At 41.5% G+C, this 68,087-nt stretch overlaps 1 protein-coding gene across 1 annotated transcript; it reads right to left on the reverse strand.

The window, feature by feature from the left end:
* Positions 1-22,812: 22,812 nt before the first annotated feature.
* CMPK1 (cytidine/uridine monophosphate kinase 1) lies at positions 22,813-58,101 on the reverse strand. The gene is made up of 6 exons (XM_032846634.1): positions 57,855-58,101; positions 30,490-30,636; positions 25,806-25,958; positions 24,429-24,505; positions 24,098-24,194; positions 22,813-22,976 (listed from the first exon to the last, which is right to left on the reverse strand). The coding sequence occupies exons 1-6, from the start codon at positions 58,023-58,025 to the stop codon at positions 22,935-22,937; spliced, it is 687 nt and encodes a 228-aa protein (XP_032702525.1). The 5' UTR covers positions 58,026-58,101; the 3' UTR covers positions 22,813-22,934.
* Between the last annotated feature and the right edge of the window lie 9,986 nt (positions 58,102-68,087).

The raw sequence follows: 68,087 nt of genomic DNA on the forward strand, positions 1-68,087 counted from the left end.
ATGAAGGCTTTCCAAATGGAGATCGGTGCTGCCGTGATGGGCAAATTCCCACATTGTAACGTTTTGAGTCTGTGGATACTGAAAATACAACTGCTCTAAAATGGAGTCACTGAGAGGTATTTTGCCTCCCAGTTCTTAAACCACTGCTTTAGTCCACAGTACGCCTTCTTTACGGTTTTGGATATGGAGCTCCAGACAGAGAAGAGATGCACCTCAAGTCCCAGAACAAGTCGGGGCAATGCCTCGGACCCTGACCCCTCCCATCCCCACCCCTGCCCCATCTCCGTCTGCTCCATACAGACTCAACAGTGTTCATTAAAGGCCTGCCTTGTGGCAGACTCTATGCCAGACACGAGAGAGCCAGTGAGGACCACCCGCTGTCCTACCTGCAAGGGCTGACATTGTCTGGGAGGTGGGTAGGCATGAGGTAGGGAGAGAACACAGTGAACAGAGATTTTGTCCTAACTTCCTAGAGAAGGCACTGAAGGACTGGAATGAGTCCTTATGACATGAGGAAGCCATATCATAAGATTCCCATTGTTTGCAGTGTGGAAGCTGGACGGGAAGTAGTTTCTCATTTAGGATGTTTTTGGCGGCAAGTAACAGAAAACATCAACTCAAAGTGATTTAGGCTGGAAGGAAATCTATTTTCTCCCTGACAAGAAGGTCAGAGGGAGGATGCGGTTAGGGCTCTAGCTCCCCTTCTTTTCTGTGATTCTCTTGGCTCTGCTATCCCTCATGGGTCGACTCCATCTTCAGGCTGGCGGCAAGATCATGACAACATCCAGAACCACAACACTGAGTTCCAAGTGTCCGGAGGAGGAGAGGTTGTCTCTTTCTAGGCAGGGCCCCTGGCCCCCTCACGCCCCCACGCCGTGTCCCCTCAGCGCTCATTGGCCAGAATTGGATCACTTCCTGTTCCTAAACAACTGCTGACAAAGAGGAATAAATGAGAGGTTTGACCAAGGCCGATCAGAAACCTACCTTCTCCCACAGCTGGGGACGGCTGACTGGCCCATGAGACGGGTTGCTGCATGAAAGGCAGTAGATACTGAGAAGAAAACGGGTTCTCTGAGGAAGAAGAGAAGTCCTCAACAATGTCTGCTACCAGGAGAGAAGAGAGAAGCATGGAAGCCCAGACGGGAGTCGCTTGACAGAAGTCGTGTGTCTGCCTCCCCACTTGGCTCTCAGCTCCTGGAGGACAAGGCCTGGGACTCATGCTCTGTGGAGCTGGGCACAGGAGTCCCCAAAGTGGAAGAAGAAGAAGAGGAAGAGGAGTGTTGGAAAAGGCAGTGTGTTTCCACAGTAGGAAGCACGGACTCCCATCTGAGACGCATCCCCAGCAGCGAGCAGGGAGGAACACCCCCATGGAAGGTCATTGGGCTGGGCGACCCGGGGCAATCATCTGGACCCCCTGGAGCCTCAGTTTCCCCTTCAGAGAACTGGGAGAGGATGTTCTCATTCTTCAGTAACATCCACCTCCCTGCGGAATATTCAATCCCTGTCACATTGGTTGAGCCTCAGGGAGGGTGATGAATGTGGACTAGGAAGAAGGGGAACAAAGGGAGCCACAGGCAGGTGAAAAGGCAAATCAGCTCCGACCAGCCTGTGAGATTAGGTGCATCTCATCCCAGCTCTGCTTTCCACGGCAGGCTGGCGATTTGAAATTGGTCACAGCGGGAGGTTTTACACCACAGAAATGGGCAAATGCCACCAACCAGAGCCTATCCCCCAACCCCAGCCAGCTGTTAAACATTCTCCAGCCCACTCTTCTTCGGCAAGTCTTTAGGGATTAAAATAATAAAGTTCAGACAAGACTGATAGGCTCCTTTGTGGCTGTTAGGAAACTCCAGGGACAGAGGGCCTAGCTCACACTCATGGAGCCCTGTGTCTGTGCCCAGCAGGAGGACAGAGCCCTCCATAAAAGCTCTAACACAGCCATGGGCCTGACGCTCCATAGTTTCTCCTGAGTTGTAATGCTGTCTTCCCACTGGTTGATTCAGTGAGGCCCCTGCTGGGACTTCATCCGGAAGGATGGGCTCCGTGATGCACGTTCAAGGATGGTCATTTAGGTTATTTAGGATAGGGGAAAGTTGAACCCGAAGCCCTACAGGAAGGTGGGGGTCCATTCCTCGAAACATCAGGCAAACACTGAAAGAAAATCGGGGGGAGTTTTTAATGACATGAGGAAATGTCTGTGACATAAGTTCAACATAAAAAACAGGGAACACAAGTATGCAGCATGATTCTGACATTTACATATACATACATGCATAAAAATGGAAGAGGCAGAAAATACACCAAAATATCAATAGTTTTTTTTTTCTGTAGGTGATGAGTTTGGGGTGATTTTTCCTTTTTTTCCCTTTAGGAATTATAACTGTAATATTATTCACCAAGTTGTGTTTTGAGACATATTCACTTGGCTCTGTGTGTGTGTGTGTGTGTGTGTGTGTGTTAAAACTGCAATAGAAGTTCTTTTAACTTATACAAATTGAATACACCAGAAACCAATAGCAATGATTGTCTCAGTGGAAGACAATGGTACGGTTATGGGACAGGAGTGAGAAGGACTATCTCTGTACCATTTGCACCTTTTGAACTTGGAATCCTGTGAGTGTATCATCTATTCAAAGAAACTCTTTTTTTAAAAAATAGGCATGAAGCTTGTATGAGTTCTTTAACAGAGGTTTCTTTAACCAGAAACCAACCCCAATTCACAGATGAAGGAACGGAGGGCCGCACAGGTGGAGGGAGCCGCCCGGAGGCACCCAGCCAGAAGACAGGCCCCAGCCGTAGGGCTCTCCAACTGTCTCCATCCCCGAGTGCATTCGACACTTGGCGTTTTCAAAGTATTGCTTCCCTGCAGATTCATTACCACTTGGTAAATGCAGAAACTGAGCACACCCGGGCTCAGAACCCCCTGCCTCACCCAGAGATCCTAGAGCACTGGCTCCCGGCTTCCCATGGGGCCCCCTTCTCGCACTGCCCCCCCACCCCGCCCCATAGGCCAGGTCAACCTAGTCATCCTGCAGAATGACCCAATGAGGCCCAGAGAGGGTGATCACTTACCCCAAGCCCCTCAGCTGAACCTGTGTCTCCCAAAGGACTAGAACCCAAGGAAGAGAGAGCCCAGAACCTCAGGCTGGGAGAAAGAAGGGCTCTCACAGAGGCAAGAAGTAGCATCTGGAATGGTTTATGCCTTTGGAGCCGGCGTGCAGTCATTAGTCGAGTTTTGGCATATGTTTGGGGGCAATAACTGCATTTCCCCCCCCCCAGGATGCATTGTGAACCGCCTTTGCTCCGAATGTAATGAGTATGTTTCCTAGGAGGGGGGTGTTTGCGCTCCTCGCAGGCCCGCTCTTCTGCCGTCTGCTTGGCGTTAGGCTCCCTGCCTCCTATTTTTAGACAGGTCTAACAGCCCCAGGACCAGCCTCGGGGAGCAACTGCACGCCTGGTCTCCCGGAGCGGCCAAGGGCCAGTGGGGCGGCCTGCAAGGAAAAGGACCATTTGCTCCAGGGTTTTACTGTGGTCAAGAGGCACTTCTTTTCCTCCCCGTTCAAAGACTTCACCCTGGGGATTTTCCTAGCTTCAAAAATGGAGGTCTTACTGTTTTCGGTTTTGTTTTTTTCTTCCCTGCAACAGTTACATGGGTGGAAAATACAAATAAATCCAAGCCTTGTGTCCCTTCCCTCCAGCCCCAGGCTGCCACTTTCTCTCATTCTCCTTTGGGCTCTTACAGACCTAGCTGCTTCTGCCTACAATACCATTCCTCCTCTCTCTCTGCTCCCACCCCATCTGAAAAACTCAGCTCAGGCCACCTTCTCTAGGAAGCATTCCATATGGCCCTGAGCTCCTTCTCTGTCCTGCCTACAGCTCCTAAGCTTCCTCCAGCACAGCCATGACCACACTTGGTAGGGAATGCTTGGTCAGGAGGCCCCGCTCCTGACTTTGGAAGTCTCGGGAACTTCTGAGTTATTCCTCTAGAGAGGAATAACTTGTGTTATTCCTCTAGAGAGACTGCCAGCGTCTAACAGAGGGCCAGGGACAGAACAGATGCCACGTGGATGCTGACTAACCAACTGACGGATGAAATGAAGAAATTGATGGATGCAGTGACAGAGCATTGGAGATGAAGGTGGGGGCACAGACTTGGCATATTATAGGTCGGGATTCTGAGATAGATGCAGGGAAGGCGCGGTGTTTTCGGGAGTTGTTGCTTGCAAGCAACAGAACCCCAACTCAAACCAACTTAAGAAAAAGGAGGAGGGTGCACTGGCTTGTAAATTATGGTAAGGATGAAGCAGGATTTGGGGATGTCTGGAACCAAGTACTTGAACATCCTCTTCACGCTGGCTTCAATTTCACAGACCACTTCCTCCATGAGGTTGGGGACCTGGCTGTTGGCAGCTTTATGGCCCCGTCCTTACAGTCCTGCAAACTGAGACAGAGCTGCAGTTGGGAGAGGGGGAAAAAGCCCCAGAAAAGCACTCCGAGGGGTCCGATTTGGGACACACCTTCTCCTCGACAAATCACTGTCGGAGGGTGGCAGATCCCAGCTAGAGGAGAAAGAGTTCCTTCAAACATCCGGGGTAGCACGGCCATGACCATGGGGAGATACCTGTGATCTGGGAGGCTACCCCAGTGTAAATCCGCTAGGGCCCCTAGCATTTCTGGAGCATCTCAGTACCCAGCCCATGTTAGGCATTCTCGTACATTCTATCTTACGAGAACTCTGTGAGATGGGTAGCCTTGTTCCCATTTTACCCCCAGGTGAGAAAGCAGAGGTTCAGAGAGGGTAAACGGCCCAAAGTCCCAAAGTTAAGGAGTCCAACAGAACCCCCTCCTCTGTGTCCAGTGAAAACTGCAGCCCAAGAGGGGAAGGACTTGCATGAAGTCAGAGTAGGTGAGTAGGATCATCATGAGCATTTAGTCACATTCTGTTATAGATATGTCATAGACATCCTTGGGGTATCTGCTCTGCTTGTGACAAGGTCCCTTCTGGCAGAAGGCCTGGCCCTCGACCCCCATGACTATACAGAATGACTCCTAGAGGTGTAGGCTGGCAGCCTTGTTAGTACCATGTGACCCTATTCCCCTTCCCAAAGCTGACTGGGCCAGACTGGGACACTTGTTTCAGTTGGGCCAATCACCTTCTCTTGGGAATTTGGAGACAGCTGGACCTGTCAGGTGCTATGAGCAGTCCCTTGTAATCCATTCCCCCTTTCTTTGTTTAAACTGACTCAAGTTGGACTTCTTGTTGTAAAAATAGTATCCTAATATAGCATGTAGCAAAGCAGTTCCTGGAAAGGGGATCATTGCATGAAAGCACAGGGTAACTTCAGTCCTTCTACGTGGTCTGATGAGGAGGCCACTGGGGCTGGAATGGTCAGGAGGGTGTCCCTGGAACAAGCAGGACTCCTCTGTCCTTGAAGGATGAGAATCATGTAAGCAGGGAGAGATGAGATGGAATGCTTCTGAGGGGACGCTTGAGGTGACGTGAGGGAGACTGGTCTGAAGGAGTTGAAAATGCAACCAAGCAGGAAGGTAAAGTAGCAAACAAGAAAGGTGGTAGTCTTCTGGTCCCCAGGAGCCATCCAAAGCCATCCAAGGTGTTGGGTGGATGTAGGGAGGGATTGGGAAGCATTAAACACTGGGAGGGTCTCTCAGGCCTGGTTACAAACCAAATCACTGCAGTGAAAGCAATTATATCCCCCTGGGGCTCTATCTAGCTTGACATGGGACAGTTCACCATTTCCTGCCCTGCCCCTCACTGTGCCTTTGCTGGTGCTAGGAGCCCTTCATCCAGTCTCGGTGTGGCTCAAAGACCACCTTATCCTGACGGTCTTTCCTATCACCCTATCACCCTCCCCCAAACCCCAAAGTGAAATCCAGACTCTCTTTCTATAGATTCTGAGATCCTCTACTGCATAGTTTATATTATACTGACCTGTGCATCAGTTGTCCCCACTAAAATGTGAGACCTGAGCCCAGGAATTCAGGTTGGATTCATGGCTTCTCTAGTGCCCAGTGCTGGGGCTGGTCCACAGTGGGGAAAATTTGCTAAACACCTGCCCATACCCACTGTCCATACTGAGCCCAAGAAGAAGTGATGTGTTTGCTGCCTCCTTAGCAGCCTCCCTCCCTGACTTACCAATCAGGAGAGAGAGCAAGGTTTGAGGGGGCGGGGAGTTGGGGCTGCATACGGATCTTCCGTGTACTGCATAGGTATGGGCATGCACAGTTCTGTGCAGGGAGCTCTCTAGGTCGTGAGGCAAGGGGGGCCCCCCAAGGGCAAAGTGGTTGGCAGCATCACAGGCCCAGCTGTGTCGGCCACCCGGTGGCCCCCACTCTTGATTCTAGTCTGATCGTTCTATGGGCCACAGGCATTGGGCCCAGAGGCTGGTGGACTATATAGTCAATAGCTCCAAAGCCAACCTAGTTGGGCCTGGAGCCCAGGAGGGCCTGGGTCACAGTAGAGATCATTCTAATCTTCTGTCAGATGATGCTCCCCAAAGCTCTGGTTAATCTCTGTTAACCTGGAGTTTTACTCAGGCTGATCAGATGCACCCTCAGGCACACAAGGGGCCAGGAGAGAGACGGGCACAGCCAGATGAAAATACCAGCTGGTACAAGGTTTGGCAAAGAAGAAATGAACAGGAAATGAGTGAGCACTTCCTGTGTACCTACAGGTTCCAGCTCTGATAGACATTTCACCTGTTTCACCCAATAAGCCTGGGAGCTAGTAATCCCTTCTCTGTCTTATATGCAAGGAAATAAGTACCTCATCATGGAGGTGGCTTGCCCTGCGGCAGATGGCTGGGAAGTGGCCCTGTGGGGACTTGAACACAGCTGGCAGATGATTGCCTTCTCATCATGGAGTCCCATTGCCTTTAGAGGGTATAGAATTAGCACTCTTTCTTCCCAGAGCTTCATGGCCCCAAACCTTCAGCCCCCTACTTGTCAGCCCCCCACCTCACAAACAACTCTGCACAGGCTGGTCCCCCAGACCACAGTTAGATCACCCTTGTCACGGCTACCCCTTTCTCTCCAGCAGTTAGTCCTGCAGGTGACTGTGTGTCTAACGTCTGCCTCTGCCATTGGACTATAAGCCCCCCAACAGTAGGGGCTTTATCTTTGCCACTGTTCTATCACCATCTGTTGACTCACTCAACAAATATCTACTGAGCACCCACTCTGACAGCCACTGTGCTAGGTGTTTGGTATTTAATAGTGAAAAAAATAAAAATCCCTGCCTTTTGGAGCTTACCTTCAAGCATAGGGAAGACAATCAGCAAATCTTATAGTGTGTTAGGTCTTCGGAGGTATTAAGCATGATGGACAGAAATAAAATGTGGGGAGGTGATAGAAAGAGTAAGGGTGTGATTATAGGTAGGGAGGGCAGGAAGGGCCTAGAAGGAGATAAGGGAGGGAGCCATTTGGATATATAAGGGAAGGGCATTCCAGACAGTGGGAAGAGCAAGTACAAAAGTGCTAAGGTGGGAGGGTCCCTGGTGTTTTCCAGGAAAAACAGCAAGAAAGCCAGCAAGATTGGAGCAGAGTGAGCCAAGGGTCAGGGCATGAGAACCTTAAAGGGGACCACAAGGGCTTCCCCTTCCCTCTGAGTTGGGAAGCCACTGGAGAGTGACAGAGAAGTTGATCTGACTTAGGTTTTAAAAGGACCACTCTGGCTATTGCGGTAAGAATTGATAGTTCCAATGCACATTAGGGATTTAATAGGGATTTTCAAGTGCATGAGCAGAGGGGAGTGAGAAAGAAGAAAGAAAGAACCACTATCAAGGGGAGAAGCTGAAGAGGCGAACCTGAAGGACACTTCTGACCTTGACACTCCATGCTTCTGAGTCCAGTTAGAAGACCTGAAAGGGAATGAACATCCGCTGAGCAGATTTGACAGGGTATCTTAGAAAATGTCCTGGGACATTGTAAGATCTTGTCGTGGGAGGTGTGTGACCCAAGTGCTGGTGGCCTCAGGAGAACTATGGGCTGTGGCCCTCCATGGGCTAGCCTGTGTGTCCCCAACTCCTGTCCTCTAGTTCAGATGGTGCAAGTGGGTGCAGCAAGGTTCCTGTCTCCTCCTGCCGGACCTCACCTGACCTTCAGGGCAGTCAAGCCTTCCTGGTACGTTTGGTACCTGCCTCCGGTGGCACAATGACAGCAGATGCCTGGGAGCCAGCCTGCGGGAGACACTGGCAGCAGAGCGTTGGGAGTGATATTTGGCCGGGGCCACAAGGCTGTCCAGAGTGGCAGGCTCTCTGTGAGCTGAGTCCTGGATTCCAGGAAGCCAAGGCCAAGGCAGGCCAGGAATTTCTTGCCTTAATTTTTGCCTCTAATTCCTCCCAGAAATGAGGCATGTCCGTCTTTAAATTCTCGGGTTTTTATGAGGCGATTATGGTGATTACTATAAATCTCCCGTGTGTTGTTTTCAAAGGGGCAATTAAGTGGAGGAACCAGGCACCATTTTCGTTTCTCATTAAGTGATTAGGGTTTGTTTGGCAAATCCCAACCTCTGTGGCTAGAGGCTGGCTCTGCGGAGCTTGACTGGGGCAGCGCGTGGCCTCCACACACAGGAAGCATCCAGCACTTCCCTTCTGCCCTGGCTTCTCCCAACCTGAAGGATTTGGAGAGGGTCCTTTCATTGCAGAGAAGAGGAAACTGAGGCATAGAATGGGACACCAATCCACCACTACTGCTCCATGAGCAAGCAATAGAGGCAGGTTCTGCCTTTCAGAGAAAGACTAACCATTACACCATACTTGCCATCTAAAGAAGGAGTTTTCAGTAAACCTGTTCCCACTGGCGGCTTTGCTTCTGGAAGGGACAGTGAAGACTCCTTCCATGCTTAGTCATTCTCTCCTTCTGATTCTTCTTTCTCCTTGAACAACCACTAGTTTCAACAGTATGCCGTACGTTGTTGGTATCCACCCAATGGTCATTCCCATCCTCCTTTTCCTTTGCCTACCTCCCGCTAAAGTGGGTAGACAAAACTTCTCTTGTGGTTAGGAGAGACTATGTGACCCAGTTCTAGCCAGGGAGATATGTGGGGGGGTTTTCTGGGGGACTTCCGTGTAGATTTTCTTCCTCCTTCAAGTTACTCAAGAAGAAAGCCTTTACTCCATACTTTCTCCCTCAATTTTGCTTTTCCCATCGGTGGTCTGTAGTGATACTTGGGGCTGAGGCAACCATCTTGTAACTTGAGGCAACAAACTAGAAGAAAGCCAACTGTTGCAGTCATCTACTGCTAAGTGATTAATCACCCCGCAAAATTCAGTATCTTAAAGAAACAATTTATTATCTGTCACCATTCTGTATGTTGACCGGACTCGACTGGATGGTTCTTACTTGAGGTCTCTTATGTGGTTGCAATCTGATAGAGGTGGGGGCAGAAATCATCTAAAGTCTCAAGGGGCTGGATGTACTGGTTGGCTCACTCACAGAGCCGGCAGTTGATGCTGGATGTCCAGTGGGAGCTCTGTTAGGGCCCTTGACCAGGACACCTGCAGAGGGGTTCTCCATGTGGCTTGGGTATCCCATAGCATGGCTGCTGTTTTCCAAGGGCAAGTGTTCAAGCTCTAATCATTTTAAGAGGTTCAGACAGATGCTACAAGGCTTATGATGTAACCTTGAAAGTTCAAAACATCATTTCCATCACATTCTATTGGTTAAGCTAATTGCTAAGGCCAGCTCAGATTGAAGAGGAAGAGAATTAGACCCTCTCTCTAGGAGAGGGAATGGCGAGCTGACATTGCAGAAGAGCAAAGGACATGGGAGATATTTCTCTCTCCACCTTTGGAAAATGCAATTTACCATATCCACACGCTGAAGACCATGATGTGTTAAGCTGGAAAGAGTCATCATCCTTGTTACCTATAAGTCACTGCAGTGGTCCTAGGACTACCCTTTCTGGACTTTTCAAGTAAACAAATAATGTCCTAAATGTTTAAGCCATTGTCAGTTGGATTTTCTGCCCAAATTTGGAGCAGGAGGCAAACATGATCAGGGAAGACTTCCTGGAGAAGGTGGGACTTAAACTGGACATTTCAAGACCATCTCAAGCTCTTAAACTTTGGTATCAGATACTCCTTGGTTTGAGTTCTATTTCTGCAATTAGCAGTCTGTGAGGCTTTCAAATCTTCCTCTGTGGGAACTTGAGGTTGGGATGGGACACAGTCCTCTGCAGTAGTGTGGCCAGTTTGCCTTAGTTTGCCCAGGACTTTCCACTTTTTAGCATTGAACATCTCACATCCTGGGGCACCTGGGTGGCTCAGTCAGTTAAACATGTGCCTTTGGCTCAGGTGGTCCTGGGATAGAGTCCCACATCAGGCTCCCTGCTCAGTGGGGAGCCTGCTTTTCCCTCTCCCTCTACTGTTTTCCCTGCTTGTGCTCTCTTGCTCTATCAAATAAATAAATAAATGAAGTCTTGAAAAAAGAAAAAAAGAAAGAGAGAAAAGGAAAGAGAGAAGGAAGGAAGGAAAGAAAGAAGGAAAGGAAGGAAGGAAATCTCACATCCAGAGAAGCCCTTCACTCCAGGGCAAACCGGGATTGTTGGTCAGATCTGTCTGCAGGGGATCCTCTAGGGGGAGCCCTTGAGGATTCAGGGAGGCCTGTGTCCCAGTGGAAGGATTAACATCCTGGCCAAGTAGTCTGTCCGCTGGAGGCCGGGGATGCAGAGCCGCCTCCAGGCAACCAAGCTTCATAGCCTTTACAGGTCAGGGACAGCACAGCCCCTCTGTAATCACAAGCCACATGTCCAGGCTTGGAGACGGAGGGTATAGTACAGAGTAGCAATAGCCTCTCTCCTGCACAGTCAGCCTGTCTCAGCCCTTTGAGAGAGTCACACTTGTGCCATTATCACCAGTGAGTAACATGAGATCATTTTAGGGGCTCAAGACATATAAGAACAGTGCTCAAGCCTGAGATACAGCTTTCCCAAATCAAGCCCCAGAACTGAAATTCCACCATTCACTCTTCATTCGTGAGGTTCGAAGCAACAGGGACTATGTTCCCAGAAGCTCTCATCTGACATGCCCACTCGGAGTGAAGAAGTCTACAGTCCTTTCCTGTGGAAGCAAGAGCCTTGAAAGGTGAAGAAGATGTGCCTGAGGCTCGGGGATGAGGGAGCAAGAATAGGAGTCCTGGGGCACACTTTTGAAGACCTCGCCATTGGGCCAGTGTGGTAATAAGAGGGATAGAAGAGAGAACAGGGGCTGACACATCACTGGGGATGATACATTGGTGGCTTTAGTCCCCTTTCTCCTGAGAGCCCTCTAAAATGACTGTTAAGAAATAAAGAGGAGGGGCGCCTGGGTGGCTCAGTGGATTAAGCCACTGCCTTCGGTTCGGGTCGTGATCTCAAGGTCCTGGGATCGAGCCCCGCATCAGGCTCTCTGCTCAGTGGGGAGCCTGCTTCCCTTCTCTCTGCCTGCCTCTCTGCTTTCTTGTGATCTCTCTCTCTGTCAAATAAATAAATGAAATCTTAAAAAAAAAGAAGAAGAAAGAGGATGTAAACCCACAATAATAAAACTAATGGGTGAGGTACAATCAGCAGGGGAGATGATACAACACATTTCAGGACAACAGAAAGCAGGTGGAAAGGCGGTAACTGATGCAGCAGGGCAGGGAAAGCCTTGGCACAGAGCATGCAGAGAAGACACAGTCAAGGCAAGAAGCAGTCGTTCTCAGCAGAACCAGCAAGATGCAGAGCTCAAATCAGGAGATTCAGTGAAAATCTGGACAAAGGACAGTGTGACCCCACACCTGGGCACTGAGCACCAAGAGGTCAAAGTCTACAGTAGCCAGTTTCTGGAGAAATCTAATGTCCCCAGAAGGAGGACCCCAATGTCCTGGCACTGCGGGGGGGGGGGGGGGGGGGGCGACACGGGGGGGGGGGGGGCTCTGGGGGGGGGGGGGGGGGGGCGGGCGGTCCGGGTGGGACACTGCGGGGAGGAAGTCCTCTGCTGTGGTGGCTGACTGACTGCCTCATCAACTAAGGCATGCCAGCTGGACAGCAAGCTGTTCTTCATTCCTAAATATGAAAGGGCAGCTAATGATTAGCACACATTTGGGAAAGCCTCCAAACTGAATGTCAGACAAACAAATAAAATGACCTCGGAGGAAATGGAAATGATGCAAGGAACAGATAAGAACTAAAAAAAGGTCTACACTCTATTAATACCCTCACAGAGATTTGAGGAGGTATTGTGTCCCTAAAATAAAAACTGGATGGTATAAAGAAAAAAGAACCAAACAGCCCTTGGAAAAATACATATATTTATATTATGTGTATATATTAGTTATATAAATATTTTTATATGTAATTAATTATATAATTTATATATTATGTAAATAAGTTGTATATAACATACATAATATAAATATATGTAATAGGACTAGAATGTTTTCAAGCTAAGGAAATTTTTCAGAGAATGGAATAAAAAGAAGAGGAGGTAGAAAATATGAGAGAATGGGGATGCTGGCTGGCTCAGTCCGAAAAGTACATGACTCTTGATCTCAGCATTGCGAGTCTGAGCACCACACTGGGTGTAGGGATTACTAAGAAAAATAAATTTTTTAAAAATAGAAAAAGGAAATATAAGCAACAGAAAGGATCAATCCAAGATGTTAAAAATCCAACAAATGGGAATACTAGCACAGATAGCAATGGAGAAGAGGAATTATTTAAAAGTGTCATAAGAAAATTTCCCTTAAAGTTCAAAAAGTCTCCATATTAAAAGACTTCACTACGTGTCCCCAAAATGAATGACAAAGTGACCCACACTCAGGAATAATATCCTGACATTTTTTAACACAGGGATTTAAAGAGAAGATCTAAAAGCTGAAGCTGTTTTCCCTGCTTGTGCTCTCTCGCTCTATCAAATAAATAAATAAATAAATAAATAAGGGAAGAAAAGTAAAAAGAAAAAAGGTCACAAAGGAATGAGAATGAGACTGCCTTCAGAATTCTCAGCAGAAATGCTGAGAAATGCTTCCAGACGCTGGCAGAGCAGAGTGTCTGATCTAGAGCTCTATAAAGACTGAGCCATCGATTACTAGGCTAGAGTAAAGATATACGGAGCCTTATCAGGAGTCAGAATATTCATGTCCTATGCACCCTTCCTTATGTGATTACTTGGAGGGTTTTCTCCAGACAAACGTGGAAATAAGCCATGGAAGAAAAAAGACTTAAGTTACTGAAAAGACTAGCGGCCCCCGACCCTGCCCCATGCAAAAGTTGTAAGAGGAAGTCAGGCTGACAGGTGTCCAGCAGGTGAAGACACTTGCAGAGAAACTGGAGTGGGAGAGAAGGCGCCCTTGAAAGGAGGTCTCTGGGGACAGAGGGAGGCTGAATGACAGACTGGATAAACATGAGGGAGAGATAAAGGCAGTAAGGAAAGAGGAAAGGAAAAACTAGTCTAAGAAATAAAATGCCATCTGGGGTGCCTGGGGGCTCAGTCAGTTGAGTGTCTGCCTTTGGCTTAGATCATGGTCCCAAGGGGCCTGGGATTGAGCTCCACATCGGTGAGAAGTCTGCTTCTCCCTCTCCGTCTGCCTCTCCTTCTCCCCCCGCTCCTGCTCTGTCTCTAATAAATAAATCTTAAAAATAAATTCACAGCTCTGCAGTGAATGATACTAACACAATGACACAAAAATTTTCTTAGTTTCTAAATTTTTGGATGCATCTATATGTATTCTATCTTGGAAGGGCCAAGTGGAAGGGACCTGAGCCCAGCCCCTAGAGCCAAGAGTGCCTTGTGACCAACAGTCAGCAAGGAAACAGCCCCCTCATTCTTACAACCACAAGGAATTGGATTCCGCCAACAGTGTGGATAAGCTTGGACATAGACTCTCTCCAGAGCCTCCAGATGAGAGCCTGGCCCAGCTGGTTTCTTGATTTCAGCTTTGTATATGGTGAGCACAGAACCCAGACTTCTGAACAACTGTGAGGTAACACGTGGGTGTTGTTTAAAGTTGCCAAGTTTGATGATTCGTTACACAGAAATAGAAAACTAATACACCTGGCATGTCTGTCCCCAAACTCCTATTTTATTTGTGATAGGAGATGTTCTGGCCTAGTAGTTAAACTGTCAGATGGCAGGCAGGCTGACCTGGATTAGAATTGTTCCTCTATGAGGATTAGCAGTCACTAAACACAGTAAGCGTTCAATAAACAAAATTGTAACTATTGTTTTATTCTTTCTCTGTTCAGCCTTCACTCCCTGTGACTCCTTGGCTCCCTCCTCTGCAAAGTTCACCACACCCTCCCCTGTACTTTTTACTTGCGGCATGAAGGCAGGTCTCACGCTGTGCTAGTTAAATGCCCTCTCCAGACTATCAGCTCGGGGAAGGGCAGAAATCCAGGCCTGCCACAGCTCCTGTCATGAAGAAGCAGCTCTGGGAATGTTTCTGGGGAACATAGAGAAACTTCCCAGAAGTCTGAGCCACCCAATGAGGACAACTGCTTAGGGAGGAGTGAGCAATCTGTTACTAGGGTAGCTACCCGTCAGGGATGCTGAAAAAGACTGACTTCATGATACATTAGGTCTTTCTACCCTAGCTTATGTTTTGAAGCCAGGATTTGTTTCATAGTCCGACAGGGGATAAAAAAGGCTGGGAGGCAGGTGCTGGGAGTGGAAGATCTCTCCAGCTAGGGCTGGTGGGGAGGTTGTTGAGTTGAGCATTAACTTACTTAATTATTTTAACATGCATTGTTAACTTTGACAATCCTGCTGTGGGAGATGCTATCTCAGGCTCTGAAAGAGAAATGAAATTTTAACAGCTGCTCCTGGGGAAGAAGCTTTTGGTAGAAGTCACATTATGATTAAGACCTGACAGATCAAGTTCTCAAGGTCTCAGGACTGAGCAGGGGGCTCTCAAGTATGTTTGTTCGACTAGGAGGGAGGAGGAGTTGTGGCTGTTTCGGTGGTTTGGGAGAAGGAAGAGGTGTCAGCGAGTACAGTGGATCCTAGAAAGTTGGGGCTGGAAGTAAGATGCCTCCCAGCTCTGTGCAGGGAGCGGGAACAGGAAGGTGTGGGCACAGAAACAATTGACAGGCTGGCAGAACCTGCAGAAGGTGGATGTAGGACGGATGACGGGCGCCCCTTGGTGGCCACACTGAATAACTACACCTGATACCAACCAGACACAGCCAGCACCCAGTTGATTGTTTAACTTACTTCAGGACTAGAAGGGCCCACTTGCCCACACAAGAGGACCACTTGTTGCAGTGAAAATGCTTTGTGGAATGCAGCTGTGTCTGGGGTTGTATGTCTGTGTGCTTGTGCTGCCCAGTTGGGTGGGTGTACATGTCTATGAGTTTAGGCATGTGTATTTGTGTATGTGTCAGAGAGTGTGTATACTGGTGCTGGGGACTGGGCACATGAGCAGATTGTGTGCAGGCATCGTGAGCACTGGAACTGGAAGGTGCATCTGTATGTTTGTATGCGTATCTGTTGGTACGACTGCTTGTGTCTGCGAGTGTGTTAATATAACTTTTTGGGCCTTGGCTTTCTTTTCTGTTACACATTGAAATAGTTAAGCTCCATAATCTTATTGTTTGTTTAAAGTTTGCTCTTGGATGCAGGCCTGTTCCAGAATAACTAGCAGATGCGAAGAGCATCCATTATGTATTTTTGCAATTAGCCGAAAACCCAGAAACTTTTCTTAAATAACAGACACAGTTCTGTGGGTTGCTTATTGCTAGGAGGCGCCTCTTCTCCCCGGCTCAGGCAAGCCGGCCCCGGGCCCAGCCCTAACCCAGGCCAAGCCAGGGAGGGTTTGCAAACTGTCCCTAGTGAGATGGAAAAACCATTAAGGGTTCAGAAGAGAACTCAAGGGACATCTTACAGCAAGGAGGAAAAAGAGGAGGGGGTGAAGAGGAGAGCAGCCTCCAAAATCGGAGAAGCCTTTATCAAACTGCCTTATCTAGCCTAGTAGCTCCCCAGCATTCAAGTCTGGACTTGACTAAACAGACATAGGATGAGTCCGCATTCTTCTACCTGTCTTTATGGTTTGTCCATTACATTTCCCCACCTTGTCTCTGCATGTTCGTGTTTCCCATTGTTTGGTACACAGAACCCCACCCTGTTCAGCTGGGTGCATTCCCCCCACCCCTCCCTCATCCTGTCATGCTTTTGCTAGTGCTATTCCTCTCCTCTGAGGCAAAGCAGAGACCTCCTCACTGCCAGCAGCATTACCACCAAAGAACTCTCTGGAGTACCTATTCCAGACACTGGGGAAGGGACCCAGGAGTTAGAAAGAGAAGCTTAAGGAAACTTCTTAGTATTTGGGTTCCTATGAGAAGGCACAGGCTCCCATGACGTTCCTCAGCCTTGCCTCCCTGGTTCTATGGACAGGGAGCTATTTTGTGGCCTGGGTTTCAAAAGGGCCAGAGAATGTGGCTGGGGTTCCAGGTGGAGTTTAGACTTCAATAGCTACAGCTTGAATAGGATGGTCCACAGGCGACAGAACCTACCTACCTAGGGCTGGAAGATTCTAAAACATCCTGCTGAGTGTCCAGGCTGCTTGCACACCTCCAGTGATGGGGAACTCACATCCTCAGTTATTCCATTTCACTGCTGGGCAGATCCTTTGTTGTTGTTTTATTTGTTGCTGTTGTTTTTAAGACTTTATTTATTTGGCAGAGAGAGAGAGAGCACAAGTGGGGGGAGCAGCAGGCAGAGGGAGAGAAGCACTCCCCACTGAGCAGAGAGCCCGATATAGGGCTCGGTCCCAGGACCCTGATATCATGGCCTGAGCCAAAGGCAGACACTTAACCGACTAAGCCCCCCAGGTGCCCCTGGGCAGCTCTAACTTTAAAAGGACCTCTTGAGCTGCTTCCAGGGGCTTAGTTGTGCCCTCAAGCCCACAATGAACACATCTACACCTCCTTCAGAAGTCTAGACAGTGAGAGCAGCCCCCGGGACGATCCTCACCTTTTAAGACAGTGGCAGCTGGTGAGCTGAGCTATGCTACACTGTCAAGTTAGTACCCATCTGACAACTTCTTTAGAGGGAGAACACTTGTGATCTTCTCCTAGTCCTTCTCCTTCCCCTCCCGCCCCCTACCAACCCAGGAGCTTCAGGGATGGCAGACTAGGCAACTCTTTGACTTACAAGCTCTCATTAAGGTTGTTAGCAATTTGTCATTTATCCAGCACTAAGTACCTACTCTGTGTTAGGCACTGTGGATATAAAAACCAAGGAGACTTGCTTGGTCCCTTGCCCACAAAGATGCAAGACCCGGAGTTTCCAATATCTGCTCCTGTCACTATTTAGTACGGTGGTTCTCAAAGTATCGGTATCACCTGGAACTTGACAAGAAACACAAATTCTTGGACCATACCCAGATCTACAGAACCAGAAGCTCTGGGGTGGGCTCCGCAAACTGAGTTGAACAAGCCCTCCAAATGATTCTGATGCATGTGAAAGTTTGAGAACCACTGATTTAGATTCACCTGGGGAGTCTTTAAAATGAAATTAGAATTTCTGGGAGTGATGCCTGAGGCACTGGTTTTAAAAAAGAAATGGTTTAAAGGACATTCAACAACTGTTCTCCACATTGAATGAAATCCTATTAAATGAGTGACTCTGGAGCATCACAAGCTATGACCTTGCCTTTTCCCTTTCCAAGTTTTTGCTAGGAAAGTGGATAAAAGCATGTTGGGTGTTAATTAAGAAATGTGGGCTAGAAGAAAGAAAATCTGGGTTCTAGGCCCAATTCCTCTAGACCTGGAGAGCTTTGAGGAAGACACGTCCTTCAATATTCAAGAGAATTATTAAGAATAAAACGTACTAAGAATCTGTTCTGTGCCAGGTCAGTACGAAAATACAGAAATATAGCTAAGATCTCTCAAATTTCTTTCCCAAAGACTCCACGCATCAAGAACTACGATGCACACCCACGGAGGAGGAATTAGGCAGAAAGCCTCTCACTTCTCTCTTTTCCAGTCCAGTAAACACAGTCAAAGTGCTGAGGATACACCATAGTCTTACCAAGGCTTCAAGTAGAAATTTCTACTAAGCAGTTTCAGATCTGGAACATGAACCAGAAACTGTCAAAAGTCTTCTTCAGGGGCACCTGGGTGGCTCAGTGGGTTTAGCCTCTGCCTTTGGTTCAGGTCACCGTCTCAGGGTCCTGGGATTGAGCCCCACATCGGGCTCTCTGCTCAGCAGGGAGCCTGCTTCCCCCTCTTTCTCTGCCTTCCTCTCTGCCTACTTGTGATGTCTCATTCTGTCAAATAAATACATAAAATCTTAAAAAAAAGTCTTCTTCATAAAGTAAAAAATTTTTAAGTCGTAGCAGAGGAACAGTAATATAATACAATACAGTACAATAGGTCAAAAATCAATCAACTAGACTGAACTATGCATGGGTGGTGAGATTTTCACCAAAACATTGTTTTCTGATCCCAGTCTCTCTCTCCTGGTTTTCCTTCCAAGACAGTCAGTCACACTTTAAGTCTTCTCATAGTTGTCTGCTACAAGTAGAGGGAGGCTGATGAAGTGAAAGATTCATCTCCCCTCCCATTCCCACTGCTTTATGGTTCTCAGCATCTGGTCCCCTGGAGGAATGAAAATGGAATCCTAAGGAGGGGCACCTGGGTGGCTCAACTGGCTAAGCCTCCGACTCTTCATTTTGGCTTAGGTCAGGGTCCCAGGGCTGTGAGATCGAGCCTCACATCAGGTTCCATGAGCCTGCTTAAGATTCTCTCTCTCTCTCTGCCCCTCAGCCCCACTCTTCCTCTCTTAAAAAAAAAAAAAAAAAAAATCCTGGGGCGCTTGGGTGGCTCAGTGGGTTAAGCCACTGCCTTCGGCTCAGGTCATGATCTCAGGGTCCTTTTGATGCAGTCTTGTCTCAATCACAGATACTCTGGCCAGATTCTGGCAGCTGCTCTGGAGCCACTCGTGAAAAAGCTTCTCTATAAAACTAATAAACAACCTATAGTGAGCCATGCACAACAGCTTTGTGCTTTTAAGTACTAACTGCTGAACCAATTCAGGGTCTTTTCCCTCTGGTTCTGGAAGCCCTTGGGAGCCAGGTGGTTGTGAGATGGCCAGCTCCACCTAGAGTCCTCAGATGGCTGTAAGCATTTGCAAACTGGCAAGGAATCTCAGCCAATTCAGGGGTTTTCTTGAAGGCCATCTTGAGTCCACTGTTATCAATTCCCCCCCTGAAGTTCATAGAAGCAGCTACTGAGAATGTATTTCTTCCAGGAAGCCTCCTGAAGGGTAGGATTCGAATGTTCCCAAAGCTCACAGACATGTTTTTTGAATTTTACTTTCTTTTTTAAAATGTCGTTATTCAATCCAAGAGAACGCATCTGCTAACTATGCAGAATGCTGCTTAACTGCTCGATTCCACTGTGTGGAAGACACTTTTTAAAGGTTTGGATTATCTACCGTTAGGGTTGAGATGTGGTAACCTACCTCTGCAGATGTGCAGATGCTTTCCCTCTGGTCGGTTAGGGCATCAAAGGCCAATGTTAGGAAGCTGCGTGAAGTTACTTCAAAATGTATCATAAGTAAAAAACAATTTCCTGTGGCTGAAAGAACCTCCCTTAGAGAAATGTTGATTTATGACCCTTGTCTCCCCCTAAATAGGAGAAAATAATTAAACCCTCTTCTCTTATGCCTCAGTCTTAGAAGGACAAAATAATGAAAGAAAAGCCTCTTTAAAAAAGAGGGACTGAAGAAAAAACAGGTTCTGCTCTCATGAGCAGGGACAGCAGGGACCCCATACAAATCCAAGCCCCGGGAATAGCCTGGAGCTCGCATAGCTGACCAAAGGTAAAGGGTGATAGCCAGAAATTCAACTTCGTCCTTAGCCCTCCCCAGGACAGGAAAGCTGGTGACCTGCAGAACATAACTGAGACCGAACATACACAGCACAGTCACAATAATCCCACCCATTCAAAGGAAAGCAAACCTGGATCCGAGAATACTGGAGTCAGGGGTGAGGAAATAAAGGGATAGGTGATTAGGACCATTTTTACCTTTTTTCCTTGGTACACAATAAATGAGCTTCCTTGCTTTCATTAGAAAAAAAATGCTTAGAATTAAGGCGCACTTAATTTAGCTGAAGCACGCAGGCAGGCTTGGGAGAAGGGAAATAAGCTACATAATAGTGATTTTTAGCCAACAGAAGACATCTGAAGGTCTGCCCATATCAGCATGTTAGTTTTAGGTGGAAAACTCTTGGAAGGCACAGAATATATTTGTAGCACCATGGCTAGTGCAATTAGTATGTGTTTGAAGATGAAGGACCAAACCTCCAGGGCAAAAATGCTGACCTGCTCTGGCCAATACCTTCAGCCACTATTATCTCCAGAGACCACTGGAGTGTCAGGCGACCACTCAAATTACATGACAAAGCCACAAGCCCCCAAAACCCTGCATCCTGAGATACTGCTGGCTGCCATCCCCGCCCCCCTCGATGCTGTAGGTAGGTAATAAAATACACCATATTTGTGCCTCAATGCAAATTACTTCTTAAAGGAATGGGATAAAGTCATGCTTTCTACTTAATTCAAGATGTTCAAACACAATACACAGAGCAGAAAATTCTCCTGGATCCTGAGCTCTGCTTTTGCCTTAAACCCACATGTTAAATACATGATACTTCTCGGTCTTTCAATATGCTTGAGAGAACAGAAATCTGAAACAGCAAAGGCCATAGCACAAAATTTATTGGGATTATTTACCAAGTAAGTCATACACATCCAACATCAATGAATGGAAATAAGACTAATTAATTAAAAAAAAAAAAAAAAAGCAAGGCTTCCACTGGGGTCCTTCAAGAAAGTCAAAAACTTCTTGGTTACTGTATCTTCAACAAACGGAATGATCAAACTAATGAAGTCAGATGTATCACAGTCAAATCCTAAATGCAACATTGCCAACATGTTTTTCTACTCAAAAGCAAACAATAAGCAAAGGTTCATAACTTTGTAATTATTGTTTCTTGGTTTCTGTTCTCAAATGCCACAGAAGGATGTGTGATAAAAGGAAGCAAAGCACCTAGTCTGAGCAGTCTTCTTAAAAACCTTGAATTTGCTTTCCTAGTATCAATATAAATATTTAGATTTCCCCATCGGATGATTTTTTTCACTTATTTGAGTAGGAATGGTCTCAAAACCTTAGTCTTTACTCTTGCTTCATACTGCAGTTGTTTGATTAAACCACCAGTAACGTTCCTCTGTACTGGCTGGACTAAATCACTAGATAAGAATTCATTACAATATCTTCTAAGAAACCAAGATAATCTCAATACAAATTTTCATGGCTAATATGTTACAGTACTTACAGATACTTTGTTTCCTAATGGTTAGGTCTGTTGAAAAATGTATCATTAATAAGTGAGTCTCATAATACACACAGAAATAAATGAACCTATTATAATGTAAGAACATCCATAAATTGCACTCACTATTCCTGATGACTTTATACTTCTTCTTCTTCTTTTTTTTTTTTTTTTAAGTAAACTCCAGTTCAATGTATGGCTTAAACTCACAACCATGAATTAAAAGAACTGCATGCTGTACCACTTAGCCAGCCAGGTGCTCCTATTCCCAATGACTTTAAACGTAAAACCTAATTACACAAAGACAAAATTCCCTACCTGATTTAACCCTGTACACCAAATAGCATAAATGCTAAAAGTGAGAAACATTTTAATAAATCTCACATTAAAAACCTTGGAATTTACTCTGCTTTAGTAATGGCAGAAAAAGATAAGGAGAAAACAAATTTCTCAGAGATTTTTTTTAAAGGAAGAATGGATTTAAGGGAAAATTCCTTTGGACTCTATAGCCTTTTTTTTTTTTTTTTAATTCTGTACCTTTCAATGCTTCAACATGATGCCAAAAAACAATATACTAAATAAAAGTAGCCAGGAAAGAAATCAAACATAAGATATATTTATTATTTTTCTGACCAAAGTGCAATGATTTTTAATCTCCTTAAACAAATAACTGAAAAAAAGTATTCAAGAAAATAAAACACAAATGGGAAATTAACCATTAGATGTTTTTACTACATACCCACCCTACATTTAGTCTAAAAAACAAACAAAAACACTTTGAATGAAGTGTTACCAACAAATCATTTACCATAAACCTCGTACATGCATTTCAAGGTTCCACTGCTAGGAATTTTGTTAAGATCAATTTAAATCATTAATAACACTATGTAATAGAGCACAGGAACACAGGTCATTTGATGTGATCCTTGCCCCCTACCCTCAGATTTATGTCAGAATAAAGCTGACAAATCTGCCAGGCTCTGAACCCCCAGTGACCCCATCCCAATCCCTGGAAGCAAAGAAGATGCCCTGTCACCCAACTTTGTAGAAGTTGTAATAAAACAAAGCCTATTTTCTTACCTTTCTATAGGAAACGGTCAGTTATTTGATAAATACTAAAACACTTCTAGGAATTCATTTCATGAGTTTACCAAACACACTTTGCAAGAACCGACTACACGAGAAGTTCCTCTGGAATTTGGTCCATAAACTCGCTTAACAGGTTGGAAATTGAAAACTTGCAAGAAAACAAGGAAGTGGGGAATCCCTAATCCTAACATGTTGTAATTAGTAAAGGGATCTACAGACATACTAAAAAATTTTGCTCACAGAAGGCACAAACTATAAAAGGGATATGCTTTTTGAGTAAAAACAAAGAACTAAGCTGATATCCTTCTTTGTTTTGTGAGCACCATAGCTAAGATGAAGTTAGACCCGAATTCACTGTCTACTCCTATAACCAAAAAAATCTAAGATAAAAAATTTTTCTTACTATACACTTTCCAGCCATTAATTGAGATGTAATTATGAAAGATTAAAATTGCCTTAAAAAGGGGTTGTAATAGCAGCTATCAAAGCAATATTCAAGCATGATTTCGAGGATGCCTTCAGGTTTAGAGTTAGCCTTCTTTGTCAAAAATCTTCACAACTTCATCAAAAACCTGCAAAGGATAAAAATAATAGTAATTTTAAAAGAAGATATTATTAAAACACTATATGGCTAAGTTCCTGTTAAAAAGTCAATTTTTTATTAATTTTCAAGATGTATCACATATAAAATATTGTAATTCCTTGGTTTCATCTATTTTACTTTAGACAGCAGTAAGTATTATCATAAATATGTACAAAATTGTGAACAAGTGCATTCAATTTTATTAGTATTTTTAGGACAAACAAATTTCTTGATCAATAGCAATTATTTGATAAAATGTAAACTGTTGTGGCTTCTTTTTCTAGTTCTGGTTCTAAAGCACTAAGTTCCCTGATGTATCACCTCACCTCTTGGGAAGGAGTAATGGATAAAAAATACCCAACACAACCATGTGATAAACAAGGAAGGTCCAGAAAGGAAGACTCAGGGTGGGAATCAGGGCAAGAGGAGCTGGATTAAGAGACACTAAAAAGAGCTGCTGGGCACTGAGAGATCACAGATTTTTAGAGGAGAGCAGGGCTGGGTCTGGAAGCCCTGTGCCCCTGGAGCTCTGTGCTCTGTGATGAAGAGATGGAAGCAGCCTGGGGCCCTTGAACTAAGAGGACTCGCCATTCACATTAGAGATTTTAAAAAATGAACGTGGTCCAAATCACAGTTCTCAAAATGCCAATTTTCCAGTGCTTGAGAAAAGAGGTTTGGAATTAATAAAACATCCACTTCTTGTGAAGAACGAGTCTGAAGTTGTAAAATCTATTTTAGATGCTATTCAAAAAGGAGGAAAAAAAAATCTCATTTTCATTTAGTCTCCAGGGTCTTGAAAAGCAAACTAATCTGTCATATCTCTTTTTCTCCTGCCTACATACCCCTTTGCCTGCTAAATCACATTTTTTTAAAAGATTTTATTTATTTATTTGGTAGACAGAGATCACAAGTAGGCAGAGAAGCAGGCAGAGAGAGAGGAGGAAGCAGGTTCCCCGCTGAGCAGAGAGCCCTATGTGGGACTTGATCCCAGGACCCTAGGATCATGACCTGAGCCAAAAGCAGAGGCTTAAACCCACTAAGCCACCCAGGCACTCCGCTAAATCACATTTTTACTTGACTTTTCTTTTAAGACAAGCTAGGGATACTCACTTCATCAACAGACTTAGAGGCATCTATCTTCTTGACTTTCCCCATTTCTTCGTATAAGTCAATAATTGGCTTTGTTGACTGAAGATAGGTCTGAATTCTGCAAAAGCAGCAAATAATACAAGGTTCTACATATTCTCCCATTCTTCCCCATGTTATAGGATTGCTCAGAGCACAACCCAGATCTGACCCAACCAACCCTCTTTTTATACCCGCCATTTTACATATTTAAGTGCGCCGTTCTCTTTTCCTGGGCGAACTGAGGCAGGGTTTAACCTGGGCCTCAAGTTCCAAACTCAGCCTAAGGTGGCGATGGATAAAATCTGCAAAGTACCTCTTCTCCAAGCTCTCTCTGTTGTCATCACTTCTACCACTACTCTTTCCCCTCTCAAGGCATCGTTCGATACAGATCTAAAAAGAAAAATAATGAAAAGTCATTCCAAAAAAAAAAAAAAGATCCAAATTTGCCTTTCACATTTGCCATTCTTTTAACCCGAAAAGAGAACAAAGTTTGAAGAGATTACAAAAAAAAAACCCTACATTAAAACTAATTTGTCTAATTCATTAATCAACATGCAAAGTCCTTTTAAATTTAAACATGTGGTTCAATTTATATAAACTAGGTTAAATAAGTACAGAGCATAATAAGAATTCATTCATGACTCAGTTTTTCCCGTGCACTTTTTTTTAAACCGCAATAAAAAGAAGATCTGTATGTGTGTGCTTCCATTGAGGATATATTATTAACTTGTTAGGTATGAATTACATGCCTCAAACTTTGTTCCATTTTGCTTACTTTTTGATAATTCCATAAATATCCAAATATTTAAGAATCAACAAATTTGCATTTGAATAAAGTATCCCTTGTTAATCATGAATAAACATTCCTTAGTTATAAAGCTGTGGTGAACATTCTGAAGTTAACTTTGAAGAATAAGTGAAAACATATTTTTGGGGGTTGGAAAAAGAGAATTAGATTTTTACAACAACTCAAAGGCTGCAGCAAGTCTCTCCAGCAGAGGCACATTTGCAGTTCAGCCCAAGAATAGCCAACTTCCTTCAAGGCAGTAATTTAGGTTCCCATTCTTTCAGGCTGCTGGCATTAACTTAGTGAAGTTATATTACAGCTGTCAAACAGTCAGGCCTCTTAATTAAATGATCCTGAGAAATTCATTTAGCTATTCAAAGGTATGTCTGGATATGTTACTAGAAGTACCAGGAAGAAAAAGAACGCTTTCTTGCCTTTCTCAAGATCATTTCACTCTTAGAAGATAGACATCAAGCTATCTTTTTTTCTTTTCACATCACGCTATCCTAGATGTTTCTTTAAAATAGAAAGTTTTCCCAACTTCCCCAAAAGTCTTTTCCTAACATCCTAAGGCAATACTCTGAAAAGAGCACATACCTAAGAAGAAACAGCACAGCCTCATTACCTAACATTATTGTACAAGTCAATTCTTACTTCAAAATAAAGCAAATACTTGTTATCTTGAAAATCAAGCAAATTTTAGATCCACAGCATTGCTGATACCAAACAGTTTTTAGTACTCCAACAGCAAGACAGCACTGTTCCATTCATCTATTTACCAGTTCGAAGTAAAACTGCTGCCCATATAAAATGCAAAGATAAGTAAAAAGTCACTTTGTTTTTCCCTAATAGTTGACCATCAGTTAGTGAAAGCCCATCTGAGCAGATGAAGGTCTTAATTACCTCATTATTACAGTCAAAAAACAGAACGAAAGACACATCTGCCTTCCCATCCATGGTCTTGTTCCAACCTTGAAGGTTGTCCTGATTTCTTGGAAACCCATCAATCAAGAATTTATTCTTCTGAGCATTGGCAGCCATTGTGTGATCCATTTCCTAAAAGAAAAGGAAGATTCAGGTTCAAGAGGACATCAACAAAATGTAATTTCTTTCTTTCTTTTTTTTTTTTCAGTGTTAACATGTTTAATAAAAGTATATACTAGGTACAAAAGTAGCCTAAGTGAAGGAGTGACTAGTTTTACGAGGTTTTTTGGGGTGAAGGTATAAGAAAAGGTTTGGGGGAGCCTGGGTGGCTCAGTCATTCGTTAAGTGTCTGCCTTCAGCTCAGGTCATGATCCTAGGGTCCTGGGATTGAGTCCCACATGGGGCTCTCTGCTCAGAGGGAAGCCTGCTTCTCCTCTTCCACTCCCCCTGCTTGTGTTTCCTCTCTGTCAAATAAATAAATAAAATCTTAAAAAAAAAAAGAAAAGAAAAGGTTTGACTCAGGAGTGGTGTCCATTTGAGGGGATATCTGAAACAATGAAGCATAAGCAGAAATGTAAAAAAAAAAAAAAAAAGCTCCTAAGGTAGATATTAATGACTACAAAATGTTGACAACACAGAAGAAATTAAAATATAAAGAGGTACAGAATTCTATTAATTTTAAATTGGCAGCCAAAAGATTAGTTGAAAAATGTGGTGAAAGGGTAGAGAAGTCCTTTTTTTTCAGATTTTGTTTTTTTACTTAAATTTCAATTAACTAACATACAGTGTATTATTAGTTTCAGAAGTAGAACTCAGTGATTCATCTGTATTATGTAACACCCAGGCTCATCATATCACAGGCCCGCCTTAATGTCTATCACCAAGTTACCCCACCCCCCACCCTTCTCCCCTCCAACAAAATGCAATTATTTAAGCAGGGTGGTGGAGATACAAGTGTTTCTTTTGTTATTATTATTCCTTAAATCATTAGTAAAGAGTGGAGGGTGCATAGGAAAAAAAAAAAAATGACTTAAAGGAAATGATCCAATGTAGTAACTTGGAGTTACAGGCAAGCAAGTATCCCTTCCCAATTTACACGCATACACACATACAATTTTTTCTCTGAAGTTTCTAAATTTTCTACAGTAAGCATTTATTACTTTCACATATACATTCACAAAGTTATGAATAGCAAAAAGAAAACAAAATGAGCAATAACCAATACCTTTGCTCCAGCCACTAGAGGCCCTATCTTGCCTTCCCCTTCCCACTCCCAAGTCATTTTGCTGTAGGAAGAAGTATGCTGCTTCTGCAGGCATTCAGATTCTCTGCAATAATTCAAATCCAACTGTACAAAGCTTTGGACAAATATAAAGAGACTGCTAGCAAAAAGTTAATACATTTTTGACTGAAGCAATTAAACTTTAAATGCCACTAGCTATCCCATAACACAGGTAGCAGAGTTAAGAATTCAGTCAAGGAAGACAGGAAGAACAGCACACTTCACCATCTTCCCCAAAGTTTGAGGCCAGAATGTTGAAATATGTGAACAGGAGATGCAGAAATGTAGTCTCCAAATCCTCACCACTGCCAGCCACCACGGGATAAGCACTGATGCACGACTCTGACCAGATCTGGAGAAGCCCCCATTCCAAAGCTAACCAACATCCAGTCCCCTCAGTGCTCAATCTCCTTGTTCTTCAAGAAGAACACGGGTTGTCTGGCCCTCTAATTCTTTCATCTGAGGGTTGGCTTTGTCCCAGCATTTGTTTCTCCAATGTTCTCCAATAACACAAAACTTTCATAGAATGTTTTTGGGCTCTGCTATAGCATTTCTACCTCAATTATGGTAGAGAAAGATTAAGGTGCATCAATATTCTACTCATGCAACATACAGTTAGTTACTCAAGGCCTATTACCAAGGAACTTGGATAGCCACATGGCTCTTGGGGGGCTCACGGTTCAGCAGGTAACAAATATGTGTAAAGAAATGTGCTAAGTTCTATGGGGACGTATGAAAAAACAAAGCACCAACTACCAGGAAAACAGCCTGAGAGAGAGCTTTATGAGAGGTGGCAGTGGAGATGAGTCCTAAATAATGAAGTGGCAAGCAGACAGGGATCAAGGTACTCCAGACTGAATATATAAAGGCTCAGAAATGAAAAAGCATAATAGCTTTGATAAATCTGAAGTAAGCTGAGGCAGTTGAATATTAGGACACGTGTACAGAGTGCTGGGAGATAGGACTAGAAAGTCAGTAGGGGCAAGATTAATGAAGAGCTTATTATGCCACACTAAGGAACTGGTTTTTATTTTTGAAGCAACAGAGGACCACTAAGGAATTTTAAGTAGAATATGCTTATGTCACCTTCTGGAAAAAAATCACCCTAACTGGGGTGCCTGGGTGGCTCAGTCTGTTGAGGGTTGACTCTTAACCCACTGAGCCACCCAGGCGCCCCTTTTTTTTTTTTTTTAAGATTTTTATTTATTTATTTGACAGACAGAGATCACAAGTAGATGGAGAGGCAGGCAGAGAGAGAGAGAGAGGGAAGCAGGCTCCCTGCTGAGCAGAGAGCCCGATGCGGGACTCGATCCCAGGACCCTGAGATCATGGAGGGTTGACTCTTGATTTCAGCTCGTCATGATCTCAGGTTTGTGAGATCAAGCCCCGTGATGGGCTCTGTGATTGGCTCCAGATGTCTCCACACTGGGTGTGGAGCCTGCTTGAGATTCTCTAACCCCTCTCCCCTTCTCAAAAAAAAAAAAAAAAAAAAAAAAAAAATCACCCTGACTGCACTGTGAAGGGTGGATTAGAAGGGAACAAGCATGGATTAAAGGCAAAAAGACTCATGAGGAGGCTCTAGTGATGGTCCAGGAAAGGAAAAAAGGATCTGAACTAAGGTGACAGTGGTAATAGAGAAAAAAGACTAAGTCAAAGACGGTTAAGAGGAAGATAACTAGAAGATCCACTCACTGAACTGATTTGGTAAAGTGACGAAAGAGGTGTAAAATACAGGATGGCCCCAGATCTCTGGCTTGGGCACAGATGGTAGAACCATTAACTAGAACAGGAGATAAAGGGCGATCCCATTTTAGAAGATACACTGATTCCCTGAGATACTTGTCAAATATTCAGATGGGTATCTAGTAATTAGAAGTGTAGGTCTGGAGTTCAGAAAAAAGGTGTGCGCTAGAGCTATAGATTTTAGCATTTGTTAGTATAATGAAAGCCTTGGGCATGGCTAAAAGCATCCAGCAGTAAATACATAAAAGGAGAGGAGAACCATGGATAAAACCCGGAGAACATCATCGTTTAGGAAACTTGCAAGGAGACGTAAAAAACAACAGCTGTTGAAGCAGGAAAGAATCAAGAAAAATGGTGTCCTAGAGAATAAAGAAGTTTCGAAAAGACAATGAATGGAGTTACATGCTATAAGAAAAATGACTAAAAATGTCCTCTAGATTTTATAAGGAAGATCACTGGTAACAACAGCAAGAACAGTTTCAGTGAAGATGGAAGTAGAACCTGATGACATAAGGTTGGAGAGTAGGAAGTGAAAAAGTGAAAAATGGAGACCACTCTTTCACAGCGTTTAGTGATAAAGTGGAGAAAGGGCATCAAATCTAGAGAGCAGGGAGAGAAGATATATTATGGAATAGAAGCAGGTTACTCCAATCTCTGAAACAAAAGGTAAGAAAGTGTGTAAATGAGCCACTCCTCCTCCTCCTCAAGTTTCTGTGGTTCCATCCAGGTGCTCATATATCTCTCTTCCACTGGGTTTCAACTATTTCTTGCTGTTCTCACTCTTGCATTTCTCTTTCACCGTTTCTTATATGTGAAAATACCCGTTAACGACTCGTCTTGGAAATCTATAGTGGAGAGATATCACATAAATGCAAGACACCTGTTTTTAAGATGGGACGTATTTTGATAGCTGTTAATCTCTGTATTTCATACTGAAGATGGTGATACATTCTCCACAAAAGGAAACATTAAAATGGAAGAAAACGGCAACAACGGGATGTCCAAGGGAAAAAGGAATAAAGGGAAGGAAGGACGGAAAGGAGGGAGGGAAGAAAGAAGGCTTACAAGAAAACAGAAAAGGCAGCGCCCCTGGGTGGCTCAATGGGCTAAGCCTCTGCCTTGGGCTCAGGTCATGATCTCAGGGTCCTGGAATCGAGCCCCACATCGGGCTCCCTGCTCAGCAGGGAGCCTGCTTCCTCCTCTCTCTCTCTGCCTGCCTCTCTGCCTACTTGTGATCTGTCTGCCAAATAAATAAATAAAATCTTTAAAAAAAAAAAAGAAAAGAAAACAGAAAAGGGCAAGGAGGGGGAAAGGAAGAAGAGGAGGGGAAGGAAAAAAGGAAGAGAAAATAGAAATGGAAGTGAGACACCGTCTGCGTGTTGGGGAAGGATCAAGGACACACATATGGATGTGAAGCTAAGCTAGCTGATCCTAGATCAAGGTAGAGAATGTTTGCTACTGTCCAATTTCTTTCCAGGGGACAGCAGAATATCCAATACTACCATTCTCAAACAGCATGACCACCTACCACAAGCAAGATACTTAGTACTCTCATTTTTTTTCATTACTCAAAGGAAAGGCAGATTTAGTTTCTTATTTCATTGCTGGTTTAAACAGGTTGGCATTCACACTCCTTACCCTCTTTAACAAACTGATGGTTATCTCAACTGGCACAATCTTTCCATCTTTAATGTACTTTTCAATGAGTTCACCATACTGTGAATCTGGGTTCTTCCTTTCATCACGAAGAAGTTCTCCTGCAGAAAGGTGTGTATAACCATATTTCTGAAAGAAACAACACACAGGAAAAAAAAAAATCAGAATACTTTCAACCCAGGGGCACCTGGATGGCTCAGTAGGTTGAGCATCCAACTCTTGATTTCAGCTCTGGTCATGATTTCGGATTGAGCCTCATGTCTGGCTCTGCTCTCAGTGTGGAGTCTGCTTGTCCCTCTCCCTCTGCTCCTCCCCTAGCTTGCATTCGTGCACAAGGGCTCAAGCTTGCACGCTCATTCTCTCTCTCTCTTTCTCAAAAATAAATAAATAAATAAATAAATAAATAAATAAATAAATAAATAAATAAATTCAACCCAGTGGTAGGACTACCAATTTTTTTCCTTCATGTTAATTTCTATAGTCTAACTTTTCCACAATAAGCTTTGATTGTATATTAAACAAATAATAAACAAATTTTAAGAGATTTCATACACTCAAGTTTGCTTTAAAAACATTCTTAACCTCGTAGGGCATGGTAGCTATAATGTTCACACACCAAGAAATCATCCTGAAATTTATGTAACTATTCAAGCCGTTAACATTTCACTGTAATCCTTCAGAAACACAATCAAAGTTTAAATGCCATTAATAATGCCCAAGAAATGCCTAGCAAAAACCAAATAATTCAAGGCAAAAAAAAAAAAAATTCACCACTGTTGGCTGTACCCCCCTTCTATAACTATAAAATGCTTCCCTTCCTTAAATTCAACACATCTAAACTGAACTCATCAGCATTTACACTACCACTGTTCTTCTGGTCTGTTCCCTTTCTTGGTAAATAGCACAAGTCCTACCTCCTCCACAAAATTAACTTTCCTGACCACTGTGGAGGGTGGTCACATAAGCAGTGACTTCAAATATCATTGTCTTTCTACCTAGACTAGTACATTCCTGACCATTCTTAAAAGTCCATCTCTTCCTTCTCTAGTTGCAACTAGAGGTCTCATCTGTGAAATGGGAATACAGATACCTATTTTATAAGTTAATGGTGATGACTAAATGAGATAACGTAAAGAGCCTGACGCATAGTATGAGATAAAAGTCAATTACCTCCTTGCCATTATGAAGATACTTATCTCAAATAATCTAGAAGCATTTTTATATTATATGTATTATATGCCATTTTAATTATATATATATATGTACACACACACACACACACACCCATATACATATATACACAGAGATCTGCATATGTACTCACTTTAATGGTTTTTATGGGAAGACCAATCAAGAGATGAAAGTGAAATAACAGATATGAATAGTCTATGAAAGGTCAGTAGAATAGTATTATTATGATTGTGATGATCATTATTATGTAGGGCTTATAAATGATGCATTAGGTCAGGGTATAGAGTAATAGTCGAGCTAAGTCATATAAGATGTTCAGTGCTGTTCTGCTACTTCCTCATGCCTGGAATGAAAAAACAACGCAGATCTAGGAAACAATTCTGAATAATGAAGAGCTTCTTCCACCACAAGAACATACACATTCCCTGTTTTAAATCAAAAGAACTATAAAATCTATTTTAAAAACATTTTGGGGGTGCCTGGGTGGCTCAGTCAGTTCAGTCGACAATTCTTGATTTCGGCTCTGGTTACGATCTCAGGGTCATGAGACTGAGCCCCAAACTGGGTTCCATGCCCAGCACAGAGTCTGCTTGTCCCTCTCCCTTCGTCCCTCCCCGCACTTGCTTGATCTTACTCTCTCTCTCAAATAAAATCTTTAAAAAAGTGTTTTTTAAATAAATAAGTAAATAAAAAGAACACTTAATGTTTTAGAAAAAAGTTTTTACTCTCAAATATCAGGGCACTCAGAACATATTCAATTTTCAGTTACTATAATCATCTTACCCCAAATTCTTAAGGCTCCCTAAATGGGCTTTTATCTCATCCATAGTTAAGTGTACAATAAAAATTTAATATCTTAAATTTATCTTTAATTTCAAAATTAAGATCTGAGGAAGCCCACATTCCCACCCCTCTTTTAAAGAAGAAAAGTTTCAATTGCACAGTTCATAAAAACTCCAATTACCCAGATTATGGTGAGTCTTCTTTTTTTGGACTGCAGAAGCCATACCTTCTTCACCCCTTTTTCTATTTCTAAACATTGTTGGCAAACTTGTTCTCACTGACTTAAGTAAGCTAGGTAAGGTAGTCAGCAAAGGAAAACAAACTCTAAACAGTTTATTTGCTGACTAAAATTGGGCATAAAGTTGGATGAGAATAAACAAAACCGCAGTGTCACTCATGTCTCTTAGTTATACACCCCCTTCCATTAAAATAACCAAAAGTGTATTTAGTTTTTTAATAGGCTTTAAAAAAAACCCTCCCATCGTTTGCAGAAAATGAAAATACAAAATGCTTAATTATTTAAACTGTTATTCTTAAATTATTTCCACACGACACCATTTTAAAATGCTACTTTGATCACCAAGCATAAGGAAACTTCTGAAAGATGGGTGTAGAAAAGACTATAAAAAATGAGGCATGACCCACTTTCCCACTATTAAAATTTTCAAAAAGCATTTTGCAACTAGTGTCCATAAAATTTTATAGCAGCTCCATTTCCTACAGCTTACTTTGTTTCCTGCTTGGAAGTCTATGCTTGCTGGATGTTCTCATCTGTCTGGAGATTATAGCATATGGTAATATTGAATAAATGCAGAGACAAACAGTACTAAACAATGACAAATGCTTAGCGAAACACCAACCACACAGACTGCTCTGTACAGACTGCCTCTGCTGCATGAACAACATACATTTAGAAGCCCAGATAGTAATTTGGAAATTAGTACATACATGTTGATTTCCTGACACTCGAGTGCTCAAATTTGCAAGCTTTATGTTGCATTAAAGTGGGTTTTGGCCTATCACTTTTTTAAAAGAGAAACTAGTTGTAAACTGTAGAGGTATACAAATGGTGTTTTTAAAAATAATTACACACAGTTTGTCAAAGAGAGAGAAAACAACCTTATATGCAGTGTCTAAGGAAACAAGGAATTTAAGTAAATATAACAGAAATCCATACATGTGTCTTCCTATTTCTCATCCACATTCCATTTTTTAAAATCCTCTATTTACTGCTTTTTTATACTACATTTTTCTCAAGGATTTTGCTGAAGCTTTCCTCTTACCATAGAGTTTCTATAACAAAAAAGCAACTATCACTTACACACTAGCTATTATGGTATTTTAGTAACAGCTAGACTTCAAGGAGCACGTTTTTAAAGCATTCTGTTGTCATTAAGTAGTTACTGATGCCAATTTTGAGGAAAGCAAAAATGGTTATTTCCCTGGCTTAACTGAAACTTTTTCACATTCTCTGAAATTTCCTAGCAATTAAAATCTAGTGGGTCACTAACTACAATCTTAAGAACATCATTCAAAACCACAGTAGGTTATAAACACTATAAACTAGAATAAATACAATTACAAGCTACTATTCAACTAAAAATAGTTTTCTAGTGACAAATGTATAAACTCAATTCATTTAGAGTAACGGTCTAAGCTTTTTACTTTCATTTTCTCCTTTAAGAAATTGAAAAAACAACTCAATAAATTCTTATAAACCACATACTAAGATTTGGAGGGAGAAAAAAAAAGCACCATGTTCTCAATAAGGACAGAATGGCACTTTATTTTCTTAGGTGAATGTTGAAATTTTACAGTATCAAATCTTTAATCATCTTGATGGACTTCTTTCACCTCTTAGCAATCATCTTTCCTTCTTTCTTAATTTAGGGAACGTGGTTCTATGTGGGCAAAAACAATAAAAACAATAAAAAACAAAACCACAACAATAAAAAAGAGCTCAAGGTATAACTGATGTGGGGTGCCTGGGTTGGCTTAGTCGATTAAGCATCTGCCTTCAGTTGAAGTCATGATCACAGGGCTCTGGGATAGAGCCCCACAGGGGGCTTGCTTTTTCCCTCTAGCTCTGCCTCCCCCACCTCTCACCCCTCTCCTACTCATGGTCTCTCTCTCTCAAATAAATAAATAAATTCTTAAAAAAAAAAAAAGATAAAAATGATGCATAAATGGCAAGTCCTTGGAGGCAAGAAGAGATCCAGATGCCAGACCCCTCCTCCAGTTGGTGTGGCAATTAGAAAGCACCATGGGATTGCTTCCGAGCCTCATAAGAAAGGGCATATAGCAGATATACTAGACATAAATATATTTTTAATACAACTATGCACGTTAAAATTATTGGGTGTCCTTTAAATAGTGGACACATCTATGAAGCATTTAAGACTAAGTTTATTTTGCATTCCCTAGAAGATTAGTGAACCTTAAAATCTAAGTTTTGGTTATGTACTATCAAAAATGTACTTTCAGCAGAACACCCAGAAATGCTGCAAGGACTATCCAGAGCCATCCAGACTCAACAGTCTGCTGCTTGTTGCAAACAACAGCTATAGAGCCTACAGCCTCCCAGTAACATTTTATGTAAGCCTTTCATTCATTTCAAAGGTATTTTCAATAGAACTTTTTCCAGTTACTCTAAATGAGATGTCTGATAAGGACATTCCAAGAACAGAATCTGCCAGTCTTGGGGAACTTACATTACTTTGAATATAGAAACCAACACAGTGCCAAGATGCTTACAACTGGTCATTCGTTTAAAGTTCCTTCTGGTTTCACCCACAGAGGGTTTGAAAAAGGGTCTTTCCTATAATCACCATTAAAGAAAGGTTAGCATTAAAAGGGGATAAAAAAAAAAAAGTCTATCCAGTGCGAGAAAAGCTGAGCGTAATAGCTGAATTAAGTTGCTAGCAGATTTTCAATCTCATTTTTAGCGTACCCTCACTGTATTTCCAAATGTATGCATTGCATTTCACATGCCTATTTAATTGCAAATCTACATATTAACTATAAACTATGGGAAGTTATAAACTGAGCTAAATCTTTTCTCAAGCAAAAAGCCGTGGCAGACAGATTTTAAATTAACATGAAGCATACTTCTTTTTCTAATTAAAGAGTGATATTTTAAAAGCTTATATTCTGAAAAGAGGAGGGATATAATCCATTCAACTGCATACAATTACAGCACTATTCATTTTCCTCAATGTTTTCCTCTCCATATAAGAAACCTTAATTCAGGCAATACTTGGAACTTACTTTAAATCTGTAAATATTTATTGAATGTCTATGAAGTGCCAGGTCATGTGCTGATTCAAGGAAGCTAATATAGGATGTAGTAGTGACCTGCATATATAAAGTGACCGGAGCCCTAATACTAACTAATAAGGTAATTCTTCATACTTGCACAACTTTTCCTAAGGAATTCAGTCTTTGCGAGCACCGTCTGCTTGGGGAAGCAGAGGTGGTGGCAAGAAGACAGAACAATAAATAAATCTTAAAGCCAGGGGACGTTAGAAGTCACCCAACACTGTTTCCCCACCTGTGTAAGCCTGCGTGTCCCTCTAACAGCCTGTAAAAGGCTCTCAGATAACTGACGGTATGGTTACCTGATTTACATACCAAATGGCCCCTACAGCAACCATTAATTGGAATTTTCACACTCCAATTTCTTCCAGTTGGTCATTTCCAGTGCTTTTCTTTTAATTCATCTTATCCATTTCTTAATCAATCTGTATTCCCTACATTAGAAGGAGATGGAAAATGGTCAAAAGACAAGACCAGGCCCAGAAACCTCCTGGGATTCCAGGAGCTCAGAAGCAATAATTTGAAAACTTCCAACATTAATAGACAGGCACAGAAGTCTTGCTAGTCTTAGAAAACACTCTCTGATCTTATTAATTGAATGATCAATGCATACAGTCACCGTAGGGTCTACAAGCTAAACACTCATATCACTACCACCCAAATATTGTTGCAGGTGGCCTAAGAGCTTCAAGTTCAGTTAAGTCATTTCCTGTGAGAACACTTGGAGGACATATATCAAACCACTCAGATGAAGCCCTTGTTTCTATTTCACATTAGAAAAGAGAGGTTTTTAAAATATTAAGCAGGCCTACTTGTATCTATTATTTAAAAAAAAAAGTAAGTAACATTAAAATCAGAATATCATTACCTATGTAATATCAAAAGCAATAAAGCCACCCTAAGAGATATAACTACTTGAGAATGCAATCTATAAAAAGCCTCATCACAAAATAACATTTTAACAGCTTAGGTTCTCCTTAAGGGGTACAATTTATTTGGATTTATAAATCCACTCTTGAATAAAACGTGGCAAAGGATACCAAACTCTGAATTCAATAAAACATACAAACATAGCATTTCAGCATCTGCAAAACTATCAAACTAATGGAGAAATCCACTTAGAGAAACAAAGAATTCAGCAAGAACCACAAGTGCAGAAGAACTTTGCATGAAGTCATATCCTCAGAACACTGAACTCAAAGTTAAGGGATTAGTTTTAAGACTAAGCTCTGTCACAGCCCTGTGTGACACTGGAAAATTATGTAACCTTTCTTAGATCTCAGCTTCTTCATTTCTAAAACACAACTAGTATCGATACTATCAGAAATAATATCTACACTACACCATCAGCTACAGCCAAGTATTGTTATTAGCTATTACAACTCGAGGCATCTCCTTAAGAACATACTGCTAAATGCATGGTCCACACTGCTAGATTTAAGACCTACTATGAGAGCATTCACATCAGGAAAAAGTTACACAAACACATTCAGGTTATTCCTGGAGCAAAGTCCACGATAATCAGTGGCTAAACTACAATTACTACCAATTAAGGAAAATAACTACCAAACAGGCTCAACAGCATACAAATGTACAGAAGAGGGGTGCCTGGGTGGCTCAGTGGGTTCAAGCCTCTGCCTTTGGCTCAGGTCATGATCTCAGGGTCCTGGGATCGAGCCCTGCATTGGGCTCTCTGCTCAACAGGGAGACTTCTTCCCTTCTTCTCTCTCTGCCTGCCTCTCTGCCCACTTATAATCTCTCTCTCTGCCAAATCTCTCTGCTCAGCAGGGAGCCTGCTTCCCTTCCTCTCTCTCTGCCTGCTTCTCTGACCACTTGTAATCTCTCTCTCTCTCTCTGCCAAATAAATAAATAAAATCTTTTTATAAATAAATAAATAAATAAAACAAAATATTAAAAAAAAAAAAGTAAAAAGAAGGCGTTCTGTGCTTCTGTGTTCCTGAACAGAAAGATCCAATATTGTAAATATTTTAAAATTCCACAAACAGGGATACCTGGGTAGCTCAACTGGTTAAGTGGCTACCTTTGGCTCAGGTCATGGTTCCTACGATAGATCCTTAGATCCAGCTCCTTGCACAGCGGGAAGCCTGCTTCTCTCACTGTCTGCCACTTCCCCAGCTTGTGCACTCCCTCTCTCCCTCTAACAAATACATAAATAAAATCTCAAAAAAAAATAAAATAAAATTCCACAAATTAATCTATGAATTTATTGCAACCGCAATCGAAAGTCAACTGGAATTTTTTTTTTTTAATAAGGAGCAACTGTTTTTTATTGTGGTTTTTTTTTTTTTAAGATTTTATTTATTTATTTGACAGAGAGAGATCACAAGCAGGCAGAGAAGCAGGAGAGAGGAGGAAGCAGGCTTCCCGCTGAGCAGAGAGCCCGATGTGGGGCTCGATCCCAGGACCCTGAGATCACGACCTGAGCCGAAGGCAGCGGCTTAACCCACTGAGCCACCCAGGCGCCCCTGGAATTAATTTTTTTAATGCAACAGAATGAACTGATTCTCAGGTTCATCAGACCATAAATGTGAGGAGACTAGCCAAACCTGAAAATAATCTTAACAACTACAAGTGGGAACTTGTCTTACCAGGTAGCATAAAATATTATAAAACTATAGTAATTAAACCAGTATGACACTAGTATAAAAATAGGCAAAGAGAACAATGAAACTCAACAGTCCCAAAACAGACCCAAGTGTCAGTGGGAATTCAATAAATGATAGACTTGGGGTGCCTGGGTGGTTCAGTTACTTAAGCAGCTGTCTTCAGCTCAGTTAGTGATCCCAGTGTCCTGGGGATCCAGACCCAGACTCCCCACTCAGCAGAGAGTCTGCTTCTTCCTCTACCCCTCACCCTGCTCTCCTGTTTTGTCTCTCAAATAAATAAAAAAATCTTAAAAAAAAAAAAAAAGATAGATTTAGCATCTAAAAACCAATAAGGGGAGTGTCCGGCTGGCTCAGTCAGTAAAGCATACAACTCTTGATCTCAGGGTCCTGAGTTTGAGCCCCACATTGGGCACAGAAAGTACTTAAAAAAAAAAAAAAGGTTTAAAAAAAACTTAAATGAAGGGGCACCTGGGTAGTTCAGTCAGTTAAGCATCTGCCTTCTGCTCAGGTCATGATATCAAAGCCCTGGGATGGAGCCCCATGTCGGGCTCCCTGCTCAACAGTAAGTCTGCTTCTCCTTCTCCTTCTGCCTAACCGCCACTTGTGCTCTCTTTTACTCTCTCTCAAATAAATAAAATCTAAAAAAAAAAAAAAAAAAAACTTAAATGAAATAGAAATCTATGAGGAAAAGATTAACTATTTAATAAATGATACTTGTGCAACTAGCTACCCATCTGGGAAAAAATTAAATCAGATTCCTGAATCTTAAATCATCTTCCTGCAAAACTAAAACACAAGCAAAGAAAACCCTATGACATTACTAAAGAAAAATAATCTTGAGATACAAAAAAGGCATTCTAAAACAAGAACCAAGTCAGCTAAGATTTATGTTTGACCACATAAATAATAAAAGCTTTGGAACAGAGAAAGAGAGCATAAATATAGTCAAATAAAGCAAGAGCCTGGAAGAAAATGTTTTCACCATACAAAGGTGAAAGGGGTAATACATATGGTACATAAAGAGATCATACTAACAAATAAATAAAAAACCTCAATAGAGAAATGGGCAAAGGAAAAGAATAAACAATTCACAGAAAAGAAAAGAACAGATGCTCAATTCATTGGTAATCATGAAAATGCAAATTAAAACAATGTGATTCCATTTTCCACCCATCAGATTAGCTAAAATAAAAAGACTGCTCTATCTGGCAAGAATAGAGGTAGGGGTGGGGAAAAACTAGCATCCTCATACTTTGTGGGAGTGTGAACTGTTTCAGCCTTTTTAGAGGGCAATGCAGCAGAATCTATCAGAATTTAAGTTTACACGCCCTCTGGCTCAGTACTTTCGTCTCTAGGAGCTGTGCTACTGAAATAGTTGCACATGCACACAAAGACATTCTGTACAGGGGCACCTGGGTGACTCAACCAGTTAAGCATCTGCCTTCTGCTTAGGTCATGGTCCCAGGGCCTGGGATAGAGTCCACGTCAGGCTCCCAAGGAGCCTGCTTCTCCCTTCCCTCTGCCTGCTGCTTCCCGTTTGTGCTGTCAAACAAACAAATAAAATCTCAAAAAAAAAAAAAAAAAAAGACATTCTATACATGAATGTTCAAAGTAAACAAAATCAAAACATTTACCAGTATACAAGAGGTTAAATAGATCCACTCTGTGTATTATGAATGAAGTAGAGCTATCTATATGGAAAGCGATCCAAGATAAACTGCTAAGCAAAAAAACGCGTCACAAAACAATAGGCAACATGTGTGCACACAGGTGTGCAAGCATTATATCTGTATATAAGGTACATCAAAAAATGGACCAGAGGGGTGTGTGGCTGGCTCAGTCCATAGAACAGGCTACTCTTGATCTCAGGGCCATGAGTCAGAGCCCCAGGTTGGGCGTGGAGCCTACATTAAAAAAAAAAAAAAAAAAAAGGACCAGAAACACACACACACAAAATTTTAAGTGATTACATAAGAAGTACTCTGAGATTAAGAAGAACTTTCATTTTTACTTTATGTATTTTCAAAATGTTTAAATCTTTTAGAATATAAATGCATACATATATGCATATATGCTTTTACATAAAGCATATATACTATCCACATATCTCTAAATGGCAAACACCACAAAGAAAAATTAATGATTTAAGTGTTTTATTAATATAAAATCTTTGGGATGTCTAGCTGATTCAGTCGGTGCAGCATGCAACTCCTGATCTCAGGGTTGTTAAGTTCAAGCCCCACAACAGGTGTATAGATTACTCAGAAATAAAAATTTTTAAAAAAAGAGTGTGTGTGTATATATATGTATATATGTATATATATATGTGTGTGTGTGTATAAATACATATATATATTTATATATGTGTGTGTATATAAATATATATATATTTATATATATGGGTATACAGATTACTTAGAAATAAAAATCTTTTTAAAAGTATACATATATCGGGGCGCCTGGGTGGCTCAGTGGGTTAAAGCCTCTGCCTTTGGCTCAGGTCATGATCCCAGGGTCCTGGGATCGAGGCCCGCATCGGACTCTCTGCTCAGCGGGGAGCCTGCTTCCTCCTCTCTCTCTGCCTGCCTCTCTGCCTACTTGTGATCTCTGTCTGTCAAATAAATAAATAAAGTCTTTAAAAAAAAATTTTTAAAGTATACATATATATATATTCCTAAGAAAACAGCAAAATGAAACTCAAAATAGTCTCACATGAAGGATAAAATCCCTATGTAAAAAAAAATCTAATTTCAAGAAAAAAGGGAAACACTACTTGATCAAAAACTTTTTAAAATTTAAAACTAAATCATTATAGAGTACAGCAAAAATCAATTCAAGTGTTTGAACAAAAATTTCTCTGTAAAGTGATCCATTCCTGAAACAAAAGAGAAACAAAAGCATAATATAGCAACACAAAAACATACTACATGGGCATGAAGTCAAGAGTTATAGAAGGAGACAGAAAACAGTTCAGTTTTATAGCCTAGAAACAGATGGAAATTTAGAGACAACACTCAGTTGAGAGAATCCAAAAGGCACGGCAGCAAAGGTTTAAAAGGAAACATATTTCAATGAAGTCCTACTCTAGACACTAGAGTCCAAAATTATAAGCAAGTTTTTCTGGAAATGACACCTTCATGGCAAAGGCAATATACTCAGACTACTTCTAGTCTCCAGAATAACCCCTTGCAGCACTTTCAGAACTTTACTGTGCTAAGCAACCTCTCTCAAGTGATTTTTTAGACATAATTAATCTTGCTTAACTTTAACAAAGAATCATCTTCATTGTAGTCCACCAACCTGTGCTAATAGAAGAAAGCGTGAGCAAAATCGTTATTTTTTTTCAAAGATTTTATTTACTTATGTGCCAGAGAGAGAGAGACGGCACAAGCAGGGAGAACAGCAGGAAGAGGGAGAAGCAGGCTCCCTGTGGAGCAAGGAGGCCAATGTGGGACTCCAACATGACCTGAGCTGAAGGCAGACACTTAACCGACTGAACCACCCAGGAATCCCAAAACTATTATTTATTTGGCTTTGAAAGATAGTACCTGTTTTTACAATTTGGGGGTATAAAATTTAGTCTCATTACATTTTGCTCAATCTAAAAGTCCACAAAACAAATGAATAAATGAAAAGCAAAATCAAATCTACAAATACAGAGACTAAACTGATAGTTGCCAAACGTAAGGGGGATGGGCAAAAAGGTGAAGGGAAGTGGGAGACACAGTCTTCTAGTTATGGAATGAATAAGTTATGGGAATAGAAGATACAGTATAGGGAATATAGCCAATAATATTGTAATAACATTGTATAGTGACAGATGGTAGCTACACTTATGATAACTACATCATAACCTATAGAGATGTTGAATCACTATGTATACCTGAAACTAATGTAACATTGTGCATCAACATCAAAGTCTAAGAATACACTTTTTTTAAAAAAAGATTTCACTTATTTATTTGAAAGAGAGAGAGAGAGCATGAGAGGGGAGAAGTCAGGGAGAAGCAGACATCCCTCTGAGCTGGGAGCCCCATGCGGGACTTGATCCTGAGACTCCAGGATCATGACCCGAGGCAAAGGCAGTTGCTTAACCAACTGAGCCAGCCAGGCACCCCTAAGAATACACATTTTTAATGGCATAGCTATCAAATCCTAGCCCGGCCTGGAATTCAATGTTGGCCACAGATAACTGTACCCATTTTTATAATGTAGACAGAATATAAGGGACTCCCAGTTCTTGATTAGGGTCTAATTTCTTCCTATAATGGAAAAAGTGGTAAATGTATGGGAAGTTTTATAGCAAATTTTTTTTCCTGCCATGACTACACAACAGAAAGAATGCTGGAGACCATTCTGCAAAACGGGCAACTTCTCTCGCCCACCTCACTAATCTGACTTAACTTGGACTCAATTATGCCCGAGAATCAGTCAAGAAAGCAGTAAGAATCTGTTACTCCCACTCTTCCTTTCCATCCACCACTACCCCCTGCTCTCAGTCCCAAGCATAAGACCTACTGACCAACTGTCCTCTTTTTTAGTTTTAAAATTACTTATCAGTCTTTCTTTTTTTAAAGATTTTATTTATTTATTTGACAGAGAGAGACACAGCAAGAGAGGAAACACACACAGAGGGAGAGGGAGAAGCAGGCTTCCCACCAAGCAGGGAGCCTGATGAGGGGCTCAATCCTAGGATCCTGGGATTATAACCTGAGCCGAAGGCAGACGCTTAACAACTGAGCCACCCAGGCACCCCACTTATCAGTCTTTTAACTTATAAATCATAGGCAATAGAAAGCATACCATATGTTCTAATGGGCAAGATAAAATGCCTCATCAAAATTAAGAATTACTGTGCTTCCAAGGATACTACCAAGAAAATGAAAAAACAATCCACAGGATGGGAGAAAATATTTGCAAATCATATATCTATCTGGGTAAGGGACTTATATCTAAGATATGTAAACAACTTTATAACTTAATAATAAAATGATAACCCAATTCAAAAAATGAACAATTTTAAAAATGCAATATTCTGGAAAAAGATGAAAAAAGGGACAAGAGATCCAAACAGACATTTCTCCAAAGCAGATATACAAATGCCTGGTAAATATGAGATAGTTGCTCAACATCATTAATCATTAGGGAAATGCAAATCAAAACCATAGTATGATACCACTTCACAACCACTGGAATACTATTTAAAACAAACAAACAAACAAAAAAACAGATAAGAAGTGTGGGCCAGTACATGAAGAAACTGGAACCCTTATACCCTGTAGGTAGGAATGTAAAGTGGTGCAGCCACTTTGAAAGTCAAGCAGTTGCTCAAAAGGTTAAATATAAAATGTTTGCACATCATCTATCTGACAAAGGCTTAATATCTAGAATAAAGAACTCCTATAACTCAACAACAAAAAGACAACTAAATTAATAAATGGGTCAGGGACTTGAATAGACATTTCTCCAAAGATATACAAATGACTGACAAGTCCAAGAAAGATGCTTATGCTAGTCATTAGGGAAATATAGATCAAAACCACAATGAGATACCACTTCACACTACTAGGATGGTTATAATTAAACAAACCAAAATTAATTAAGTGTTGATAAGGATGTGAAGAAACTAGAACCCTCCTACATTGCTGATAGGAATGTAAAATTTTAATAGCCACTGTGGAAAACAGTTTGGCAGCTCCTCAACAAGTTAAAGAACTCATCTATGACCCAGCAATTATATTCCTAGCTATTTACCCAAAAGAATTCAAAACAGACTCAAACAGATGCTTGCATGCCAAAGTTCACTGCAGCATTATTTACAATAGCCAAAAGGTGGAAGCAGCCCTGTTCCACAACAGATAAATGGATAAAGAAAATATACTATGTACATACTATGAAACATTAGTCATAAAAAGAAAGTTCTGACACATGCTAATGTGTACCTTGAAAACAGTACGCTAAGTGAAATAAGCTAGACACAGCAAGACAAATACTGGGATTCCATTTCTATGAAGGACCCAAGATAGGCAAATTCATAAAGAGAGAAAGGAGATCAGAAGTTAACAGGGACTGCGAAAAGAGAGGAATGGGGACTTATGTGTATATCAGTTTCTGTTTGTGTATCAAAGAAGTTTTAGAAAAGTGGTGACAGCTGTACAAAGTGGTGAATGGGATTAATGTTGCTCAACTGTACATTTAAAATGGTTAAAATAAGAAATCTTGGTTGTATTTTACCACATTTAAAAAAAAATTAACAATGTAATATACCAAAACCACTGAATTACATACACTTCAAATGGGTGAATTATTTGGTCATAAATTCAATCTCAATGAAGTTTTTTTTTTAAGATTTTATTTATTTGACAGAGATCACAAGTAGTCAGACAGGCAGGCAGAGAGAGGGGGAATGAGGCTTCCCGCCGAGCAGAGAGCCTGATGCTCCCAGGACCCCGAGATCATGACCTGAGCTGAAGGCAGAGGCTTTTTAACCCACTGAGCCACCCAGGCGCCCCTCAATGAAGTTATTTAAAAAAAAAAAAAAAAGAATACAGGGGAACCTGGGTGGCTCAACGGGTTAAGTGTCTGCCTTCGGCTCGGGTCATGATCCTGGGGTCCTGGAATCAAGCCGGGCATTGGGTTCCCTGCTCAAAAGAGAGTCTGCTTCTCCCTCTGCCCCTCCCCCTGCTTATGTTTTCATGCTCTCCCTCCTCTCTCTTCCTGAAATAAATAAAATGTTTAAAAATATATATAATTTCTGAAAAATTACAAACAACAAAATTTCCAAAACGGAGTAAGTTAAATATATAATTTATCTCATCTATATGGTATATTGTTATATAAATTATATGATAAAAGTATATTTATTAACATGGTAATATATTTAGAATATTATAAGTAAAAAAGCAGGTTTCCAGATAGCCTGAACCTATTAAAAAAAATGTCTGGAAGAATATGCCCAAAAATAGTGATTGATGATAGCTTTCTCTGGATGGTAAGATTACTGGTAATTTTTATACTTTTTTAAAAACCATTTTATTTATTTATTTCAGAAAGAGAGTAGAAAGCATGAACGGGAGGAGGAGTAGAGGGAGAGGGAAAAGCAGACAGCTCGCTGAGTGGGGAGTCTGAGGTGGGGATTGATTCTAAGACCTTTGATCATGACTGAAGCCAAAGGCATAACTGACTGAGCCTCCCAGGAACCCCTATATTTTTATTTCTATGTATCTGTATTTTCTAAATTTTGTTTAATGTGTCTATACTACTTGCATAATAAAAAAAGTAATCAAAATAAGAAGTATGCACATCTTTAATAACAGGACAGTTAAGATATACATACTATATATATATATATAGCTTATGACACAACCCATCATCAGGTTATTAGCTCCATTTGGCATCTAATAATCTATATTGAATATAAATAGCATTTATACTATAAACTTCCTTAAATCCACTCACCCTTTCTAGGTTTTTTTTAAAGGTTTTACTTATTTGTCAGAGAGAGAGAGCACAAGTTGGGGGGGGGGCAGGTAAAGAGAGAAGCAGGTTCCCTGCTGAGCAGGGAGCCCGACATGGGACTTGATCCCAGGACTCTGGGATCATAACCTGAGCCAAAGGCAGACGCTTAACTGACTGAGCCACCCAGGCGTCCCACCTTTCTAGGATTTTTAAATGTAAGCTAATCCAAATATTTTCTCTAAGTACAAAGATCTTTCATACTCCATAGACTCTAAAATACTGTACCAGATTTTCTTAAAATTTATAAACTGATCAGTGTGAGCAATCACTCTCTGTATTATAGCAAACAATGACAATAATGCTTCCCACAACTACTTTTACCTAAATTACTTTTTTATCTCTTTCCTACAGATCTTTTCTAAAATAATAAATGTTACCATTTTTACGCTCAGCATCACGTATTGGGCTGAACACTGTAGAAGCATCACCTCATTTCATCTTCCTAACAACTCAGTGAGGTTGGCATTATCATCACTTTACAAATGAAGATACAGAATCAGAAAAGTTGGCGAATACAGCTGCAGGTGGTAGACTGAGATTCAAACCGTCTGACTTCAAAGTCCACATGCTTTCTAATTCTATGCTGTATTGTAAGAAAGTTGACCTTAATACCCCAATTCTTACATATTTGTAATTAAAAAAAATACATACACACAATTCTGTTTCAGAAAGCTATTCCTTTTCCCACCTTACACATTCTTTGTTACCAGCCTGAAGTTCTATGTAACCATGAAATACTCGGGAATTGATTTAAATACAATTCCTTGGTCCTCACAATTCATACAGCACCGAATGGCACAGAAAGTATACATATTGACAATTACTGGATAATTTGCCTCTGAATATGACTGCACTGGATTACACACTATCTAACACTTACGTCTTGGGATACAAATGTTTCAGTGTTGGCAAGACCACCTACTTCTACACCCCTCCTTTTACAAAAGGGAACATTGAAATAAACCAACTTGCCAGTTAGTGGAGAGGAAACCAGTACTTGAACCCAAGTCTGACTATTAATCCACAGTGGGCATCCAGGGCAATGCCTAGGCGACAGACCTGGAGACAGTCTTTTGCCTTTAAGCAGCTTACTGCCTTTAAATAACAGAATCTCCTGGTAGAAATTAAAAAGGAAACTCAAAGTTGATGTACTTTATCATTCGGTTGTATCCTAGCATAGGGTTAAGAGAAGTTTATCTAAACACAAAGAGCCAGGCATATTGGGCCTATCTACACCATTCAGCCAGATTCTGACAACCCTCACTTTACTCTTGCCTTTATGACACCACTACCATTTCTGACACCATTATCATTTCCACTTGCCACCTGCCTCACCCAATAATCACTAAGTATGTAGCAAATAAAACTGTCCACTATATAACAACCTGTATTAGCCATTAAGTCAATTCCCAATCACATAATCAAAGCCTCTAGGCTGTCTCTCTACTCCCTATAGACACCAAGAAAATATTAATTCATGTTATCTACCTAAATCATAGATAATTATAAAGGTAAATCTTATCGGTTAAATTAAACACGTAATACTTTCCAATGGCACACACCAGTGATAAATACATCATGGAAGTTCCAAACATATAGTGAGCAGGGAAGCAGTCTTTTATGTAGCCCCAAGTAAAGCATATTTGATTGTTTTTCGATATAAGATACAGCCTAATGATGAATAAAACCAACTTTTGGGTCTTCTAGAGAAGACTGATGGAAAGCAGGCATAGAAAGCAACTCATGGGACCCAGTCCTTCAAAATGAAAGTTTCTGAGAATGGTAGGTAACAACTGGTGCTTTTTCCTTTGCCAAAGTAATGTTTTGTTAGCTTTATTTACCAGGTATCATAAAACTATTGGCAAACAATATGTCCACTCACACCTGTTCTTTATTAAATTCTAGATGCTCTATCACATGTTCAGTCTATAAAAATGTTCTTGATTTGCCAGGTTAAAGCAATAGAAATGTTAGAGCAAATATATTTACATAGGCAATTGGGCTAAAAGTATTAGCTTTAAGGTTAACATGAGTCAGCGTGATTAGGCCAACATGACATGAATAAGACGGTTATCACCCAAGCCCACCCCTTCTCTCTTACTAAGATCTAAAAGTCCCACTACTAAAGAGCTTCTCTGAAGTGCTCTGAATTTCAATTCAGGACAACCGTCTAAAAAAAATACTGTACTCCTATGTGACTTGGAGGTCCACAGTCACTAAAGTCCTCTCCCCATTAGCGTCTTAACTACAATGTGGCATTTAGAGTAACCTATTATTGTCATTGAAACTTTAACCCAAAGGGTATATACATCAAGTAGATTTCAAAGAGAGTACGGATAAGGGAAAGAACAGACACTGAAGAGGCGCTAAGACTTAGGTAGAGGCATCTAATTTTCATGTGGGTAGAATATATATGTACATTCAGAGAAACTCCTCCCTGCATAGCAAACCCATGTAGTTGGATATATGTGTATGTGTGTGTATTTTTAAAGATTTCATTCTAAAATAAGCTCTACATCCAACATGGGGCTTGAACCCACAACCCCAAGATCAAGAGCCACATGCTCCACTGACTGAGCCAGCCAGGCACCCCAAATGGAGTATTTTTTATAACATTTTTTCTTTAGTTTCTTAAGTAATCTCTACACCCAATGTGGGGCTCTAACTCATGATCCCGAGATCAAGAATCTAATGCTCTACTAAGCCAGCCAGGCACCCCATATATATAATACATACACATATGTGTGTGTGTATATACACACACACACACACACACACTCGTGTGTGTGTGTATTATCCTTTTTCAATGCATGATGGAGCTGGTAGAAAACCAGAGTAACTCAGATTTAGCTAAATCAACAATGCACAAATCTAGAGTGAGTGCCTGCTAGAATTGTGGCTGCCCTGAGGTCTTTTCCCACCCCCAATCTGATGGCTAGAACCTGGGATTTAATGGCCCACAAACTGGAGAAAGGGGACAAAGACTTAGGCCTAAATAGGACTGGAGATCAGATCAAAGAGCTCCATGTACAGTCAGAACCCCAAAAGGATGATATTTTTAGTGGCTACCAAAAAGAGAAGCTACCATGCAGAGAAAACAGCAACAATTCCTAACCACAAGCCCATACAGATTAAAGAAACTTGTTAAGGAAAAAAGAAGGAAGTTCTGAGATGCAAAAATAGATGGTGAATAGACAAATTGGTATATATGAGTTATTCTACAAACATTACATCACTGTTATAAAACACTAACACATCGTTTGTAGGCATTTTAAAAAATCACTGCAGTATTTAAATCCTGGAAAACAGAACAGGATGGAACATAGAGTTAAGCATCCTAAAGCATTTCTATTGTTTAGGAGTGGGGAGAGTAAAAATATTAATCAATATTAGACTTAAGTTAAATAACATGTATGCTTAAAATTTCTAGGGCAATCATTATGAACAGACTGTATAGCCACAAAAGTAGAAGGGAGTAAATGGGGGTAGGTGTCTCAATCAAGTCAAAGAAAGCAGATGGGGGAGGGGGATATAAAAAATTAACACATAAAAAGATGATGATAATAAAAACAGCTAACATTTATGTATGATTTACTACGTGCCTGGCACTGCTCTAAGAACCTTACAAATATTAGCTCATTTAATCTGCATACCACCCCTATGAGGTAGATACAATATATTTATTCTCATTTTACAGATGAGAAAATTTAAGCTCAGAGAGATTAAATGACTTGGCTGCGGTGGCACACACACAGTAGATGTTAGGATGAAAACCAAACCCAGGCAGTCTGACTCTAGAATCTGAACTCTACATATTGCCCAATAGACAACACACAGGTATGACACTTTGATATTAATTCATATCCCTTCAGTTCAATTTTTCTTCAGTCTAATGACTAAGAATGTATCTATCTGTACCAAAATGTACCCAAAGTATAGCTACTTACACTGCTCAAAGCATTTCCTTCATTGACTATTTATGGATAAGCACAGAGTAGGCAAAGGGGGTGTGTGTGCTAACATATATGAAGTAATAATAACATGTATTAGGCACTCTGCCAGATATTTTTTATTAATCCTCATAATCACCATGAAAAGTAAATTAATATCCCAAATTTTCAGGGGAAGAAACTAAAAAGCAAAAATTTAACTAACTCATCACGGGGCAGATCTGAATGGCTTAAAAATCTACTTCAAAATCTACTTAAATGTTCACTGAGCATTAATTTATGCCAGACACTGTGCTGGGCACTAAAAATATGAAAGTAAATCAGAAATTCAGGGTTCTCCTCCCATATGGAGTTTATGGTCTCATGGGCTAGTCTTTGGGGTTCCTGGACCCAATTCTAATTTGAGGGGCAGGTTCCCTTACACAATTCTCAAACACCATCAGAGTGTGTGAAAATTCAACTCAATTCTGACACTATCTACCCAGAGCTTCATTAGCTTCCACAGGTTAAAGGTTCAGCTCTACAAGACTGCCCCCCACCACCATCACTTCAGAGCCCAGTCCCAAGTCCAAGGTACTGCCTGTACTTCTAACCAACTGGCTATAAATTAGAGGGCCCAAGCCCCCTCTTTGGGTTTGATTAATTTACTAGAATGGCTCACAAAACTCAAAGAAATATTTTACTTTCTAGATCACTGGTTTACTATGAAGAGGTTATAACTCAGGAACAGCCAGATATAAGCACAGAACAAGAGCACAGAGCTTCAGTGCCTCTCCAGACAGGCGACTCCCCTTGACTCTCCACGTGTTCATCAAACCAGCTCTCTGAACCCCACCCTCATTTTTGGAAGCTCCATTACATAGTCATGATTGATTAAACCACTGGCCATTGGTAACTGATTAAACATCCAGGCTCACTCCACTCCCTGGAGGTGAAGGGGAGGGGTGAGACTAAAAGTTCCAACCCTCTGATCACACAGTTGGTGTTCCTCACACAGTTGGTGTTCCAGTCAACCAGCACCCCACCCCCACCTTAGGTGGGGGTCCAAACCCCACCTCATCAACATAACAAGAAACACTTTTGTAACTCTCAGCAGTTGGGAAATTCCAAGGGTTTAGGAAGGTGTAAATCTGGAACTGTGGTCAAAGATCACAAGTTGTTTGAAAATACCTAAGTATAGTTTAGATCTAATTACTTAACAAATATAACTTAGATATTTCTTTTGGACTAGGGTAGTTGTGAAAAAAATTACTGAGACACTGTAAGGACACCATTAACTGAGACTGTCTGGGAATCTCTGTAACAAGCTAAATCTGAAAGATGAGCAAGCATTTCAAACACCAGGTAGGAGAAGGAGTAAAAGCCAGGGTCCCCACCCTTGAAGACATTACAATAACTCAGAAGGAAGAACTACAAGATAAACAGTTTTTTTAAATGTAATGTAAACTTGAATATTTGCAAAAGTTTTTCATATCTTTTCTCATAAAATTCTGTTAAGTGTGCATCTATCTTAACTAAAGTGAAAGCCTCAAGAAGTCTGTGTCCCCATACACAGATACAGCACACAGTCTGCATTCAGGAAGTGTTTTCTGGGTCAATCTCATATAGGTTTTCTCTCATTAGGCTTTTCTCAGAAATGAAACCTCCAATTACCCTATTCAAGGGTAATTCTGCTTTAAGTGTTCTCTACTCCCCCACATCTCCCAGCTGCTTCTTTCCTACTGTCCTTCAAAACTGAGTTCAGAAAAAAAAAAAAAAAAAAAAAACTGAGTTCAGAAATATCGCCTCCCCTGGGAAGACCTCCCTGACCCACCGGACTGAAATTTAAATATCCCTTATCTAAATGGTAGATTTAGTACATTTGTATCACAGGATTTACCACTCTATTCTGTAGAAGTCAGCGATTAACTTCCTTGCCTCCACACTAACTAAAAACTTTTAAGAGAAGGATCTGTGCTTTATTCATCTCAGCAACAATCACAGTGCCCAGTTCTCAAAAAACTGTTTTCTGAATAAATGACAAGTAAAAGGATATTTTTAAAATTATGCCTCTTCACCTTTGAAAAAATGAGGACTTTACTCAGAAAAACTTTAGAAAGGAGATGTACCAGTTTGCAAAAATTAAAGTGATTGGGCGCCTGGGTGGCTCAGTGGATTAAAGCCTCTGCCTTCGGCTCAGGTCCCGGTGCCAGGGTCCTGGGATCAAGTCCCGCATCGGGCTCTCTGCTCAGCGGGGAGCCTGTTTCCTCCTCTCTCTCTGCCTGCCTCTCTGCCTACTTGTGATCTCTGTCAACTAAATAAATAAAAATTAAAAAAAAAAAAGATAACTTAAAAAAAAATTAAAGTGATTGATAACCATCCTGTGCTAATAAAGAACCATACACTGCTGACAGAAATGTAGTAAGTATAATGTCTTTGAGAAGTATTCTGACAATTATCAATTAAAATTAAAAATGCACATATCCTCTGACTGAACAATCCTACTTTAAGGTACTTTACTTACAAAAACAGCATCCATATGCAATGTTATATTTACAAGGAAGTTTTCTGAAGTACTGTTTGCAATAGCAAAATAATTCCTGGAGACTATCCTGAATGTCCATCAATAGGGGAATGGTAAAACCATGCTACAGAACATGTATATTATGGAATATTCTACAGCTACTAATAAGAATGAATTAAATTGGGTGTCTGGGTGGCTCGGTCTGTTACGTGTCCGCCTTTGGCTCTGGTCATGATCTCAGGGTCCTTGGGATAGAGTCCTGCATAGGGCTGCCTATTCAACACGGAGTCTGCTTCTCCTTCTGCATGCTGCTCACCTTCCCAATTTCGCGCTCGCTCTCTCTCGCGCGCGCGCTCTCTCTCATGCTCTAATAATAAAATCTTTAAAGAAAAAAAAAATGAATTAAATCTATATGTAAAGACCTGAAAGGATATCCATGATACATTCAGTAGAAAACAGAAGAATTCCATCTGGAGGTAAAAAAAAAAAAATACATATATATACACTAGCATTTTTATTTCTAAGAATATTGAGAAAGAGATGGGGAAGCAGTAAAAACCAGAGAGCTAACATGAGTGGCATCAGAATTAGAGAGGATTTTACTTTTCCCAAACAACTATGTATTACTTTTGTAATTTAAAATAGAAAGAAAAAAAAGGAAAGTTTTCAAAAGTAGTGATGGTAATATCTCAATACATTCTCCCCTCCTGAAAGTTCTTAACCGAAAAAAAAAAAAATTCTAAGTTACAACCACCTTTAATAGAAAGGTGGTAGGTACTTCAGAAGAATCAAGAATTCTGTGGACTCTTTTACAGATAATTTAACTTTCTATTATTAAAAAAAAAAAAAAAACTTATCTCTTACTCTATCCTGTCCCCCCAAAAGGAGAGAAAGGCTTATTCTTAAACAAGGGAATGTTTAGTAAATCTTCCTATCAAGCTTCTTCTATGAGCCATAATCTGCTTTGGCGATTTGTAATCAGGAGCTTGGATATTTTAGAATAGTCAGCAGATCTTCACAACCATACCATTTATTCACGGAGAGTAAGCAGAAGTGTTACATAACAAAACTCAGCGGTGCCTGGGTGGCTCAGTCCTTAAGTGTTTGCCTTGGACTCGGGTCATGATACCAGGGTCCTTGGAGCAAGCTCAGCATCCGGCTCTCCACTCAGTGGAAAGCCTGCTTCTCCCTCTCCCACTCCCCCTGCTTGTATTCCCTGTCTCATTGTCTGTCAAATAAATAAATAAATAATCTTTAAAAAGAAATCTAAGTATGGCAAAGCTAGGTCTCATTCAAGCATTTGTCCTGGAATTGGGAGAGCTAACCGCTACTTGGGCGCCCCCTGGGGACCAAATTTTAAAACTTTTTACATCTTAGGACAAACCAGCATCCTCTAAAACTAATTCAAAAAATACTTACTAAGCCCATACTACATGCCAGGCACAATGTTCAGTACTAGAAACACAATGTCAAATAAAATTAACTCTCTGATTTCTACATGCTTAAAGTTAATAGCATCCCAAAATTTCTAAGCACAGTAGGTAGGAAGACCATACAAAGTACAAGTTACCCGCATGGTCCATGGAGAAAGTTATGACACAGAAGATGACAAGAATGCTTTTGGGGTACTAAAGAAAGCAATCTGGCATTGAGATCAGCTTTAGCATAATTTGTTTATGTAAGCAAATCTTTAAAAGAGAGGAGGTTTAAGGGGCACCTGGGTGGCTCAGATGGTTGAGCGCAGGTCATGATCTCAGTGTCCTGGTATCAGCACTGCATGGGACTCCCAGCTCAGCGAGGAGCCTGTGTCTCTCTCCCTCTCCCCCTGCTCATGCACTCTCTGTATTTCTCTGTCTCAAATGAATAAATAAAAAAGCTTTTAAAAAAGAGAGAGGAGGTTTAAATATCCTTCCAGCTAACACATGCAAAATTGTGGTTATTTTGAAAGACAAATTTAGGTTATGGCACCAAAATTTTTCTTGGGCCAAAATAAAATAAAGCTTAATTTTAGAAATTAAAAAAATGACACAGTATCCCTGTCGTTTTTTAGTAACAAGTTATTCCACAATAACTCTAAGTGCTTAACTCTGAAAGGACTGCACTGATTTAGAAAACCACTAATTTTCAAAAACAAATTGAGTACAAGAGGACACAGATTTAGAAACAATTAGTTAGAAAATAAAACTGAGGAAGACCAGTACAAATAAATGGGCAAAGTCAAAACCCAAATCTCCCTCAAATCCTCCCATCCCAGTTCAGAACAGTTTCAGAAAATACTGCATCAGATTTGCCTTTTCTTCCTCAAGGTCTGGGAGAGTAAATAGCAGAGGTAAAATTCACCACCAGGAAGGAAAGAAGGAAGGAAAAGGAGGGAGAGAAGGGAGAAAAGAAAGAAATAGATAATAAATAAATACATATATACCTACAATCCAGCTTCCCTCCCGTTATACACTCATCACTAACCGCAATGTCCTAGGATACTGGAGGGCCAAATAGTCTCAGATTCTATAGCCAGGCCCAAATAGGTACTTCTGGCAGCCTGAGTTGGAAATCAGTGTAATTCCCCACCTCCCCAAATTTATTTCAGCTACATTTCAGGTACCTGTGAGTTAAATTAGCATTGGCATGATAGGGAATTTAACCTTGAGTTACAGAACTTTTTCCTTACAGAAAAAAACTTAGTCCCCAGAATTACAGTTGTTTAGAATTCAGTTTATATTTGCCTATCAAATAAAAAATTGAGTCAAAACACAAAAGACTCTTGAGGGGGGAACACCTCTGACTTAAACTGTTCATAGACATTCCATTGTTCAATTTAGTCAGTTAGGAGATAGCAATTGCTAAATTATAAACTATATGGAATTTGTAGAAATTAACTTAATTGTTTATGGCAACGGGAATCAAGAGCAACTATTTTCGTGAAAGAAGATGACAGTTTAAAACAACTTAAGCTTATATAATTGCCAAAATATTAAAGAATAATACATTAGGAAATAATCATGGAAACCTTAGGGTTGATAATTAACAGGTTTAAAACATTATCGGCCATTACTGAACTGAGTAAAGAATAAACACTAGTTACAGAATGTGTAGATTATTTTTAAAGCAGTGGAGTAATTTGAGTATTATTAGTTTGGATGTGGATATTTAAAGCCACATTATGATTCAGAAACATAATATTTAAATGCATTCAAATATAGCTGTCAAAAACCAATTTTTAAAGTAATACTACTTCAAAGTAGAAATAACTATCTTCATAAATTCAGAACAGGAAGTCTAAAATGGAGGAAAAAAATCATCTGTATCTATGTGTGCCAGATATTTTACCTCATTTTTTTTTAAGATTTTATTTATTTATTTGACAGGCAGAGATCACAAGTAGGCAGAGAGGCAGGCAGAGAGAGAGAGAGAGAGAGAGAGAGAGAGGTGGAAGCAGGCTCCCCGCTGAGCAGAGAGCCAGATGGGGGGCTCCATCCCAGGACCCTGGGATCATGACCCAAGCCAAAGGCAGAGGTTTCAACCCACTGAGCCACCCAGGTGCCCCTATTTTACCTCATTTAACATTCACAACTACCATGCTAGACAGGTATTATTTCTCTCTTTTCACAGAGGAAGGCCAACTGAAAGTAACAACCTCCCTGGGTCTAAAGAAACAGTAAATGGGGGGCACCTAGCTGGCTCAGTACAGCATGCAACTCTTGATCTCCAGGTTGTGAGTACAAGCCCCATGTTGGGCATAGAGATACTTAAAAATAAATAAAATCTTAAAAAGAAAAGAAACAGTAAACAGCAGAGTTAGGGTTTGAACCCATATCTGTTTGGCTCTGAAATCTCTTCTCCTTCCCCTATTATGTTATATACATGTAAGAGTCATCTCAGACATTAAAAACAAAAACAAAGAAAACAAAACAAAACAAGGGCACCTGGGTGGCTCAGTCATTAAGCCTCTGCCTTCTGCTCAGGTCATGGGGCTCCCTGCTCAGCGGGAAGCCTGCTTCTCCCTCTCCCACCCCCAACCAACCGCCGCCCCCCACCCCGCTTGTGTTCCCTCTCTTGCTGTCTCTATCAAATAAATAAAATCTTTTTAAAAATAAAATAAAACAAACCTGAAATCACTCAATTGCCACTTGTCTTAAAAAGTTAAAAGAACCAACAAAAATAAGACAAATATTTATGTGGAGTTTTTTTGTTTAATTAGCCCCACTTTCATTCCTAAAAATGATCAGGAATTATTAAGACAGCTGTAAAACACTAATGAAGTAGATGTTACCACTTCACTTTGGATGCTCTTTAGAGAACAAAATATAGGACAGGCGTGGACTGTAGGTACATAGGAGAGGAATGAAAGCCCAAAGCTAATATAAGCCACGTCCTGGAACAGAGGAGGGCATTATTTTAGAGTTCTGGGTCAAAACTTTTGTGGTCACCGAGTTTCACAAGGATTGTCTGGGTGTTTCACAGCACCACTGGGCGCCTCTCGTTTCTAGATACCCTATTTTCCTTCACTCCCAATTCCATTCCCCAGATTCTCCAATAAGCCTTTCTCCTCACAGTGTTACTGCAGCTAACCACGTTTATCTGTTGGAAAATTTACAGAACTGAACCGGTAACCTGAACACGTCGTGAAGTAACAACAAAAAAAAGAAACACAATTTTAGAGCTGGGAGGTATTTTACATGGAGTTTAAATCTGGGTGGAGATCCTCGTACGGTCTAGAGTGCAACTGAGACAGAGAGGAAGTGACTTGGCCACCGACAAAAGCGTGAGCTGGCAGCGGGACCAGAGGTTGAAGCTTGAACTCCTACTCTGCTCCGCGGCTTTTCGACCACACGAATCCGGGCTGAGCCTCAGAGCTGGTACTGCCACTGACAAGGCCAGAAAGGTGCTCCGGGCAGATCACAGAATACCTTTAGCAACACCCTGTCCCCCGGGGTTCCTTTCCAGGATTAAGACCAGGGTTAGGTTAGCGGAGGTGTTTACAAAGGGTTTGCGGTAAGGGGCGGAGTGGATAAACCGGTCTCCCCTCCAGACAGCTGCGAGCGCACACTGCCTCTAACCTGAACCCACGCTCCCGCTGCCTTCACCCACCTTACAACCAGCCACCCACTGACCTCGGCGGGCCGGGAGTCCCCAGAAGCTGATCCTCCCGGATCCCCCTCCCAGCCCACTCTCGAGACGAACTTGGTCCCCAAATTGTAAGGAAAGAGGGGCGCGGGAACAAAGCGACCCCAAGCGGTGCCCCTCTATTCAGGGCGCCCCCGAGGCAGGCGGACGTGGACTACGAGTCCCGAAAGGCCGCGCGCCGCAGGACCCTTCGACCACCGCCACGCGGACGACGCAATGGTCGCCGGGACTCGTAGTCCGCTTAGTCCTAAGGGGCGCGGACCGCCCAGCGCGGCGGGACAGGCCGACCCGGCGTCCGGTCAAGCCCAGGGAGCGCGCCAGCTGCCCGGGCCTCACCTCGACGATGCGGGCGCACTGGGTCCCCTTGCCGGCGCCAGGACCGCCGAGGACGAACACGACCAGCGCTTTCATGAGGCGGTGAGGGCAGAAAAAAAGCGGCCGGCGGGTCAGCAGCGGGAAGCTAAGGCCCAGGACGTGCAGCAGCCTGCGGCCGCAGCAGCTCAACATACACAGCGCCTCGGCCCGACGCTGAGGAGAGCTGACAGCGGCCGGGCCGGCGGCGGCGCGGGGCGGGGCGGGGCGGGGGGGGGGAAGGGGGCGGGCCGAGTCGGCGCCCGCCGCGGCCCCGCCGCCGTGGCTGCCGAGGTGTCCGCGCCGCGGCCGGAAGAGGCGGGGCTTCCGCTGCTCCCTAAGCGGCTGCGCTGGGCTCCTTCCGTGTGGGTTTACATCTGTTCTCTTGCCCGCGCCTTTGCCCGCTCATTCATCCCTCCGCTGGCGGTGCGTCCAGGGCGCAGATCCTTCATCTATAGCTGTGTGTGACAGGCCTATGCTGGAGTCTGCAACGTGACACACGCGAGAGAAAACCTATTGTCTGCTCGCCAGGAGTTTAAATTCCAGTGGGGAAGAAGCCGAGCTGGACAAGCCAACAGCAGAAGAGACAGATGATAGACAAGAAGGAAGGAAGAAAGAGCTACAGGCTTTGAAGGGAAAAAGAGGAAGAAAAACAAGGGGTAGTTGTGATTTGTAGACGGTAGTCGGAGAAAGCCTCTGAAGAGGTGACAACCCAAGACGTTAAGGATAGGAAAGAGTAAAAGCAGGTAAAGACGAGGATAGTGTCCCAAAAAAAGAAAAGCCCGTGCAAAAACCCCTAAAACGGCTTGTTACTGGGACAGGATGGAGAGACCAAAGCTGTGGGAAATGAGGCAGAGAATGGAATGTGGGAAAGGTAGGCCCAGGCAGGTCTTTCAGGCCTTTGGTTATGGAACGGAGTTGGGATTATATTCTAATTGCAGTGGGAAGCCCTTAACTACACACAACTCCATTTCTCTGCTGCCAGCATGTGAGAAAAATCTCATTAAATACAAATAAAAATTAAGTTCTTCAGTCACACTAACCACACTTAAAGTGCTCATTGGTCACATGCGGTACTGGCAGTTGTGTTGGACAGCGCTCGTACAGAACATAACCCACTACAGTTAAGTTCTATGGGGCAGTGCTGTACTAGAGCTTGTGTCTAAGCTCCTGGGAATGATTTGATACAAAGGGAGACAGGCAACCCTTGTAAGAAAAATCAGACAGGCTCCAAGGGGCAAATGGAGGCCTTAGATGACTTAAAAAAATTTTTTTTTTTTTATTTATTTGACAGACAGATCACAAGTAGGCAGAGAGAGAGAGGAGGAGGAGGCAGGCTCTCCGCTGAGCAGAGAGCCCGATGCGGGACTCATCCCAGGACCCTGAGATCATGACCCAAGCCGAAGGCAGAGGCTCCAACCACTGAGCCAACCAGGCGCCCGACTTAAAAATTTTTTAAGAGACAGGGGTGCCTGGGTGGCCCAGTTGGTTAAGCTCTTGGTTTTAGCTCAGGTTGGTGGGGAGTATGCTTGAGATTCTCTCTCTCCTCTCTCTTTGCCGAACCCCCCCCCCCGTGCATACACTTTCTCTCTCTCTCTCTCTTTTTTTCTCTTTCGTGGGTAGATAAATCTTTAAAAATATTTTTTAAAAGGTCTTCAGAGACAAAGACATTACTTTGCAACAGGAGTTGCAGGAAGGGCACAGTTGCAGGAAAATTAGAAAGTAGGAAGAGTTCCTGTCTGAAAATTGTATTTTCTCCATAAAGAAAAGATGACGTCAGCTAAAGATAAAGATTTTGAGGTAGGATGTTTGAGGGGAGAGAAGGTATAAAATAGGCATTTTTTTAAGACAGGAAAAGTTTCTAAAGAAAAGTAATTGTAGGACTGCTGAGCAATATTAAGAGTGTACTTGGTATTTGAGATCCTGGATTTTAAATCTGAAGGTTTTTGTTCAGGTGCGGGCAAAGAGAAGACAGATTCTAGGAGTCATCCAGGGTTGGGTTTTTGCCAACAACAGAAGGAGAGAAGACCAGCATGGTGTTTGCACGAGCATGTTTGCAATGATGTATATGAAATCAAAACCATAAAGAAAGCAAATGATGGCATTATAAGGGCATATGAGGGGGACATGGAGGAGAGCCAGGAAGGGGGCCAAGGTATTAGAAGCATCAATGCTGAAGAATGACTGCAGTCAGGTTTTGAGCAAGTGAACTGGTAGTACAGATGCCAGTGCTCTGAGTGGGATATATGGAATTGAGATTTCAGAGACTGTATGTTGCTGATGCTGTTGAGATTCAGGGTGAGCCCAAGCCGGGTGAGACTGAGGGAGGAGAAGGCTAAGACAAGAGCATGCCCTGTGGTTGGAACTGGGTGGCCAGGGTGTTAGATTTGTCATCCAAGGAGAAATTTACATCAGATAGCATTAGAGTGAAGAGAGAAACTATGAAAGGAGAACAAAGTTGTTGAAGATAGAGTGACAAGAAAGTTGGTAAATGATAGCAAACAGGAGTTTGCTATCTAACTGGGTTGATATAGCCTCTGTCTGTCTACCCCCAGTCTCTTTCCCCTCTATTACTTTCCTCTCCTCTCACCCAGTATTTCCAGCCTCCCATCTCATCCTACCTTCTCTTCCTCCCTCCTCTCTCTCTCTCTCTCTCTCTTTTTTTTTTTACTTATTCCCCTCTCCTCCCATTCTTTTCCCATTTCTAACTTCCTCCCATTCTCCCCATCTACTTCTCTTTTTCTGTCCTTCTCCCCCCCCCCCCCCCGCCCCGTTCTCTTTCTTTGCCTCTCTTATCCCTTCTACCTTCGGTTCCTACTTCCTTCCTTTCCATAATTTCTACCTTTTCCTTCCCACCATGGAAGAGGGAATGGAATATTTCAGATCATCACAGCTAAAGACATCTTATGATTAATAGCTTACTCATATTCCTTCACAATATCTCTCTTTTTACTTGTTTATTGAGCCCCTGCACCCCTGGGAAGGAGGAGCTAGGACATAAGTCAACTGAACACAAGAACAATTGGTCATAATACTAAGAACTAGTAGGAGTTTAAAAAAAGGCCATATTGGAGCAAATGTGCCTTCTTTTCCTTTGTGCATGTTCTCTTAAGTGTCTTCTGTATCTCTTCTGGCAATTAGAGTTAAAAGATGTTCAGGATATGGAGTCTATGGAAAAGGGGATTAGGAAGCTGTTCACATGCTTTTAGTGAAGGCCTTAGATCATAGAGAAAACAGTTGTCTTTCTTGCTCCATGATAGAGTCCACCAGAATAAGGAATCCACACAGGAGTTTGGATCTAAAATCTCATTGTATATCCATATATGGCAAGATTCAGGGACTTATTCTAAGTCTTTCTGGGATACTATGACACTTATTATCTTATATCTTGCCCACCTCTTTGTGCCAACTGTGCTAGACAACTAAGGAAAATACTGCTGTGGAAGTATATCAAAAAGTGAAACTCATATACCCGTCCCTGTCAAGGGTTTTCCAGGGAGTTATTTCCAGGAAGAACAAGGCTAGGCTAAAGAACAGTTTATTATTTGTTGGCTCTTTGGGCCTATACTGGTTATCTATTGCTACATAACAAACCAACCCCAAAACTTAATAGCTTACAACATGAAATTTTTTGTGTGGGAACCCTGCCCTCTCCTCCCCTGCACCACTTTGCCCCACATTGGTGACCTGGAATGTTCAGTGTGAGTGTGCTGTGAGTAGAAAGAGGATTAACATGGAGGAGTTTTTCCAAAACACTATGTCACCACACCCAGGCAGTCCCCTGGGGCCAAGTCAAGGATTCATAAAAGACACCATGCTACTCTGATGCTTTAACATTTAACTCCTCTATTTGTCCACAGTGAAAGATCTAACTCTTAGCATCTTGCTCCTAATTTGTCCCCAAAGAGTTCACTTTTTTTAAGCCTTAGATCAGTGCTCCTATTCCTTGGAGGTGGCAGAGAAAAGAATGAGTTCCACCTAGATGCAAACAACCAAACCTTCAATAATAATATGCCTTAATAAATATATATTGGATAAATGGATGTCATCAAGTAGAGGGCCATTTCCCAACAAACCCATGGACTGGAAGTCATAGATTAAATAAATTTGATGAGTATCTATTGGATACTTTAGCATTTATTTCACTTACCTAATTTTTAGATGATATTCAAACTGTTTAGTAATCACTGCAATCAGAATATCTGTAGATTTCTTTGCCAAGATTTGCTATGCCAGCCATCAACCCTTTAATTGCTGGACCATGGAGAGGTCCTTGGGGTCTCAGGAGAGGGGAGGAGGGCACTTAAAGTGCTCATTGGAGTAAGTCACTGAGTAACCAGTGAGTAACCAACTCATATGAAAATAATTCACTACTTTAACCACCAATACTGGTCTTGCTAATTGAGTGTTGGTTACACATCAGCCTTGCCTTATAGAATCTTCATAATGCTGTGACATTAGTACTGTCATTTTGCAGGTGAAGAAACAGCCAGGAAATGAAAGTACTTTGTTCAAGACCGCATAGGCAGTAGATAACAAAGTCGAATTCAAACTTGGTGTATATGGCTTTAAATCTGTGTTCTTTCTATACAATACAGACCCCTTATAAGATAAAAGCATATTCACAAAAGCCCTTCAAAGTTAGTTCTATTACAGATGAAAAGACTGATCTCAGAAAGACATATAACAAGCGCTATCCTCGAAACGCACTCCTACCCATATGTGTTTATTTATCATTTTAAGTATCTTAGGTCTTTGGGGCATATATTCAGTGTATGCATATTATCTCCAGGGTATAACTATGTTCCTAGTGAACTCTATAGGAGCTTAAAAAATAGAGCCTTGTCACCACTTATCTGTCCTATTTACGATAATTTCCCTTTAGAGATAGATCAGCTGTTCCCATTCTTTCATTTTCCCATTCTTGACCGACCATACATACCTCTGCTGGTATGTGCCATTCATTTTTCAGGATTCAGCTCAGATTTTACCTCCTTCAGTAAGCTCTCTCTAAATTCCCAAGACTGGGTTAGGTGCCCTTTTTTTGTTCTTTTACACATATCACCACCACCCATACATACTTACTCCTTCCCTCCTTTACTTCTGTTGTCTTACTGTGGTGTGTTGTGTATCTCCACACTGGATTTAAAACTTCTGGAAGGAAGACATTATGTCTGATTACTTTTTGTACAGCACGATAACCTGTTATTGTTACAGCATGATTCACTCTCTTAAAGGTACTCCAAGGTCCTTGGAAGATTTAGACTACTTTGATTGCTGCCACTCAAGTTTTTCTTATGTTGGTTTTTGATGGCTACTTCCCTGTAATTACAAAAACACCTTTCTTGAGTATACTTAGGAACCAGTTTCTAGGCTTAGTCTGGGTGATGAAGCAAAGACATGGCATGTGGTAGCATTGGAAGGGGGTGGAGGCGGCAGGTCATACCCTTTGCATTCGGGCCTTTGTAGCCATCTATTATATTGTGATCTATTTCCTGGAAGGATGCTTGGTGCATTACATCACCTGATGCTTAATAGAGTTTCTAAAATGAAGATTCCTGTTACTTAGATTTGCATATTTGCATATTAGATCTCCTCTTTTACCAAAGAACCTCTTATCAAATATTCTGAGAACATTTGTTAAAGGAAACATTGTCTTTAAAAGAACTGATATGGGGCGCCTGGGTGGCTCAGTCAGCTAGGCATCTGCCTTTGGCTCCGGTCGTGACCCTGGGGTCCTGGGGTCGAGCCCTGCTTCGGGCTCCCTGCTCTGTGGAAAGCCTGCTCTCCCTCTCCCACTTCCCCCTGCCTGTGTTCCCTCTCTCGCTGTATCTCTCTCTGTCAAACAAATAAATAAAATCTAAAAAAGAAAAAAAAAAGCTGACATGGTAAATCTGACAACAGGCAATATGCCTAACCTTTTGGGAGTGTGTCAGCTGAGTTCAATAGGGTCTATACTGCAGAACAGCAGGCTGAACAGTGAAGGGAGATTGTCTTTGACAGGTCTTATAGTGTGTTTGCTTATTAACTCTACAAACATGGGTAGAATGGTTAGACCTATAATTTCCTTGCCTGCAAAATCAAGATGATGTTACATCAACTCAGGTAAAAAATACTTGTAGAGAATTTACCTATGTGTCTTATTTTGTCATTCCTGTCTTCATTCCAAACAATCCAAGCTTTTTAAAAAATAAGTAAAATAAGGGGCATCTGGCTGGTTCAGTGGGCAGAGCACGTGATATGACTCTTGATCTTGAGGTCATTAGTTCGAGCCCTGCATTGGGTGTAGAGATTACAAAAAAAAAAAAAAGTAAAATAATTTGACTTGACACATCAGTTGTTATATTTACCTCTCCCAAGCAGATTAAGAGTCTCAAAGGAATTTTACCCAAATTGACAGCTTAACAATCCCCCTAAACAATATGATATTTCTTAAAAGCAAACCTATGGTTGTTTTTAAAGAGCAGCAGGCTAGCTGAGCTCATAAGTGTAAACAGAGAAAGGGAAAATTGGTATTTGGAAAAATTGAGTAACAAAGCTCATAACTAATTCCAACTTCCCTGTTCCTGGTAATAACAATATCTCTTTAATTCCTTTAGCCAGGCTACTAGCAGGCATGCTAGGATTTATGACACCAAACATTTACCCAGGGTAATCATAAAGACTATGTCATGTGGACAGGAACTGAAAGGGAATAAGGAAAAATGAGAACAATTGATGTGTTAAGATGTAGAATTTGGGGTGAACATTTCTCTTTACAATTTTTTTTCTTGTTATAGCATTGAGCAACAAACTCATGCATTTTTTTTCAAAGATTTATTTATTTATTTTACAGAGAGAGACATAGGGAGAGAGCAAACACAAGCAGGGGGAGTGGGAGAGGGAGAAGCAGGCTTCCCGCTGAGCAGGGAGCCCTATGCAGGCTCGATCCCAGGAATCTGGGGTCATGACCTGAGCCGAAGGCAGATGCTTAATGACTGAGCCACCCAGACACCCTGAACTTGTGCATTTTTTAAAAGTATGCCATACTAGAAATAATCCTCTGGGAAGCAAATTAAAGCACTTGCAAAATTGAAAAGTATAGCTGGTAGCTTTTCTCTGTAGGGACCCGAAACCAGAGCAATTCCATAGTGTCCTGAAATGACATAAATTTTAGAAAATGGGGATCAAAGAAGAGATAAAAAGAATAGTATATGTTCAGTCTATTTAAATTGCCTGCAATCTAAAAATAATTCATATTTGCTTTGGATAATTACCTCTTGTTATCCCACCTTTAAAACGTGCCTTCCTTGTTCTGTCAGATCCTTCCAGTTCCCTGTGCCATCACGCACAAGGCTTAGTGTGCAGTAGGTCCTTAGTATAGCATTTGTAGATTTTATTTCACTAAGCTTATTCACTGATTTAACAAACCAATTCCCTTAATCTCTATGAATGTGTTGGTCATTTATTAACACTGTCAATTGTCAATACACCTGGACAAATAATAATATATGGGTACTCCTTTAATTAAGTTTAATTAACTTTCACATTCATTAACTCTTTCTTGTAATAATGTGCAATAGGCAAATGAGGAAAATCAATCTTAGAGAAATAAATGGCAGAGTTGAGGCCAGCTCCCCAAAGCCAGTGCTTGTTACATTATAACATAATTCAAAAAGTATTCTCAATATCTAGGGAATTAGGCCCTTTAGACACCTCTCAGCTGTTCTAAATATGAGGCTGAGTCATTCCAATCCTAAAATGGAAGTCAGTAATTACCTTTCTGTTCATTTAATTCAAATATATCTGATTTATGCATATCATTAAGTGTATATTCTGCTTAGGAATCCAGTGGTAATAAGATGTTTAATTGGAGACTTATTGGTGTCTGTCTTGTTAGGCATCTGTCTTCAGCTCATGACATGATCCTGGGGTCCTGGGATCGAGCCCCACCTGGGCTTCCTGCTTGGTGGGGAGCCTGCCTCTCCCTCTCCCACTCCTCCTGCTTGTGTTCCATGTCTCACTGTATCTCTCTCTGTCAATAAAAAAATAAAATCTTTAACAAAAAAAATTGAAGTCTTATCTATATTTGAGTTCTTATTAAGCAAAAAGAAGACATTTTATTGTTGTTGCTTAAAAAGTTAGCATATGTTTCGACTCTCCTCCTGCCCCTTCCTTTTTTTTAAAGTAGACTTTATTTTTTAGAACAGTTCTAGATTTATAGAAAAATTAAGAACTTAGTACAGAGTTCTCATATACCCCCCGCACAGAGTTTCCCCTTATTATTAACATCTTATATTTAGTATGGTTCATTTGTTACAATTAATTAACCAATATTGGTACATTATTATTAATTAAAGTCCATAGTTTATTTAGGTTTTCTTAGTTTTGTTTTGTTTTTTTTTTTTTGAGAGAGAGAGAGAGCACATGCGCATGAGGTTGGGGAGGAGGGGAAGAGGGAGAGGGTGAGAGAGAATCTTAAGCAAGCTCCACTGTCACAGGGCTTGATCTCATGACCCTGAGATCATGACCTGAGCTGAAATCAATAGTTGGACCTTTAACTGACTGAGCCACCAAGGCGGCCCTAGATTTTCTTAGTTTTTAACCTAGTGTCATTTTTCTGTTCCATTATTTCATCCATAATGCTACATTACATTTAGTTGTCATCTCTCTTTAGGCTACTCCTGGCTAGTTTCTCAGACTTGCCTTGTTTCTGATAACCTTGGCTATTTTTTGAGTATAGGTCAGGCATTTTATAGGATTCCCACTATTAGAATTTATCCAGTGTTTTTCTCAGGATAAGACTGGGTCTTTAGTTTACTGAAAGGAAGACCACAAAGGTAAAGTGCCATTTTTATTTTTATTTTTTTATTTTTTTAAAGGATTTTATTTATTTATTTGACAGGAGATAGAGGGAACACAATCAGAGGGAGTGGAAGAGGCAGAAGCAGGCGCCTCACTGAGTAGGCAGCCCGATGTGGGGCTCGATCCCAGGATCCTGGGATCATGACCTGAGCTGAAGGCAGATGCTTAATGACTGAGCCACCCAGGCGCCCCTAAAGTGCCATTTTTAACACAGCATGTCCAATGTACATACTATCAACATCACTTATGACTGTTTAATGTTGGCCTTTATCACCTGGCTGAAGTAGCTTTGGTCAAGTTTCTCCAGTGTATAGTTACTCTTTCCTCCCCTCCTTTCCATGTTGTACACTATTGCTAACCAAACAGGGGTAGGGAGTTATATGTTATGTTCATCCTTTCCTTTTTGTCTAATATCATCTTACATTTTTCTTTCAGATATCTTAAAGTAGTTCTAAAGAAAACTGTAAATCATGAGGGTCCCACCCAAAGTCCCTTTCTTTTACATCCTAAATTCAATCTCTAATCAAATCATGTTTACTTTACCTTCCAAGTCTATCTAGAATCCAACCACCTCTCACCACCTCCATTGCTACCACTCTGGTTTAAACCACCATCAGTGTCTAGGTCATTACAATAGCTTACAGTAGCTTTCTAACTGGTCTCCTTTCTTCTCCTTTCCCCTACAGTTTATTCTCAAAGTAGCAACCACAATAATCCTTCTAAAACCTAACATCAGATCATGTTAGCCCCCTGTTTAAAATATTCCTGTGGTTGGGGCACCTGGCTGGCTTAGTTGATAGAGCCTGTGACTCTTAATCTCAGGGTTTTTAGTTCAAGCCCCACATTGGGCAGGGAGTTTACTTGAAAAAAAAAATAAATTAAAAAATAAAATAAAATATTCTGATGGCTTCCTATCTAACTCAAAAGAGCAGCCAAATCCTTATCATGGTCTCTAAGGCCCTGTGTGGTCTACCAACATTTCCCTCTTCAACCCTTAATACTCTCCTCACTCACTCTGCTAAGGACATACTGGCTTCCTTGGTCTTCCTTGAAGATGCCAGGGAGCTCCCTCTCCAGAGCCTATGCACTTAATGCAACTCACGACATCCATTGACATGTGTCACTTGGATCTTTCTCCAGAAAAATCATGCCAGTCAGCTGCAAAGCACACACTTGGCTAACAGTCTCTTGCTGTTGCCTTCAGGATCTACCTTAGCTTGGTTCTTGCTTTTTCTGAGAAGCCCCAGTCAATGACTAAGCACAGCAGAGATTCTACCCATTTCTACCTGATGTGGGACTCTTCTAATGGTCAATCGTTGTTCCAGAGCCCCCTATTGGGTTGGCCAACACTTTGTCAGACATGCGTCACTCTCT

This window comes from Lontra canadensis, unplaced genomic scaffold (genome assembly GCF_010015895.1).
Source record: "Lontra canadensis isolate GAN:19392208 unplaced genomic scaffold, GSC_riverotter_1.0 scaffold179, whole genome shotgun sequence".
NCBI lineage: Eukaryota > Metazoa > Chordata > Mammalia > Carnivora > Mustelidae > Lontra > Lontra canadensis.

Coding starts and splice junctions, on each gene's coding strand:
- CMPK1 (XM_032846634.1), bottom strand. CDS start 58,025: ATGTTGAGCTGCTGCGGCCGCAGGCTGCTGCACGTCCTGGGCCTTAGC. Junction 30,637..57,854: donor AGTGCGCCCGCATCGTCGAG/GTGAGGCCCGGG, acceptor TGTTTCTTTCAG/AAATATGGTTATACACACCT. Junction 24,506..25,805: donor TTTTTGACTGTAATAATGAG/GTAATTAAGACC, acceptor TTTTCTTTTTAG/ATCTGTATCGAACGATGCCT.